The sequence below is a fragment of the Galeopterus variegatus genome, unplaced genomic scaffold (genome assembly GCF_000696425.1).
Source record: "Galeopterus variegatus unplaced genomic scaffold, G_variegatus-3.0.2 Scaffold5582, whole genome shotgun sequence".
In the NCBI taxonomy this organism is placed as follows: domain Eukaryota; kingdom Metazoa; phylum Chordata; class Mammalia; order Dermoptera; family Cynocephalidae; genus Galeopterus; species Galeopterus variegatus.
The window spans coordinates 10,226-82,314 of NW_007731693.1; the positions used below are offsets into that span (position 1 = coordinate 10,226).

The 72,089-nt window shown below is 38.2% G+C and overlaps 1 protein-coding gene across 1 annotated transcript; it reads right to left on the reverse strand.

Annotated features, from left to right (window-relative positions):
* Window positions 1-8,068: 8,068 nt before the first annotated feature.
* Window positions 8,069-40,853, reverse strand: RAB8B (RAB8B, member RAS oncogene family). Its single transcript, XM_008589671.1, has 8 exons — window positions 40,844-40,853; window positions 26,867-26,927; window positions 22,581-22,641; window positions 18,137-18,214; window positions 16,892-16,981; window positions 15,591-15,656; window positions 13,003-13,053; window positions 8,069-11,778 (listed from the first exon to the last, which is right to left on the reverse strand). Exons 1-8 carry the CDS (start codon window positions 40,851-40,853, stop codon window positions 11,686-11,688), a joined length of 510 nt encoding a protein of 169 aa, XP_008587893.1. The 3' UTR covers window positions 8,069-11,685.
* Window positions 40,854-72,089: the final 31,236 nt, after the last annotated feature.

Genomic DNA, 72,089 nt, shown 5'->3' on the forward strand with positions numbered 1-72,089 from the left:
TCCTGATCATTCCCACATCTAGGATTAATTTTTCTCCATGTTGAAAGAGAATACTAATAATACTTACCTTACGGGTTATTTTGAGGACTGCCTGGCACAGGCAAATGTACCCATTTTTAAATGTCCATCATGAATAAAGCTCTTGGAAATCTGCACTGAAAAGACAAAAATTGGTAGACAAAAGTTGGGACCTGACTGAAGATGTTTTCCAGGTCACCTCTGAAAATAGGCCTTCAAATAATACAACTACAGCTATTTAATTCTTAGGGGAAAATGTTGCTTTTGACCATTTAAAACAGTTATATATATTTTCCATTTGCTCTACAGAATACTTCTTCAGATACCAGTGACTGCTATTTTAGATTGTCTTATCCAGGACCTATCAAAACTCAGTGGGAAACAATTCAGAGTGATAGGAGGATTCACCATTAGCTAGATTCTTATAGTTCTGTCCTGAATCAAAGTTATCAAATGCAGTGCCATGGGCCGGCCCGGTGGCACACTGCTGCAGTGCGCCGCTTGGGAGCGCAGCGGTGCTCCCGCCGAGGGTTCGGATCCCACATACAGACCGGTTCCCGCTCACTGGCTGAGCGAGGTGCGGGTGCGACACTGAGGGTTGTGATCCCGTTGCCGGTCCTGGTCCGGTACGGGCATGACACTGAGGCTTGCGATCCATTGCCGGACACGAAAAAAGACAAAAAAAAAAAAACAAAAAAAAAACTGATTGCTGAATTTTATTAGACATTTTCTTTTAACACCTATAATGTAGTGATAAGACCTTTCTCTTACTTTATCAGTATAATGTTGAGCTTCTAAGTAAGTGGGGAATAAAACCTTCTTAGGCATGTCATATTAATTGTTCAATAAAGTACTTGAGTTAGTTGCTAATATTTTATTTTAAAATTTTCAAGTTTAAATGGTCTGTTATTTTGTATGTGTGTTAGTTCATTTTTTTGCATATAACAAAATACATGGAAACTAGGTGATTTACCAAGAAAACAAAATTTATTGCTTACAGTTTCTGAGGCTGGGAAGTCCAAAGTTCATTTGGTGGTGGTAACAGTGACCCAAGTGTCTTACATTGCAAGATGGTGGAAGCAGAAAGAGCAAAGTGAGAAAGACAGACTCTTCTTTTAATGCCCTCAAAACTACGTGCCTTCACAGAAGCATAATGTATCTTTGGTGTAAATTAAGAAATTTACAAGAAATGGCCATGTACATTTATCCTGCATATTTTATAAAACTGTTTCGTTATCATTGTTCACTATTCCGAACATATCCATGCTTTACTCTGACTGAGTTCAGGACTAAAAAATGTTTTGTTTCTCCTGACAAATTTATATGCTCAGACTGAGAGCTAACTCATTCAGGCTTTTCCTTGACTCCCAGAAAGTTTGGAGCTAAATTTAACACTCATTTATAACAACTATTCTTCTGAGCTTTAAAAAAAATTATAATTACTGCCATAACTTCAGAATTATTCTTTTACCTCTATTTTAATTTGATTACCCCTGTTTAACCAAGATCTGTGTGTCTTGGTTAAAGCTGCCTCAAACACATTGGAAGTAGGCAAGGTAATGAGTAATAAGTAAAATAATCTATAACAACATCCTTACCCCACCCCCAACATGCAGAACTACCAGTTGGGGTAATTTGCATTCATGGTATCTTGACCATATTTCAGTTCAATTTTAGTCTTCAAGTCCAGTTAAAATATGGGAAGGCAAAGCAAAATGTAATGAGTTTGACACTCCATCTATGAAGACATCTTTATCTGATGTCTGTTGGAGCAGAAGAGAGGAAAGCAACTAGAAAACTGTCAAAATCACCAGTAAAATAGTCATCTTCAGCATTCATGTTTAAGCTTTCTCTGAATAATAACAGCATCTTACATTTATATAATACATTCATTGCTGTTTAAAAATTACTTTTATACTGATTTCAGCAATCCTGTTTACAAGTGAGGAATTTGAGGCTAACCTGAAAATACCAAGTACTAAGTGGTGTTGGGAGTTAAATCCTTAAAAGGTGATGGGGGTGGGAGTCAGGCATCCACTATGGATATGGCTATTGACTGCTGAGAATTCCTCCAAACTTGGTATATACTAATGAGTGAACTTGAGCTTTGTTTGTGTTCTGATAGTTCTGATAGATTTATATTTATGCAACCATTTATTCATTCATTCACAATATATGGTGAATGCCTACTAAGTATTAGGTACGATGATAGGCATTGGAAATATATCAATGAAATAGATGTGTTCCTGTCTCCATGGAGCTTACAGACTAGTGGGGAATCCAGACAGGCAAGTATAGGGTGTTAGGAGAATATACAGGAAGGGAGAAGGACACCCAATTCATATTTGTGAGATTTTGCTAAAGAAGATAACAGCCACCCGTTCTCATCTTAGGAGTTAGCAAAGCTAGGAATAGGAATAAGGGGAGGGGGAAAGTCCTCAAAGTGAAAGAAAACAGGGCACTTCTGAGGGACAGAGATGGATGGCCTGGGTGTGTGAGGAAAGGGACAAAGGATAAGACTGGAAAGGCCAGCAGGAACCAGATCACAAAGGACATTATAAGCAGTTTTATGTATTTTAGAGTTTACTTAAAGTCATGGGATTTAACCAGGGGAGTGACATGATCAGATCTGCTTTGTAAAAATATGGAAAATAGGATTCCAAATAGGGGGTCCTTGGCATAATACAGGCATAAGATGACAGTGGCTGGAATCAGGGAATAACAGGAGTCTGAATAAACAGACTAATTTAAGAAATTTAGGGGCCGGCCCGTGGCTCACTCGGGAGAGTGCGGTGCTGATAACACCAAGGCCGCGGGTTCGTATCCCATATAGGGATGGCCGGTTGGCTCACTGGGTGAGCGTGGTGCTGACAACACCAAGTCAAGGGTTAAGATCCCCTTACCGGACATCTTTTAAAAAAAAAAAAAAAAAGAAAGAAATTTAGGAATTGTGCAAACAGAGTCTGGTGACTAATGAGCTTCATGGAGTGAGAGAGAGGAAGTCAAGATGATGGCTTCTAGATGTTTCTGGCTTAAGTGGTGGCTGTCGAGTCATGAGGAGGAGAGAGGATGGGAAAGTAGACATGATAGTGAAAACATTTAGATGCCCTGAGATTGAGATGCTTGTAGGATCCCTGATGGAAGTGTTTAGTAGGCAACTGGATGTACAAGATTAGAAGAGACCTGGACTGAAAATCCAGAATTGAGACTCTTCAGAACACCTGAAGCCTTAAGAGTACAGTAGCATCACCTAGACAGTCCGTAAAGTAAGAGCAGGGCCTGTACCAGAGCACTAACACTGAAGGTACGAAGAGAAGAGGAATCTCAAAGGAAACTGAAAAGGAGCAGCCAGAGGGTAACAAGAAAACCGGGAGAATGATGTCATGGAAGCCAAGAGGAAAAAATGTGTCAGAAAGAAGGGCTGTTGAGAGGTTAAATAAGGCACTCGTGAAATACTAGTGAAATATCTCCACTGGATTTAGCCATAAGGAGGTCATTACTGACACTAACCAACGTAGGGGTAAAAGCCATTCCAAAAAGTGTTTTTGAATGAATGTGTGGTGAGAAAACAAAGAAAGGAGAAATTTGCCTTTGGAAGAAAGAGGACAGGATACCAGCTGGAGGAGGATACAGGATCCTGGGTTTCATCCTAATAACCCACCTAGTTTCCTTGGTAACAAGTGATGTAGTTTTAATCCTGCTGGGCAGGATGAGGAAGGTCTACAGTAGTAGGACAGAGTGAAGGTACTGGCCCTATAGGAGTCAACCCAAGTACCCAGGTCTTACAAGGCCACTGGTTTTGTTGATGGTATATTACGAGAGTCCAGCTTGTAAATAATACTCACTACTGAATTTTTTTAAAGGCAATATAAGAGTAAGAAACTATAAGAGAGGAAAAAAAAGGAGGGAAAAATTGGTCATAAGAAGTCTGATAAACGATTACTTAAGTACCTAGTTTCTTTATACTAAGTATCCATGGTCATAATGCCAAGAAGTTGATTTACTTTGTATTCCAAATTTATAAACCATAAAAGAAAATTTATTTAAACATCAGAGAGACAAATTACAATGATGATAGAATATCAAATGATCTGTATGAGAAAAATTACCAGTGTTTCATAGAATTTTAGAGCTGGGAAAGGACTTGGGGATCATCTAATATAGTTTTTAAAAAAGAAAAGGAAAAAAGCAAACAGATAATGAAACAAGCCTTAAAAATGCCCCATTAGTTTGCAGCAGAACCAGCCTGGAATCTGAAGATCTTAATTTCTAGTTCAGGTCTCCTTTTACTAGATCCAGATGCCTCAACTGAAGCCTGGGATGTTTTTGATAATTTATTGACTACTGTAGCTACCTATGTGAAAGATTTGTTTTCCCTGCAATTTCAGTGCAATATTTACTCATAAGGAACAAAAACTTAGCTCATAGATATTCAGCAGTTGTTATTCTTAACCACAGCAATTCCTATTTTTCTTTCATGTCATTATTCAGCCACTTTTACCTTAGAAAGGTAAATATATATATTTATTCATTTTAATTTACATTATAATTTATTTATTTGCTATAGAGCATTGTCACATATCCCTGGAATTAATATTGGAAAAACCTAAATCTTGATAATAGGAAACATGAAGGGGGAGAGAGGGTTTACCCAATTTATCACCACCTAAACAACATTCTGGGTGATTTATCTTATTAAAAGGAAATTCTTCTATAATTAAAGATTAAAATAGTATAAGATATTTAACAGATTAAAATAATATAGGTGTTTAACAAAGATTAAAATAGTGTAAGGTAAAGACCAGATAATGAGAATTCTCTTTTTATTACTGCACTTACTAAGGCATTCATAGATTACTTCAAATCTTTCTTTAAGTTAAAAAGTAAATGGAGAACCAAACTCCTAAATTACACTTAATTTTCTTCAAAGGCATGTTAATTTTGATGACTACTGAAGTTCACTGATTCTTTCAACATTTTTTTAAAACATCTGTGTGGCAGGTTCCTTACTGGGTATTGCGGGCATGAAAACTACAGACATGGTCCCCACCATTCAGGAGCTTGAAGTCCACCTCGTAGGGAAGGAACCAGTGCGGTGAGTGATATTTTAGGCATACGCAGGAGGTTCCTAACCAGGGATGGGTTGTGGCTGAAATCTTCCCAGAGAAACCCTTACTGAGTCTTGAAAGGTAAGTGGTAGTTAGCCAGATGAAGAGGTAGGAAGTCAGCAGAGGGAGCGACAGAAGCAAAAACTGAAATAAAATGAAGAAACGTGATGTGTTTGGGAACTGCAGTTACTAGTGAGGTTCAAAGGAAGGCTGAGTTAAGGCATGACAAACTTTAAGGCTGGGGAGAAAGATGGGATGACAAAGGAGTTCGTTTGCTGGGCAAAAGGGTTGAGATTTTATTCAAGATTATAAAGTACCATCGAAGCATTACATCTGACAGTGACAGGGTAAGATTCTAGTTTTAAAAGTCTGTCAAACTGGGAAAAATCTGTGAAAACTGGACTGGAGGAAAATAAGATTAGAGACTGGGAGACTGGATAGAAGGGGTTGCAGTAATCTAAGCAAAAGAATAGGAGGCCTTAGCAAAGACAGTGGCAGTAACGATGGGTAAGGGGATAGATTAGGAGATGGAGGAAGGATCTGTAAGACTTGCAGGCTGGCTGACTGGGGATCTAGATAGATGATGATGCTATTTATTATGATGGAGAAAACAGGGGAAAGAACAGGTTTCCCCTCCTGGGATTGGGGTTTGCTAGGGAGGGGGAAAAATAGAGTTGAGTTCCAGTTTCAGGCATGTTGTGTTTGATGTACCTGTAGTAGATTCAAGGGGAGACGACCAGTAGGCAGACCAACTTTGAAGACTGGCCCTCTGCAGAGTTTGGGGCTAGAGACACACACCTGAAAGCTGTATTTCCTATTGCTGCTGTTCCAAATTACCCCAAATTTAGTGGCTTAAAGCAGCACAAATTTATTCTCTTATAGTTCTGGAGGTCATAAGTACAAAATGAGTCTTACTGGGCTAAAATCAAGGCATTGGGCGGGCTGGTTCCTTCTGGAGGCTTTAGTGGAAAATCCCTTTCCTCACCTTTTCCAGATCCTAGGGGCTGCCCACATTTCTTGGTTCATGGTCCTGCGTATATTGCCTTTTCTCCCTCTGCTTCCATCAGCATATCATTTTCTCCTGACTCTTCCTGTGTCCCTCCCATAATAAGGACCCTTGGAATTACATGGGGCGTACCTGGATCATCCAGGATAATCTCCCATCTCATGATACTTAATCACACCTGCAAAGTCCCTTTTGCCATATAAAGTAATATTCACAGGTTCCATGGATTAGGACATGAACATCCTTGGGGGTGAAGACATTATTCAGCCTTACCACAGAAGTTATGAGCATTTAAAGAGCCATGAAAAAGGATGAAATTATTCAGGAAAAGTGGGAATCAGGAGAAAATTGTCACAGAAGCCAAGGGAGGAGAACATTTCTGGGAAGGAAAGATACACTGGTCAAATACTGCCAAGAAGTTATTAGCCAAGGTAAGGACTGAAACCTGCCCACCACTTTTAGCAACTGGGCTTGTTGTAAGCACAATGTCAGTGAAGTGGTGGGTGTGGAAGCCAAACAGGAGGTTAAGAAATAAATGGAAAATAAAAAGTGAATGACGATAGTAACTACAGGCAATATAACTATAAAAAACTTAACCATAACAGGAAGAAGAGGAAAAAGAGCAGTAGGTGAAAGAGAGACATGAGACAATGGGTGGGGAAGGTTAAAGATGCTGAGGGGAAAGCAATAAGACAGGATAAGAGTTTGAAGGCCTAAGAGAAAGAGCTGTAAGTTCCCTGAAAAGCAGGATAGGAGTGGGAGGATGAGTCCAGAGAAGAGCCCAAAGTAGGAAGAATGTCTCTGCCGCCATGAGGAAGGAGGTGAGGATGAAGGTAGACAGACTATAGATTAGGGAGGGAGAGGATGCTAAAGTGGTTTGAGACAGATGCTTTTCTCTGGGAGATGGGAGGTGAAAGATCTGTACTACCAAGAATGAGAGGAAAGAGGTAGGAAGCTTGAGAAGAATAGTGAAAGTATGAAATGGTTGTGGGATGAATGGGAAAGGCTGAGACTGGGAATATGCACAAGTGAAGTGGCAGAATATCGACAAGGCTGGTGCCATCAAATTGTGTTATTTCCAAGTGAAAACCAAACTACCGAAATTAAATGTGCAAGAACTAAGAAAGAAGGATGATCAATTGAAGGCTACAGGTTCTACAACAGAAAAACCTCAATGTATTCTGAACATTCTAAGTATGAGCAGGGGATCTGGCCATTTTTCCAAGTTTTTAAGCAACTCTAGATCAGATATAAAGTTGGCTAAAACATCTCAAGTCTACCATAGTTTGAATCATACACTTAGATTTGTAGAAACATTTTTTAAATGTAAAATCCATTTCAGAAAGTCATGAGTATTTTCATTATGTAGTTTTTATTTTAGACGAACATTATTATAAAAAAAAGTTCACCTGGAATAAAATCCATTTAAAAAAAACACACACACAGCAAGAGTATCAGTACATAGTTAATGAGTTGGCTTAAACAAGGTTAACCACATGACATCCACTTTATCTTCAGGAGCTTTTCACATTAAGCCATTAGAGCAAAAATAAAATGTTTAAACACACACAGTAGGATAATTCTATGGAAAAACTAGATATTTTCCTCTAGAGGCATGATTTTAGTCAAACAGTTTATGGAATTTTGTATTAAAAGAACTGCAGTATCAGCTGCAAACAAGATAAAACTCATCTCTAAGGCCATAGGAATGAACTTTAATAATTAAATTCACATTTAAAAAAAAAGGTAAGAAAATGTAATACGTTCTTTTAAATCTTGGCCACAAGAAATACAATTTCATATGGCACACACATTTCAAAAAGTAAAATAAAATCTGAATATATCCTTAAAATAATTGTTTGTAAATTTTTATTTCTGTACATTTCAGTCACTCAGATTTTTTCATAATGAACATGACACCTATTAATTTTTAGTCTTAAAAAAAAGACTGATTCTACTGTGAAACTGTGCTAGGATTTGACATTTTATTAGTATGTTCTGTTCCTCTAGGTCCCTCTGCGTTAAGGGATTTCATTTCTAGTTATTCCTTCCCACCCCTCATCTACTTTTGGATGTAATTAGGAAAAAGGAATGTCTTTTCTGTTTTAAAAAAAAAAAATCTACAAAACCTGATTGCAGAAATGAGCGCGTAAAATTTGAGACAAGTAAACTAATATCAGAAAACGTGGGTTTTAAAGTTTTAAGCTTAGAAGCTTATCTTTAAAGATTAAGAACTAAATTTACAAAGGAATCTAAGTCATGAACTTGAAAAGAATGTCTGCTTAAAAGTATCACTTACTGATTACAAGAAAAACTTTATAAATCTTAATATAGACTCAGCATTCAGAACCTGTAAAATGGAGTTAGAATCTTTTAGAAATTTCTGCAAAAATGTATCTATATTGCACAACTAAATTTATTAATGGAAACAGGGAGATAATACTTTTTTTATGCTATTGAATATAACATATATCTTCTATTCTAAACTAAGATACCTCCTACCTTTCCCAAAGATGCCTTCAGTTCAAAGCAAAACATATAATCTAAATTTTGTTGAATGCTTAAAGGCTGGCTCACTGTTTTTCTACCAGGTATTAGAATACTAGTTAGCTAAATGAGGTATAATTAAAAAATAGTTCTTCAAAGTAAAGAGTATAGTCTTCTGAAAAGTTATAACAAAGACTGCACAAAATGTTCATGTAAATAGTAAGAAACCCTGCAGCATCTACTAATGGATGCACAGGTAGATTATTTTATCATAATCTGTCTGAAGTAAAATATAGCTAAAATAAGTTCCCAGTGAAACATTTTAAAGTCAAGTGATTTACATGCTACTTACTTACATTTTCATTGTCTGATGCCCCTCAGACTCTATTTGAAAAGGTCTAGTCTAATCATTGTCAAAAATTAGCCCATTGATAATAAAGTGCAGCCACTGAACCACTAATACTGCTGCAAAAATCTTCATGTACCTTATCCATAAGACCACAAAAATGTTCACAAAAAACTAGATTTCTTGTTTCAGCAGGGAACAGACAATTATTTGTCACTAAACTCATCTACAAATAGAAAAAATAATGCACTGTATGTACATTATTAAGCAAAGTGGAATATTTATTGGGTCATTTTACCATGCAGAAAGTGAATTTTCCTATGGTCTTAGCTCAAATTATGTACAATTTAGCAAAGCTAAATGTAAGAAAATAGCAAGGACAATTTATATCTATATAACAGAGCATATGCTCCCAATTTGCTGCTACTTCAAAGAGCACTTTTAGACTCATCTAATTTTTACAGGCTCTTTCAAAGGGAAGTTCATGGAGACTAGTTATTAACCCATATAAGACAAAAGAAGAGAGAAGAAATATAACACAAGCAAAACATTCTGTTAAGGAAAAAACGAAAAACAAAAGCTAACCACAGAATATGTCAGTTTTGGTTTGCGGACAACCCCTGAGATATAAACCAAAGTGTTAAGACACCAAATAGAGGTAAATTATTAAGAGAATTACATTCATACATGGTGTCATAGCACTTGCCTTTTAGACAGTACTTTGTTACCATCCAGAAAGCTTAACTGCTTGGATTTTCTTTTTAGAAAATGAGTGAATACAAGATGTTTCTAAGAAATTATTTTTTCTTTTCCAATATTTGTCTAATTTGAAGATGGTAAACTTATAATCAATTTTCAGTCATGAAGGTACTGATTATACTGGGACAGTAACAGGTAATTTTAAGCCTATATGTAATGACAAAAAAAAAAAAATCAAGGAGGCTGAAATTTGTCAATGATAAGTTTAGTGTATTCATCAAAAATAGCTCTGGTATATTTGCAGCTACTGAATTGTTCATAAGTTTTCAAACAAGTAGTAAAGGTTGACTGGTTCAAGCATTCCTATTATATATCTTAATTTGAAGCAAATTAAGTGATAACAAGCAATCCATTTTTACTTCCATATCTTGTCCTTAACTATCAAGCATGATAGCCTTTGTGAAGCCAAATAGGCATAATGGGAAAAATAATTATTAACAGAATTCATTTCCCTAGTCATCTCTTATCCCCTTCTGTGTTATGATACTGAAGGCTAAATAACAGCAATGACATAATAATCTGAATTTGGCACATAAATTAACACTAAATACTTTTTTTCTTATATGATGGTTTTATCTACAAAAGGTATAGCAGTACCAGTGTTCGGTAAGAAAGGCAACTAAACTTTTGGTTGGCTTTGGCCCAAATGACTGGACCAAGTTCCACAGCAATGAACCTAAACAGATGGAACGGGATTCTACACATTCAACAATAGCTGTTTTAAAACTGAAACTTTGATCATATACTCTCTAATGAAAAGGCGAGACTTTCATCCTAGAGGATGCACTAGGTCTAATTACTTTTATTTAAAAAAAAATCCGCCCCCCCCAAATAAAAACAGAACCAAAAATCATTATTTTCACCATTACCAAGAGCTATCTCTATTAAATTTATATCAACAAGTTAACCTCTCTCCCTCTAGGTAAGCTTTCTGCAAACTAAAATGTAACTTTTGTTAACTCTTGCAGACAGGGATTATGATAGGAATTCGATATTACAAATAACCAGCAAGCTAAGGGGTAAACCTAAGAAAATATATATTACATATTCTGATGTTAGATGCTGAAATAAAACCTTAAATGATACATCTCTCTGCCTATGTAAAATTTTACCTCAAGAGGTTCACAGACAGAAACAGACAACAATGTTTGAATAACTGAGTCATTACCGTAAGTCAAACATGAGAAGGAATAGCAAATACAAACCCCAGGAAAAGTGAGATTATGGTGATTTCCAAATTCAGTTTCTATAGATTAGGCATAGGTAATCAATTTAAAAAGTGATTCATTCAGCTACTCAGACCCTGGCAAAATGGTCAGGAATGAAGCAAAGCTCTTAATCTGAGGAAATGAAGAAATGAAGAAATTGTGGCCTCTGATGAATTGATGGGCATTTTAATGAATTTTTAAAATAAATTTTATCGGAATTTAAGATTCTTATTTAAGAAATCACAAATCAAAGCCCTTAAATTAAAACTACTAATGCAATAACATTTGGCTGTATGAACCAGACCAAATTTCCTTTTAGTATGTTAACCTCTGCTTTAAATGTTCTGCTCTCTTTTAAACATCCCCAAATGTACACATTTGTCTAGAACTTCATGACACAACAGTGTGCAAATATGATTCTAAGATTGTGCTATAATAGGGAAAGGCTAACACTGATGTGCAAAGTGAAAAAGAAAGATAGCAGCTTCTGCAACAGGCAATAAAATAAAGAAAAAAACAAGTTAGGTCCTGCATGTGTCTCCACTTCATTGCTTCCATGTTTGAAAAAAGGAGCCTATTCTTTTGCTAGGTCATGAGGCTGGAATCCACTTGACATTCTGTGTCGAGAGGTCTAAGTTCAGTGGTGCTCTCAGCAGCAGCCGGGCCGTGTGATTCTGAGGCTGGGTGACCTGTGCTTTCAGAGAAGCAGGAAAGGGCCCTGGAGGTGTGCTGCAGTCTCTCAGAAAGAGTTCATCAAAGTAGAGAACAACGGAAGAAACTGGTCTTCTTTGATCGATTTTCTGTTATTTTCACTGGTCCGCCTGCCCCTGCTGAATTGCTGTCATTCTAAAAAATAGAAGATAAAGTTACTAAGGAAATGAAAGTTTCATGGTTTAACCCCAATAACCTAGAAAATAAAAATAACAAACCAGACCATATGAAATGTGTATTGTAGTAAAATGTTTATTCATTAGAGTATTTTATTAAAAAGGAAATTAGTTAAGCTCCAATGTTATCTTTTTCTTTGGAAACAGTGAATTAAAACCAGAAAAATGTCCTTAGATAGCACTTTTGATGTTAATAATACATTAGATAGAAAGCTCCTATTTCTAGTTCAAAGAAATTATAACCAATGGAGTATAAAGTTTCAAGGGTAATGATGGAAACAGTGTTAAGATACAGATATAGACAATCCTGTCAGAGGTAAGCAGAGTTGGTAATATAAGGTATACGATTATATTCAGGACTTGGGTTAAAACAAACATTCAAGGCTGTCCTAATGGTTCATCATACTTTAGCAACTTCAAGATCATAATTATATAGATACAAATATCTGTCACATGAAGACTGAACTATATAATTTCATGGCAAAAATGTAATTTGTACCATTATTATTTTCATTATTCTGATAAAAATTCAACTAAAGACGACTTAAAGAGTCAGCTGAAAAAACTGAAACAGCTGCAGTTCAGAATAAGAACCCTAAAGAAAGAGAAATAAAAATAAAAATTCAACCAGATGAATATCTAAGTCAGGAAAAAAATGAATTTAATGTGTGCAGTGGATTGAATTATGTCCCCACAAAACTCACAGAAGCTTGAATTGTGTCCCCCAAGTTTTATGTATTAGAAACTTGGTCATCACTGTGACTGTTAAGAGTGTGGGAAATCCTAATATGTAACTGAAAGCTGGAGCCTTGAAGCTGTGATTAGATTGTAGGACCAAACTGTAGTGAATGGATTAAAACTGGTGGTCAGGGGCGTGGTTCTGAGGGCTATAAAAGAGAGAGGAGAGTCTGTCTTTCTCTCTGCTCTCTCTGCTTCCACCATCTTGCAATGTGAGACTCCTGGGTCACTACTGCCAGCACTAGATGGACTTTGGACTTCCGAGACTCAGAAACTGTAAGCAATAAATTTTGTTCTTTATAAATTACTCACTTCCGTGTATTTTGTTATAAGCAACAGAAATGGACTAATACAATGTGATACATTATAATCAAGCCTATGCTTTTTATCAAATGACAACTTAAAAAGCAGCATAATGGAAATAAAAATGATAAGCAATACAAACCATTTTTCTGTTGAGTTTTGTCATTATATCTCGTGCAAGTGTAAAAAATGCCTAAAAGTAAAACAAAAATTTTCATTATTATATATTCATAATATATTTAAAAACAGAAATATAGAATTTTTCATTATTTCCTCATAAATATATTACTTTAAAGTTTTTAATTGAGAAAAGACCATAATTGTAATCATAGTATGCACATGAATGTTGTATGCTCTTTTTTAATTATTCCATAAACGTTTTCCAGTGTTATCAAACTGTTATTCATTCATCAAATATTTTCTTCATATAATATCTGGCACAAGTTCCTAATATGACATGTGCAGAATTATGAGTAGCTTCCTCAGTACACCAAGAACAAGACGGAGCCTCTAAGCCACCCCCGCATCCCCGGAGTGGGGCACAGTGCCTGGTCTGGTGTAGGAGATGCTGAATATCTGTTGAATGAATGAATGAATGATTATGTATCACCCTATGCTCTAAAATCTGTCTTTACAAAAACCCCTACCTTTTATTTCTGACATCCTCTTTCAAATTACTTTTACTCTTATACCTAAATATGTATAATTTTCTGTGTCTTAATACTGCAAAATCCCCACAATTCCTGGAGTTCAGCTAAATTCCCCACCATGGAAATCAGTTCAAATGTTAGCAGGACAAATCAGCTTAATCTCAGTAATATTTTATTTGTCCTGTCTCCTGACCCAAACAAAACATTTTTTAAACCCATCATTACTTTACTTTGTTTCTACAGAACCAAGAACTCTTAAACCTTCTTCAGTTGACTCCATACTAAACTCACTGTTATGTCAGCCTCTTTGTTCCCAACCACTCCTGACCCTCAAAAACTATTCTGGAAAAGGATGCTTTCCAATCCAGTTAAATAGAAACAATATGAAAACTACCTATTATTACTCATTGTCAGTGTCTCACTGTCACACTGGTCTCTGATGAGTCTAAGTTTCTAAATAAGTCCATCCAGTTTTCATGAGGGTAACCATACTAATTTAAAGCTCTGGGAAAATTGCTAACTTCTGTGGAACACCTGGCTAGAATAAGCAGCTCAGGAAACTCCCAGCTTTATATTTCCATAACTCAATGCTCTCTCTAAGCCAAAGCTGTGATTAGGGTGCACATACTAACAGAGACTAAGCCTGCTCCCTTAAGCCAAGGGTATGGACTTCACTCCTTGGAAGCAATCCCATGTGGGTCATCTTAGTGAGCAAGCTTTTCTCCCATCTCCATCAAGCTGACTTAAGAGGCTCCCCTTTTCTGATGGAGAAATATCCTTTAGTGGAGAGCAGAAGGAAGCATTTTTCTTCTTATCTATGCTTTTGTAAATAAATCAGTAAAGACTTCCTGTTTTCTAACACCCACTAGTCAACCTGAAAAAATGAGTGTTAGTTATTTAAAACAAAAAAAAAGTTCTAGGGGCCAGCCCATGGCTCACTTGGGAGAGTGTGGTGCTGATAACACCAAGGCCACGGGTTCGGATCCCTGTATAGGGATGGCCAGTTAGCTCACTTGTGAGAGCGTGGTGCTGACAACACCAAGTCAAGGGTTAAGATCCCCTTACTGGTCATCATTTTTAAAAAAAAGGAAAAAAAAAAAGTTCTGGTTAGTGTCAACTGGCCAATAAGTTCATTTAAGTCTCACTTTTTAGCCATTATATTATGATGAACAGCCTAAGAAATCAAATGTTTAAGAGACCATCAGTATTGAGTGAATTACATTAACACATATTACATGTATTATTTTAATGATCAGTTTAAAAAAAGTTTTTGAAAAAAAAAATACCATCAACAATTTTGCCCTTGGTGAAGAAAACCTATTCTTAGAAGACCTTAGATGATTTGGTTTTCTTTAACAGCTAACTTAATGAAAATTTATTAAAGCTACTCTCTGGTAAGCACACTTTATTTCTATTAAATGCCATTGTGTTACAATGTATCATGCTTAATCTACTTCAAATGTATACACTAAGGGAATCTGTTCAATAAACTAAGAGTTTAATTCTCTCTTGAGAGAGTACAGACATGAATGTAATTTAACTCTTCTGCTACAAGCTACCATAGGATGACATGAATAATGACAAATGAGCAGAGGACACTGCTTGGTCTGCTAGTCCAGGATTCCAGCTTCCCAAATAAAGGGCAAACTGAACTTTAAACTGAACTACTATAGTTGATTTTTTTTTTTTTTTAAAGACGACCGGTAAGGGGATCTTAACCCTTGACTTGGTGTTGTCAGCACCACGCTCTCCTGAGTGAGCTAACCAGCCATCCCTATATGGGATCCGAACCCGTGGCCTTGGTGTTATCAGCACCACACTCTCCCGAGTGAGCCACGGGCCAGGCCACTATAGTGGATCTTAATTGAGCAATCTATTATAACCCATATGGAGGGTGGATGCTAGAAATTCAACAACCAGTATCCACATGAAAGTGAGAAGCTTGAAAGTGCATGAAATGGAGGTGGGTCAACACAAGGCATGCACTAGATCAGAAGATACCAAGGCTTTGAGAGTTGCTTGAAAACAGGCACCTAAGCACTGGGGCCACTACATAAGTCTCCAAATGTTTCCTTCTTACCTCTTCTACATTTGTACTGGATTTTGCACTTGTCTCCAAGAATTTAATCCCATAGTCAATTGCTAACTGAAAAACAAACAGAAACATTTAAATTTAGGGAAAGTTGCTTGAACATATAAAGCATTTATATATTTTTAGGTTTTTGAAATTCCCAAAGGCAGGTCAGAACTCTTGTTCTTCTCAAATTTCTTTGCTTTCTTTTATTGCATTTGGAATGTAATAATTTAACTTAATCATCTTAAGGAAAATGGTATAACTTCCATTTAAAACACAATTTAAGTACTTCTCTTTTTTCCATTGTATTTTTGGTTCTCTTATATACTTACAAGAAAAACTATCAGATAGATTCTCACCCGTGCCATTACCTTGGGATTCATTTGCCCCTTTTATGTCCTTCAAAAGTACAATTCTTCAACAGTTACTATTCTGACTTTTAATTATTTTTTAAATAAATTTGTCCGTAATGGAACAAAAGCCTAAATACTGAAGTATTCATTGCTTTGATTTTTGTTGATTGAGACAAATTGTGAACTAGTCCATACTTCCATCTACTCCCCAAAAGTTCCCAGTTCATTTACAACACTAACATTAAGTGAATGTTTTTAAGGGAAAAAAGTTTGAAGTCAGATTGAAAAATAAAATGCATTTTGTATGTAGCACTAAAAACAAGGCTAAAGCAAAATTCCAAGACTTAAAAAGTGAAGACTCGAAGTTCAATTTAGAAAATGCCATATTAGTAAATATGTACATAAAATAAGCTCTTTCGCTTCACAGGACACAAAACAGAGACATGCCTACACATGACCTATAAATTACGTCCACAGCTGGATCAGTTACAGGGAGTTTATCCATAACGACCTAAATCTAATGTGTAGTAAAACAGTCTTAGAAAAGACAACGAATTGTAAAATGATTACTGTTGAAACTTCACCTATCCTATTACTTTGTCCCAAAGAGAATGAATTACTTTAACTTCAAAACTGGGTATTTTCACACAGATCTGTGCAAAATAGCCTGAATTCTAAACTGCAAGACTCTTAAAAAGGACCAATTTGTATCACTCAGAAAACATTAGCAAATTCTTTAGGAATGAGTCATGACCACACAGTATATGGAGTTGGATCACGAATACTAATTCACACCATTCAAGTATGGCTTACATCTCTTTGTTGTTGATACGCAATTTTAAAGAATTAAAACATAGATATTTTAAAAACTTAAATCAATAATAAAATAATACCAAGAAAATAAAGGCTTAACGTGAGTAGATTCCAATCTTTATCCATTTAGTTCAAATTTACCTTCTCCCCTCTTTCTTTTGACACTTGTCTTTTGTCATTCATATCACATTTGTTACCCAGGATCATTCTTTCAACATCTGAAGAGGCATGCTGCAGGGAGAAAACAGTATGCTATAAAAACAGCCTGAGAAAAATCAGTTATTCAATAGACAAATCCCAACCTTTCAGAAACACATCCATGCATTTAATAATAAGACAACACAAGTCCTGATTCAGAGAAAAAGTTTAAAGATGGGAGGAGGAGAAAAGCTACAGCCTAAGAGCCTTCACAGAGCCTGTGCAAACCATTTTCCCAAGGGCTCACAATCATTCTTGTGTCTTTTTTTTTTTTTTTTTGCACATGAATAAGCAGAAATAAAACTTATGATTATCTAATGACAAAACTTCCAAATATTTGTTTCAAAGGAGGAAAAGAACTTAGTACTGAGTGACCAAGTGAAGAAGGTATTTTATTTATTTAAAAAATAAATTCATGTGGGTTAATATAAATGTGTATAAAATTATTTCAGAGTCAGACTTCTTTCCTTTTTTTTTTTTTTTTTTTTTGTCTTTTGCGTGACCGATGAGGGGATCGCAACCCTTGGTGTGGTGTTGCCCACACCGTGCTCAGCCAGTGAGTGCACCAGCCATTCCTATATAGGATCCAAACCCGCGGCGGGAGGGTCGCTGCGCTCCCAGCGCTGCACTCTCCCGAGTGCACCACGGCTCGGCCCCAGACTTCTTTCTTAAATGTCAAAGACATTAAAACAATCTTAATAGCAATTATTCCAGAATTGAACCAAATTTCAAATATCTCAGATGGAGAAAATGTTAGAAGGGCAAAATGTTAGATGGGCAAAAAGTTGCTGGAGTAAAGATATATTTATGCCAGTCAAACAGCATGGTGGAATAGCTAGAACATGGGAAGCAGATGATTTAATTCTGGCTCTACTTTTTAAAGGCTGTATGAGCACAGGCAAGTTATTTCTTTCTGGCCTCAGTTTCCTAGTGTGTAAAATGGGGTCTTGGATTAAATTGTTTCCAAGATCCGGCCAGAGTTTCAATTCTGTAAAAATTCTCCTCTCTCCAACCCCCTCAGTAGTCAGACTGGCAGCACTAGAGATCTAGCCCTTTACGGAACTCCTCAGCCCAGCCTGCCCAAGCCCTACTTCTTAGTAGCTCCAATGCCTCTGAGAAAGTCAGAAGGGGTCTTTTACAAGCACCCAGCAGGACTTCTTGCAGGTATCGTTCTCTTTCCATACATACCTCCTCAATATTTCTTATCCAATTTTTTATATTGTCAAAAGATTTTTCATTTGTGATGTCATAGACCAGCATAATTCCCTGTAAGAGGTAAAAAAAAAAAAAAAAGATCTTTATTTAGTACTTTATATAAAGTTATAGTATATAATGTCAATGTACTCCTTCCCTCCAGAAACCTTTTTTTTTTTTTTTTGTCTTTTTTGTCTTCTTTTTTTCCGTGTCCAGCAACGGATCGCAACCCTCAGTGTTGCCCCCGCACTGGACCGGGGACCGGCAATGGGATCGCAACCCTCGGTGTTGCTCCCGCGCCTCGCCCAGCCAGCGAGCGGGAACCGGTCTGTATGTGGGATCCGAACCCTCGGGCGGGAGCACCGCCGCACTTCCCAAGTGGCGCACTGCAGCAGTGCGCCACCGGGCCGGCCCCTCCAGAAACCTTTTATTTGTTCTTTCTTTGTCTTGAAAAGGGAGTTCATAATAAATTTGAAAAGTACAGAGAAGTAAAAATAAATAAGTTCTTTCATGGTTTCACCACCTAAAGAAATAAAAACCTCTGTTAACATTTTTATTGTTAACCTCTAATGAATTAGTGATTGCAGTAAAGGTGATACACCCTTTCTACCTGACTACACTTGATAACAATCAGTACCAACTGGAGCTGAAAATGTTTAAGTTAAAACAGAGATAACATTGAGAGTAAGCAGTAATCACTTCCATTGTGAACTTGTTTATTCCAAGTAGAAACTGTCTTGCTTTTTACTCTTCTACTAAGATTGAGACCACACTACTTTAAAATTATTTCTTTTTATATAGTCTGATCAAAATGTTGCTATTTATCTAAGTAAATAACAGACACTTAAAATATAATGAATCTGTTATACTGGTTAAATGAAAAGCATAGTCATATTTTTAAAGACCCATATCTGGTATTTCTAGAAGGTTTATTTTTACCTTGCAAATGTTTCAACTAGCATCTGAATGCTAACTATTCCAAAATCAATTTCTTTGGTCCACACTCCTGTACTAAGTGCTACAACCACTCACTTGTCCATCCATTCAACAAATATTTAGTGAGCACATAGTAATGTGCCTGATACTAGGTTTTATCAGCAGTGAACAAGATAGACAAGGTCCCTTCCTCTTGTGGATGGCTAGCAAAGAAAACAATGAACCAATAATTATACAATGAGTTATGATTTTGACAATTGCTATGAAGAAGCCCGGGGAGCTCTGAGCACATACGCTAGTGATGTCATCTAATCTAGTTGAGAGGCTGGAGTGATCAGGGAAGGCTTCCCTAAGAAAATGATATTAAAGCCAAGGCCTGAAGACTGAGTACACTTAAAGTGGGCAAAGGGGTTGGGGCTGGGGTGAAGAGGGGAAGTCCACGGTGCATGGGAAATAGTAGAAACATTATAAATATCTTGCAGACATTGAAGGTCCAGAGCCCACTGGACTGAGTGAAAGTCAGCTGGGCAAGAATACACAGATCTAATGGGAAAAGGGCACGAGATGAGGCAGAAGACGTGGCAGGGGACAGATATGCCTTAGAGACAGACCACTGTCTGGACATCGGCTGCTAGATATCCCTTGCAGTCACTGCAATGAACCAATAATTATACAAAAATTACTTAATTTACAACTAAGTAAAACATGAGATTGGCTTTGTCCCCCCTGAATCCTCTATTCCTCCTTGTACTATCATTTTGGTGAAGGGCAATACAGCCCATCCAGCAGCCCAAGCAAGCACATGGGAGTCATCTCTCCACCCATAGCCAATCAGTCACTAAGTCCTGTAGACCCAATGACCTCAAAATTACCAGAATCTGATCCCTCCCGACACACATGACCTCAATCAGATTCTCATCAATTAGCCTTTACTTGGATTACTGTTAAAATCTTTAATTGAACTTCCTGCTTTCATTCTTAACCTCCTCTAATCCATTTTGCATAAGGGCACCTGAGTTATCACTTCATTGCTCAAAATCCTTCAGGGTCTCTTCATTACGCTCACAATTAAATTAAAATTCTTTAGCTTGGCAGGCAAAGTCCTTCAGGTCTGGACTTCAACGTTATAAGTAAATATAAATCATATAAAACATATATATGTGGGTACTTCAAAAAATTTATGAAAAAATAAAATTGAAAGATAATATGAATCTTCCCATGAAGTTTTAGAAGTAACTTTGTACACACACAAAGTAATCCAGGAAACTCTACATTAACAGAAGTTATTTCTCAGGGTGATGGAAGTTTGGATGGTTTCTTGGGATTTTCAAAGTTTTCTATACTACCTGTATCCTTTTGCAAGTGGAAAAATATATATTATTGTTTAAATAAAAACAATGTTCTCCTCTATCCTCCCTCGTCCCAGCCTCAAATGCAAATGCTTCACTTTGGCTACATGGTATAAAGAAGATTTTACAATTCTCTCAACTTTTTCTTAAAAAAACTCAAAGTAGAGAACTGTATACTTAAAAATGGTTAAAATGGTAAATTTTAAGTTAAATCCACAATTTAAAAAAGTGGATTCTGAATAATTCCCAATTCAAAGTGTTTAGCTGTCTAAAATTAACCAAATAACTGTCATAGCTCTACTATCCTTTGGGCTGTATGAAAACCTTCATCATTTACATGCCTTCGGCATGAAATCTTGACTGGATGAACAGTCTTGATCATTTATATACCATGTCCATCACGGCCTTTCACTTCACTTGGTTAGCATAGAAAGTGTGAACACCGTGTTGTATTAAGAACATAGGCTCTGGTACATTTCAAGATAGCCAGAAAAGAGGATCTTGAATGTTACAAGCACAAAGAAATGATAAATGTTTAGGTGATAGATATGCTAACTATTCTGATTAGATAATTATAACAATCCTCAAATATAAATTAAATAACACATGTCAATGACCTCTTTCCTCATACCATAAACTAGAGCTGGACATCCCAGTGAAACATGTACTCCACATTCTCAGTGTTTCTGCCCACTCTCTAGTGAAAATGAGTGTGCAAACAGCACCAACACATCACTCCTAGAATGCAAAAAACTGGTCAAGAAAGGCCTGTGTGTCTAAGATCCCACTTCAGAATTACCTGTAAATTACGCCAAGTCATCCCTGCTAAGATTTTCTTTTTACCCCTAAAATTGTTCATGGGGGAAACAAACAAACAAATGTCTTTCTGGCACACACAAGTCCCTTCCTTTTGATTCCAATCTGAGCAAAATAGAGAGCAGGTGGCAACTGTCTTTATTAAAATGATGACCCTTTACAATCTTAAAAGTATTACAGTAGGAATGTGGAGAACACATACATATAAAATGGTTAGTGATATGCTACAGCTTTAAAAAGGAATCCCCAATCTTTTTGTGGGGATAAGTTACTGATACTCAAATAATGGAGGGTGAGTGGCAGTGGAGGAGGAGGGGAGGGCAGCATGATAATGAGGGATCTGTGGGTTCAGATCACATCTTCCTGGAGGCAAGGGGACAGCGATCACCCCTGCGGCTCTGTACCCTAGCACCACTCCCAGAAGTCCAACAGTCTTTTAAGCAATGAGCTGGGGATGATGGAGGCTGGTTCTCCACAATCTACCAGGTTGGGCTTCATGATTTCAATGGCTCAACCTTCCAAGACTCTCTGAGCATACTGGGTTTCATCATAATTCAAGGCTCTGACTTGTGGTTAGCTTAGGCCTAAAAGCAAGATGTAAAGCCCTGGTCTGGGCCTGATGTTCCATACATAGTTCAGCATAGCTCTGCTTCTAAGCTGCCAAATTCACCACTGTACTCCCAGCACCACATAGGTTCTGCCCAGAGCCAAAAAGGGATACAAATGCATTGAACAGATGAAGCACCTTAAGATGGAAAAGAACCAAATGATGAACTGATAATAATAAGGATAAGGCCAGGATGTAGCAAAGAAGTACTCGGTAGTCAAGATTCACCAGATTCTAAGCCTCAAAGAGTCAGAGATCATTTGGCTACTTCCTGGCCAGCTGGCAGAATGCTGGTCAAGCAGACCCCAGAGAGATGAGCCAGGAGCAGTGAATGTTGTGGAGGTGGTGAGAGATAAGGCATGCTGGTGGCACGGATGAATGACGAGAGGGTGAGAGAAAGAAATACTTAGTCACAGGGCATGTGGTTTGCTAAGACTGCCAAAAAGCATTAATAAAAGGAAAAATAAAAATATATAATCACCTCAGAATATGTGGAGGAGCTCTAGAGCATCTACAAGCTAATCACCTGATTATTATGAAAACCAATGGCAAAGTATACAGTTACTAAACATAAACCAAACCAAAAAACGCTTTGAATGTCTGTTTCCACATCAAAAAATTTATTTTTCTCCATTGTACCAGACTCCGGCTTGAATCCCATAATCTTGGCAAATAAATATTCATGTTTTACTTCCACCTGAAGAATTACAAAACCCTAAAATACACTCACCATGGCTCCTCTATAGTATGCCGTCGTGATTGTTCGGAATCTTTCCTGACCCGCTGTGTCCCTAAAATGTGAAACAAAGAGGGGGTGGTTTTAAAAGTCATCACCAGCATCACTGAAGAGAGACCACAAGTGGTAGGAGATATAATTCTGGTCCGCTCACAGTGCAGTGGGCACAAGGGAAAGGGGAACGAGACACAAAGGAACCCACTGTGCATCTGTGAGCTGGAGGTGGTGGTGGCCACAGGAGCTTGGCAGGAGCTCACAATGACTTAGATGAAAAACTTGGACCTTGATGATAAAAGCAGCAACAAGAAAACACAGGCCCTGCTAGGAACTGGCATGTTATATCAGTTGAACACATGTGGGAGGGAACAGGAAATAGTTCTAAATTCTTAGACTCTCAGAGGTAGTTACAATCCTTTTCATAAGTGCTTAATAATTAAGGCATTCTACTTTCTTGACTGAATGTCTGATTCCTGTACAAAGTAAGCAGTTGAGCTGGACTTACTACCGTGTATGTTCTGCTCAGCATAGTACAATAGAATGGCTCTCCTCAAGAACTTTTTCAGCTATGGAGCCCATGATTTCACAGGAGCCAGGAGTTCAATGCATGTCAATACTTGACAATGTTTTCAAAGCCTTTTAACAATGAACCACGCCTCAAATTACATAAACTTTCATATATTCTTGCTTTTTAGCTGATGGCACAGCAGTAAAATACATTCTGAAAAATACAAATTTCTAATTACATTTATAGAAGCAATCCTAAAAAGGAAGTCAAACTTCTTCGATATTTGGTCAAATCAATATTCTCAAATTTGCCACTTACAACCAGAACTAATTCATTACCCGTGCTACCAAGACAAACTAAATTATACAATTTAATTGCAGGGGAAAAGGAGGCATTTGTGGAAATGTATTAGAAATCTAATAATTATCAATCCCTAACAAGAGATGAAGGCCTACAGGAAATATAATAAATTAATAACAATAAATACCTTAACATTTATGTACACCTTACAGCCCATCGTGAGGGGTATTACCATCACCCTCATTCTGCCAAAAAGGAAATGGGTTCAGAAGGGCTGTGGTCCCAGCTCTGCCTCTAAACAGTTCTTACCTTTGAATGGGACTCAGACATCTTGGGTCTCAGCTGTTCAGCACAGGGCCAGGCCTCACACCAAAGCCATCTTATTCTGTCATTCTCTCACTGATCAGGATTAGATATACTGGGCACGTGTTTGGGGCACAGGAAACAAATCATGGGGAAAACAGAAGCCAAGCATCCTTGAGCAGACTAACCATATTTCCTTGCTTTGAACACACTACTGATTTAGAATCAGCTTTGCTGTGAGGATGCAAGAGAAATGCAGGTTGTGAAGACTGAATGGAGACTTTTGCTGCTGAGAGTAATGATAAATAGATAGTGGCATATTTTGGCTACTCTATATTAAGCTCTAATTAGCTGATCACCCATAGGCTCCTAGATACAGTCCTTATTGCTATGATCAAGACAGTGTAACACAGAGTCAGAAATTCTCTTTTGAAAATTTTGTTTCATATCTTTAAAATATTTGGCTCCTTGCTAAATACCAGTAGATGAAAAGGGCAGCCTGTGGCAACCTTCACAGTGTTTTCCAATGAATACGTACTGGGAACCACTATATTAGGCCAATACATGAAGCTGATGATATGTTCTAGGAGATCTGGGTAGTCGTCCCAGCTTTATCTCTAACCCAGCCATATGCCCTCAGATGGCCGTAGCCACTCTAAGTCCTAGTTTCCTCCTCTATATAAGAAGGACTGGGGGATTTCAATATAATATTTTAATTCCATCCCAGTTCTGAGATTAAAAGAGGAAAAAGGGCCCAAGGAAAAAGCTCATATTTGTTACTTTACTATTTAGCCCTGTCTCCTTCTTTGTCTATAGTGCTCTGAATTTCTAAGCTTTGTCTATTGCTGTCATCATTACATGTTAGATCAGCAAACATCACCAAAAACATTCCTCAGGGCTCCAAACCTATATGGCTCCATGCAAGGCACGGTAGTGAAAGAAATCAAACAAGCTTCCAGGAGGTTAAAAAAAATCTAGGAACTTCTGAGTTCAAGTAAAAAATATTCAGATTTGCAATCTGAAAGAACCATGTTTATTAACTGTAGTTTGACAAATTCTTCAGGAATTTACTAGCCAGAGATGGGTGATAATGAGATCTTCGCTTTGCATATTGCAATATGAGAGCTGGGAGACGTGCTATGGACTGAACATTTGTGTTCTTCCCAAATTCATATCTCAAAGCCTAATCCTCAAAGTGATGGTATTTGGACGAGGGGCCTTTGGGAGGTAATTAGGTCATGAGGGTAGAGTCCTCATGAATGGGATTAGTGCCCTTATAAGAAGAGACGCGAGGGAGATGATCTCTCTGGGGCCATGTGGGAACACATGTGAAGCAGCTGTCTACAAGACAAGAAGCAGGCCCTCATCAGATACTGGATATGCTGGTGCCTTGATCTTGGACTTCCCAGTCTCCAGAACTGTCAGAAATAAATGTTTATTGTTAAGACACCTAGTCTATGGTATTTTTGTTACAGCAACTGTGACAGTATGATATAGTAAAAGATGTATACTTCTGGTTCTTGGCACACCTCCTAAAATCCTTGGAATCTCCAAAGTGATAAGTTTCTTTTTGTATGCGAATGAGATGACTAGTGGCTGAGGTTCCTGGATAGTCTCAGGATGAGAGGGCTGGTTGCCAGGAGAACCAACCAAGTGATTAGAGGGTTGAAACTTTCAGTCTCACCGGGCTGAAGGATGAGTTGATCACCACTGGCCCATGATATAATCAATAATGCCTATGTAATGAAGCTTCCATAAAAACCCAAAAGGACTGGGTTTGGAGAGCTTCCACACAGCTGAGCATATGGAGATGCCTGGAGGGTAGTGCACCTGGAGAAGGCATGGAAGTTCCGTGCCCGTTCCCACATGCCTTGCTCTGTGCATCTCTTCCATCTGGCTGTTAATCTGTATCCTTTGTAATATCCTTTATAAGAAATTGGTAATGGGCCGGCCCGGTGGCGCACTGGATAGTGCGCTGCTTGGGAAGCGCGGCAGCGCTCCCGTCCGAGGGTTCGGATCCCACATACAGACCGGCTCCCGCTCACTGGCTGAGCGAGGCGCGGGTGCAACACCGAGGCTTGCGATCCCGTTGCCGGTCCCCGGTCCGGTACGGGGGCAACACTGAGGGTTGCGATCCGTTGCCGGACACGGAAAAAAAAGACAAAAGACAAAAAAAAAAAAAAGAAATTGGTAAACATACGTAAAGTTTTTCCTGAGTTCTGTAAGCCTCTATAGCAAATTAATTGAAACTGAGGAGGATACGATGGGAACCCTGATTTAGAGCTAGTTGGTCAGAAGTATTGGTGACAACCTACTACTTGTGATTGGCATCTGAAGAGGGGGCGGACTGGTGGGACTGAGCTCTCCCCTGTGGGATCTGATGGTATCTCCATGTAGATAGTGTCAAACTTAAGTTACAAAATGGGATGCCCAGTTGGTGTCTGCTGGAGAATTGCTGGCTGTATGGGGACAACCCCCACTACATCTGGTGTCAGAAGTGTTATGCTGACTGTGTAAAAGAAGAAAAAATGTCTTTATATCTTATAGAGCAGCCTGAATTGATTAAGACATTACTTTCTCCTCCTTATTTCCCAGTCCAATAGTCCTCATTTTTCTATTTAATGAGAAGAAATATGCAAATAAATTATAAAATATCAGAGATGGAGAGAAACTCCAATGTCATCAATCCAACCAACTTACAAATGAGTAAAAGCAGACCCTGGGAGAAGGGAAGCAACTGTCCCAAAGTGCTCAATTTAGAGGCATCATGGCTAGAACCCAGGTTCCAGGTAGGAACCCTGCGCTTCCTGTTCAGGTTCCTATCAATTGACCATTTTGCCTTATTTGATTTCACAGCTGCAACAACTGTGATCAAGAAGTTATTTACATTCTTTAGGATTTAGTTTCCTCCCCTAAAAGAGTAGAATTTTGCAAGAATGAGCTCTCGGTTCTCTTTTGGCTTCCTCACCTTCCCACTCTTGGTGGAGGTAGCTTTGAAAGATGCTCAATACTTAGCCATTTCCCCTTGATTCTGATAAAGAAAAGATGTTTTAGCTATCACAAGTTGCCTCTAAACTCATCACAATTCACATTTTAATTCTCACTTCCAATGCCTGATTAAAGTAGAAACTGTGTGTACACACAATTTTTTTTTGTTGTTGTTTTTACTTACCATATCTGAAGCTTAATTTTCTTTCCATCTAGTTCTATCGTTCTGATTTTAAAATCAATTCCTGTCAGAAAAACAAAGAAAGTTATGCTAAGTTTCTTCAAATATAATCCAAGTCTTATTAGGAAGAAGACAAAGATTTCTATTGAAAAAAAGCTCTCCAACGCACTGGAAAATGTGAGCACAGGGAGGGTGTGAATGGTATGTTTCCTCTGAATACAGGCTGAAGAAAGGAATGCTAATTACTCTGCAAAGAATTCCCACACATGTTAAATGCAACGTATTATATGCCTCATTATTTTGACACAAATGGATTGAATCCTGCAAAGTTACGTAATTTAGATAGACTGACAACATGCCGTATATAAACAATGCTTCCTACCCCTCACCCCTCCATCCTTCCCTAAAGAAGACTGTGGGACCTCTTTAAAATATCTTTCTCCATCTCCTTCCATTTGTTTCTTCAGAACCTACAACTAAGAAAAAGAAAAAGAAGAAAACCCCCCACCTATTTCATGGCAGAGAAGGAAAAACCTGCATGTCTATCTTATACAGTTAGCAAGTATTTTATATACATTTTAATAAATGTTCCCCACAGATTACTGGCTAGAGCTGAAAGAGCTAGAATGGGTTTTAACCCTGGCTGCACTTTAGAATTAATTACCTGGAGAACTTTAAAAAATACTCATCACTAGGCCTGCTCCCTTCCCAAAATTCTGAGTTTCTGACTTAATTGGTCAAGGGTGGGACCTGGGCAGTAGTTACTTTAAAAGCTCCTTCCCCAAGTGATTCTAACCTGATATCAAAGTTAAGCACTCAGCATGGCCTGTCAGGTAGCATGTGAGTCATCTGGGGCTCTGGCACTTCAAAATTCAACTTCATTCATTTCCTCTACTATGGTAGCTCAAAATGTTTATAAGAGTTGTGAACTCTGATAGTTACTTTTGTTTACACTGCTGTCAAGAGCCAATAGACAAGTGCTGTAGAACACAATCAAATTTCACATGGAAAAAAAAGCAAGCAGGGACCTCATATAGGTGACATTTTTAGAAAGTAAGAATTTCACTAAAAATGAAAAAGAAATCATTTATATTATTATCAAAAAGCACTGAACTGGGAAATCAAAAGATCTAGATTGTAAGAGTAGGTTCAGTCATTAACAACTTCTGGACAGGATGCTTAACTGCTCTGCACCTCTATACCCTCATCCATAAAAAAGGTTGAGAGGATCTAATTAGATGAATTAGATAATGTGTGTGAACACACTTTGGGAACTCTAAAATTCCATATAAACCTAAGAGATTACACATTCAGATTCTATTATCTTATAGCTCTTGTCACTTCATGCATGGATTATTTGTAATAGCTTCCCAGGATGCTGTGCCAACATCTCTCCCTGGTCTAATTCCCCTTCATATCGCTGCTAGAATAACTTTCAACAATCCCTGTGGCAATGTCACTGCACTATTTAAGAAGCTGTGGATCCAGCCTCTTCAGCTTGGTGATACAGCCTTTTCCACCACATGCACATTCTCCTGACACTGCAAGCCTCAGAGCTTCTCCAACTTAGGTCTCGTGTTTCTCAGTGGGCTCCACACTTCCTCTCTTCTGCTCCTGCATGGCTACCACCCACTCTGCAGCCATCTCTGAGGATGCCACTCCACCCATGAACTTCTCTCCCTTCCTCTTTCTTCAGCTTTCCACTCAGCCGTGTCCATCCCTACCTCAAGGCCTGGCTTTTGCACAATGATTTAATCCTGTCTTATTGGGTTGCATTAATATATTGCTCTGTAATTGCTCTCAACTCAAGCAAGAGCTCCATCCTCTTTTTGCTTGGTAGGTTGCGCACAGAAACATGTATATAGAAGATATTAAACTGAAGGTAAACTACTCATATATTTAAGTGAAGGTGAAATACTGTTAAATAAAATTATGGGAAGTCATTGGTTCTGGATTGAGCTCCTGCACTAGGTCCAAACTGACTAGCTAAAACCAAAATGGAGTCACTCCCATGCTAAATACCTCATAAGCAAACTGAAACTTTAAGGAAGTAGAAAGAGCCCAAAACAGACTGGTTTCTCCTTAAAACAGGAGATTCCAGTCTACCTGAGTCAGCATAGTAAGGAAGTCTCCTCTGCTTTAACCCTTACAAAAAAGTGACCTGAAGTAACCTGTTCACCAATTAGCTTTTTTTCTATTGTTCTGTTTCCTTGTTCCCACCATACAAAACCCACTGTTCTGCTGTTGCCCAGTGGGAGCTCTCATTCTATTTTGTAGAATGGAGGCTGCCCCAATGTATAAATGGCAAATAAAAGCCAGTTAGAGCTATAACTGAATGTGCTGTAATTTTGTATTTTGAAGTGTGAAGATGGCTTTAAAAAAAAGCTTAGAAGTTCAGTTTTCCTAGTATGCTACAACAGTTAGGATGCTAAGACACCTTATTCCAATAAGAAAATGAAAATACTTACATTACAATTTGCTTGACAATAATATCAGTAGGAATATATAGTGGATTAACAGTCACTTTAAAATTTAAAGAAAATGTTACTTCCTGAGGCTACTCCAGGGATTAAAAGAATAATTAGCTGTAAAATGATAATATAATTATATCAACTCGGATGTTTTCAGCAGCAAATAACAGAAACCCCAAATCAAACTAGCTTAAGGTAATTTGTTGACTCATATAACAAGCCCCATGGTGAGCTAGAGCTTAGGGACGGCTTAATCTAGTAGTTCTGGCTCATTTTCTGCACCTGCCTTGGATCTGCCCTTCTGGGAGTTATCAATTTCATCCTCTGACTGATAATACTTCCGACCACAACACCAATACCAAGAAGAAGAGATCATCTTCCTGTGCCTCTCTCTTTAAAGTGGAAAAATATTTCCCCAAAGCCTCTGACGACTCTTTCTTCATGTCTCATTTCTGAACTTATAACCGTGAGAATAACATGTTCCAGGAGGCTAAGACTGAGTTCCTGAGCCAATCACGGCTGTGGGGAGTTATCAAGATTGGATTAATTTGAAGCCATCCCTAAATTTAGATTCATCAAGGCCAGTCCCTGGAGCTGGGTCATTCCCCCAATCCCACAGAGCTGCTAAAAATAGTAGACAGAGCGGATCAACCAATCAATCAATCATAATACTCTCTTCAATAATACTTAAATCTACCAGTTAACAAAAATTTATATTTATAGTTTTATGAAATGGGCAAATCATAACAGCTACCATTATTACCCTGACATGAATATCATTACATTTAGTGATAAACTATAGAACTTTTCTAAGGGTAGTTTCATCTAGTGTTCAGCCAAGAATCAGAAAATAGGAAGGAAAAAGCAAAACAATGAACAACCCAAGTAGCTGCCATGACATCTCCATGCTTACACTGTGATCGTCACTGCGAGGAGAGTCCCCCATCCCACAATTTCAAACACCTGGCTTATCCCCTGGCCCCAGATGATTAGAGACTGAAAAGGAGAAGGCTGTCAAACCAACAGCAGCAAGAACCACAGCTCATACTGACAGCAAGGAAGCAACTTAACTTTTTTTTTTTAATTTAAAAGAACTACACAATCTCCAAAAACATAGTTTTTGAAGAGCATTGCATGTAGGGTCCAAAAGCCCTCTAGATTTCAATAGCCTTTCAGAGAGCATCATTTTTCGGCAGTACATAATACAGTAATTCATGTTCAAAATGACAATCCTGAATCATCCCGACTCATGAGCAATCCACGACCCACCAGGCTAAATGCAGCCTGCCCACCTGGCAACACAACCCAACTAAGTTCAGGTGACAAGATTCCAAAGTTGCTGCCATGTCGCTCAAATATGCCCCAGCACTAATTTTTTGATGGCTTTAAAGCAGTCCCTGTTTCCTCATTAATATTTATCTACTCAATAAAATAGTAAATCTAAATTTTAAGAAAACATTCTCAGGGAACTCAAAGCCATTTTCACTTTGAATTTAAATACACACACACTCTCAAATAGATTTTTAATTCTTTTCTGAATTGATTCTTATGCTAAACGGTTGACTAAAACTGATATACAATATATTATACATTATAAGGAAGCAGAGAAACAAGTATGAAAGAGAAGCATAGAATTATAGACCTGGGAAGTACCCTAGAAATCGTTTAGTCCTGCCTTTTCTTTGTGGCTAAGAAAACTGAGGCCCAGAGAGATGATGCAGCAATTTACCCAAATTCACAAAGACCAATGCAAAAAGGGGTTAAAATCAAATTTTGGTATTTAAACATCAAGCCTTCCCAAAGAGACATGTACAAGAACATCCATGTCTCAATGGGGAAGGCTTCTTTTTAAGGGTCAAAGTAAAACAATGGTAACAACTGAAATGTCCACTAGTAGGAGAAAACCTTGGTATACAAGGGAATGAAGACTCTGGAGCAGTGAACAAGAGCCGCGTGTATCAACATGGATGAATCTAAAAAAAAACAATGTTAAGTGAAAAGAACAAGTTGCAGATATATACAGTTAAACCACTTCTGCAAAATGTAAGAAAAATGTCCAAACAACAGTATGCACCATTCATATATACATCAATGGGTAATTGAGGTGTAAAACATGCACAAGGATGATTAACAAAAAATTAAGGATAACTGTTATCTCTGCAAAGAAATGGAAAATGAGGGATTCACAGGATACTTTGTCTCGATAATTTATTATTTCTAAAATTGAGGGCTGGCCAGTTAGCTCAGTTGGTTAGAGAGTGATGTTATAACATCAAGGTCAAGGGTTCAGATTCCATACTGACCAGCTGCCCCCCCCTCAAAAAAAAAAATTTCAGGGAAATATTAATTGTGACTTACAGTATTATCCTTTCCCCTGCTTTTTTTTTTTTGTCTTTTGTCTTTTTCCATGTCCGGCAACGGAACGCAACCCTCAGTGTTGCCCCCGTACCGGACCAGGGACCAGCTACGGGATCGCATATATGCCTTAAATTTTTCAAAGTTTTTTAAAAAGCAAATATTAGTTATCTAGAAAACTGACATATAGAAGAAAGCACACATTTACTAATGATACTAGGAAAATCAAACCAAATTTTAGAGATAAAAGGCACCTTAGAAGATTTAGTCAGGGGGAAAGCAGGCACTACCACCCTTGTTCATAAAGAGGGCCTATGAGTCCCAGGTGACCAGGTATACCTCAGAGGAAATGGCAAAGTGGTACTTGAGGTCTCTGCATCGTCCAGGCAACCCACAGGACACAAGAACTGGCAGATACCTGGCTATAAGGCACTAGTGAGAGATACGGAGTGAGCACTTACCCAGAGCACTACTGTGGCATAGTTGGAGGCAGCTAGAGGGAGTGGCTTGGTCAACAGAACAGAGAAGGAAACTTTGAACTTGGCCCAACCCATAGTTAACAGATGTAACAGGGAAAAGGAGCTTGGAATGAGCAGTATTGGGCCACCTTCAATTCCAGAAATTAGACATAATTTAACATGGAGAAGGAACAGATTGACAAAACTTTTACAGTAAAGTCAAATTAGTCAACAGATGTTAATAACATAACCTTTTCTGTTTCAAGAGAATAGGAGGTTGACCCTGGGTTTGTGAATGGGTGAAAGGATATGGAGTATGGGAAACAGTACTTTTCCCGGCCTTGGGAACTCTCTGGTTAGGGCCAGCCAGTTCTCCTGACATTCAGTATAAGCTGTGACTTGATGCATTTTGCCCTGTGGGTGCTGCAGCTTAGAACACACACAGCTCTCTCTTCTAATCTTGGGCACTAACTTGGTGCTTGGCCCAGGAAGATCTGGGGTAAAGAAATAGCAGGGGCCTTCAGCTGAGGTTTTCTACACCTGGTTCCCACTGAAGTTCTTTTAAAAATCCAATTTAGCTGTAGATATGAGAACCATGAAAAAAATTCAGATTTCTGGGGTCATTCAGTCTTTCAATGAATGACAACAAAAGATTTCAATGCTGGGTTTATTCACATTGCTGCACATTTTTCTACAGTGGTTATCTATTCCCTTTGACCCACTTTAAGAAGCAGAAGTTTAACACTGCTTTCACAATTAAAAAGAAAAATGTACTTTGTTTCAAAAGTACACTTGGAAACATCTGTGATCCCAGGCGATATATCTCCATATGGGTTATGTGGTTTCTCTATTTACATTTCAGAGACCTTCCAGAAACAGAAAAAACAGTTTCCCAAATATTGAAATCTACTTTAAAGAAATGTGACATTCACTTCCTTACTCAAGATTTTTATTATTAACAATGAAGAGACAGTACAGACGGATCTTGCCAGTTTTGAAATTTTCTCTGGCATCCATATATTGCTCATGCTTTTTCTGTGAATTTAAACATGGAGATTAATGAAATTTTAGAGTAGCTGACTTTAGGATAATTAGTTGAAATATCTAATTAGAAAAATGGATTACTGAAATAGGAAAAAATGAGTCATAGACTTAAGCTTTGAAATATTTTTTTTCCAAAATAAAGAACTTGGAGAAAATGTGTAAAAGGAGAAATAAAATTAAGAATGTTACTTAGATTGAGAGAGGGGCCGCAACCAGGCAAGCGACAGAGCACGTCCAGGACCCTGAGGCAGGGTCCATGAGCCACCCCGCCCCTGCCCGCAGGCAAGCAACAGAGCACCACTGGGGTCCTGAGGCAGAACATCTTAAATGCAAGAACATCTTAAATGCATTTATTAGCCACGTGTGTTTCTTTGGGGTGTGTAACTTGTCTGCTCATGTCCTTCACCAAATTTCTAAGATTTTTCTAATTCATTTTTAAGAGTTCTTTATGCATTAAGGATGTTAACCTTGTGTGTTAAGTTTCTTCCTTATCAATTCAATTTGTGATGTTTTCCTTCATTTGTACATTGGGAAAATAACTTTCTATCTAAACTTTAAATAATAAAAAAAAAAAGTTCAAGGCATTATTCTTTTGCAAATAAACATATGTTATAAAGCTATTTTCACCACATATCAGTTTTGATGCATATATTTTGAGCTATTTAATTTTTTGAATATTTATATTAAAATTTACAATCTGTTTTCTTATTTGAAAATAAGAAAGTCTAAAGTTTAGAAGGAAAAACACACTAAAAGTAAGTATAGAAGACATTTTAACAACAGTGTGAAATGATCACTGGCAGCCAAAGATGTTTATGTTAATTTTGTTAATCCAACAGATGAAAAGCGGGATTTTTTAAAAAAGGTGGACTAACAAGTAGTCTGCAAATATAACTTGTCCTTTGGCAAGACCTTTGATATACTAAGAAGATGGACTAGAACTTCTCATATTTCTTTGGTTCTTCTATTCCATGCATAAGAAGTGGTCAATTAAAACCCATTTATGGTATAAATCAACAGTCACACACTTACCACTTCCTGCTGAAAAAACTGCATGGCTTCACATTGTTTCAGAATATTCTACTTGTTACTGAATTAAATCCAGTTCTTGGCATTCTTCATGTGACAGCTGTACCCATAAAATCTAACCATACCAACAAAAGATAACTAACTCATAACTAATTCTAGAAATTAGGAAGAATTTACTAATTTTTCTCTGAGCCATAAACATGCATGACCGACACAAAAATAGTGCAGTTAAGAATAGATTTAAGTAATGGCTATATTTGAGAGTCTCAAAAGAGCTTTCATCTATAAGATAAAAATACAATGGTCTAATCCTTAAAATGTCTTTAAGAAATAAAAGGGCAAAATAAATAATTATGTATCAAATGATAATAACTACTAAAGTATAACTATGGTTAAATCACAAATAAAAGGTTTTTAATTGCTAGAACTACCAAATTTCAAGAAAGACAGAAATAGCAAAGTGTAATAACACAGACACAACAACTCAGAAAAAGTATGCACAAATACCTAGAAAACACTGAGAATTTTAAATCTGATTAAGGAGCCAGCAGAGATTACCCAGCATTCAGCTCACCACTTGAGAATGGCCAAATGAATGCATGACAAGTCTCTTTTGCAAATCTTGCACTTTGAAAAGGAAATGTGTTTTAAATATTACTCAATCTGGAAGTAGCAATGAGCTTGATGATGCCAAAATGTGGATTTTAGAAATTTTCAATGAACAGATGTTTTACCTTCAATAAAATTTCTTTCCATAAAGGGTCTAATTTGTGAACTAACCTTTCTTGAAGAATAAAAGTTCAGAATGCCTCTGAGATTTCCATTCCTGTCCCTATTATTAATTCAAGACTATCTCAAGAACCAAACAAAACAAGTTGTATCTCCTCTGCTCCATCCATTGTTTCCAAGAAAGTGTAACTTTGTGGCAGGAAAACCCCTTTAGTATGAATCACCACCACTTTCCTAAACCTAGAATTTCCTTGTTTGTACTTTGACAACTCAGAGTCAGGTCTGTTTCATTTAAGGGTGAATGGACTACTGTAGTCACTCAAAAATGGAAGATTAAGAAAAAAGCAAATCCCTGATTTTAGGCACTATTGCTATGGGAAAACCATACTGCCAAATCACTGGATATCACTGGAAAAAACTACAACTACAGTCCAATGATGTTGCACCAAAAATGCAGCAAAATTGATCCTTTGGATCTTCCCGAGAATTGACTATCACATTTTCCATTCACTTAGAGGTAAGTGAAAGGTAAAAAGAAAAAAAAAATTATTAAGTAATGGAACTAAGTAATAACACTACATAGTGTAACTAACTAAAAACAAATATCTTTCCCCCCCTCTTTTAGAATGAGTTCTTAAAAGAGGAAAAATAAAAAAGATTATTACCCATGTAATCTACCAGATAGCAAGTAGGGTTAAAACAAACTTTAGCTACAATTTTATTATTTTCCAGAAAAATTCCCAAGCTACTTTGTTTAGAAAGGTCTCAGCTTATATTGGTATAAATACAAAATTGAGTAATTTTCCTCACCCAGTTAATACAAATCAACAATTTTGGGGGGTGGGAGGGATGTTCTATACCAAATTACTGCAAGCAGAAGAGAAGAATCTAAAGTCATACTCCCTCTCCTGCATACCCACCTCCCCCTTTCCATCCTTTTCTCCCACTGACTTTTCTCCAGATGAAAGGAGAGTGATCAGAGATTACAAAATAAAAAAACAGAACTGCAAACTCACAGTGCTCTGAATCTAGTTAGCAAGAGCTTTTCCTTGATCAAAACCAACATCAATGCTACAAAAGTATGGTAAAATTAAGTAGCACTTACAGCTCACTGCAGCCAGTGCAATGGATGGATAATTATAATAAGCTATTGCTAATGGTATGGTTAAAACAAACTGATGGAGTCTATGCAAGTAAAAGGATGAGACAAAAATCAACAAAAATGACACAAACAGCATATAATTTTTCCCAATCAAAAATGAAAAACTACCAATGACTATATCATCCAAATCTATAAGCACAATCCCCTATGATGCAAAAGTTTAAAGTTGACAACACTCTATAAAAACTTCATACACATAGTAAACACTTCCACAAGCTGATTATGCATATCTATATATGTAGCCATTCACCTTAAAATTATTAGGACATTTTTCTAACTTTATGGGGTGTTAAAGGATTCTGTCCTCTACAACATCCTTGGCATAGCTTTTAAAACAGAATATAATGTTACAATTGAGTTGGTAAATCCAAGATCATCTCTAACCTATGTTTTAGATTTAGGGATGCAATCTGGACCAATGAAGGAACTAGAACACATCATATATTCTTTTGTCTCCCCTGCCCCCCACCTAATTGCCACTTTAAGCTTTAAATACACAAAGAATGAGTAATAACTATATTCAAAACATAAAATGAGTGGTTTGTCACTCCCTCCCTTCCCCCCAGTAACTAAGGAAGAGGCCTTGGATACTATAGGAAGAAACTACAGTTTACACCGACTCGTCCACAATCATGGATAGAATGATTTAACCTTGTTTCCCCTACCCACTTTCAAAATGGACATTTTCCCCCAAATCCTGGAGCAGTATGTTAAGGATCACTGAATGTCTATGAGCACACCTGTTTTCCTCAGTCAGATTTTTCAAAGATACAAAATATGCTTTTTAAATAGGTCATCATCAAGCCCAGCTGACAGGCATGTAAGATGCAAAAGATTCATTTGGAAGTCTCTACCCTGACCTTGGCCCCAGAGAGCAGTGGTCCTTATTTCCTACAACAGAATACCTGGGAGTGGGCAACCAAGAGCTATGTCTTCTCTTGGACAAGCACAGACTCACTTCTTTGAAAACAGCTCCCTCCGCCCACCTTATTCCTCAATGCTGAAGCACCCATGAAGGCTATGTGTTTTATTCATCATGAAGAAATATTCTGAAGTTACTAACAGTGATCCTTGATCATTATCAAGAAACTTGGAAAATATTGTTGTTAAACTGTTATAAAAGCAGCAAAATATAAAATGCCCTGTGTCTGCAACTATGTAGAAAATATAAGTAGAAATGGAAAGCAACGTGTAAAACAGTAAAGTAGTTATGTTAGGTAAGTATGTTAATGTAATATGATTTTCAAAATTATAAACTTAATATTTTCTCCTACTCTTACATTGTCTTTGCCTTAAGAGATTCTGAAGAGAATATCACACGTTATGGTTGAAATTGTACTCACCACAACTATAGTTCAAATTCTGGATTAAAGAAGCTTTTGGGGGCTGCCCTTGCAAAATCTTAGCATTGAGTATAATGTTGTTTCTATGGGAAAAAAGCATAAAAAAAGCACACCAAACAACCAATCACATGCTCTATCTGAAAGAGTTGGTTTTAACTGCGGACTGTAATCATTATCTACCAAATAGCCCAGACAAATTTGTTTCTCTTTCCCCAGTCCTGCAGTTACAGTTTATTTGCTGTCACCTGCAAAAGAACTGTGTGGGAAACAAAGAAAGGGATAAAGACGTGCACGTGCTTTCACATGATGCATTTTGTGGCATTTGTAGAAACACACCCAGGAGGTAAGGCATCATCTGCAGATTTCATTTTTCCATGCTATCCCTGTCCCTAATTAATGCAGATAATTCTGAGTTTGCCATACTATAATTTATTAATCATATTCAATTAATCTAATCAGCTGTAAAACGGGAGAGGTCAACAGTGCAAGCTTTAATAAAGTGAGCTCATTGGATTTTAAAATCTGCTCAGCTGAGGAACATGGTGAATTCCCACACAGATAAAGGGAAAAAGGGGCCTTGGTGAATAATTTGCTTTGCATATTTTAAACTCATCTTTTTGCTCATAAGGCCCCATACTACAGGGGGGTTAAAAACAAAACAAAACAAAACAGCAAGTGTACACAGTTTATTTTAAAAGTAAATTTAAAGGTATGCAGGTTGAAGAATTCTGGGTTCTTAGGTATGCAGGAGGTGGATAAGGCCAGAAAGTTGCCATATATACACAGCTGAAAAAAAAAAAAAAACTAAACAAAATTGATTATCATGTTGAAAAATTTACCTCTGTAATTGAAAAGTTGGTGTTTTACTGATCCAAAAGTACTCTGGCAGCACCCTAACAGTAACCCTAAGTTACTAATATAAAAAACAAAAACAGAACTATATCCACTCACATGATCAGTTCACAGACACATTGTAATTTCAAGGCAGCCTGGGGCAGGATTTCCACATCTGGTGGTCACAATTTTAGTGCTCCCAGTTTGACCAGCATAGTCATTAGGTCAGGAAATGCAATGCATACGACAGTGATGCAAAGAAGTTAAGAAACATGAAACACAATGATTGTGTATTTTTAACCCCGAATGTCCTGTCAGCAGAATGAGGAGCATGAAGGAAAATGTCACTGGCCATTTTGGAAACAGAAAAGATCACAACCATTGGACTGCAGTTCTTTGCATGAATTTCTGAAAGTGACAGAAGAAAGCAGAAAAAATGTGTACATTCTGAAAAATTGATATTTAATCTACTTCGGATAAGCAAGGTATGTTTTGAGATTATGATACCGAAGTCAGAGACATGGCATATGTGGCCTCTTCTCAGACTTAACAACCAATTCCTCAGCCTACATGTGAATATAATCCATTTCTCAAATGACAGAACAGAAAATTGACTGAGGCTGCTTCATTTTAGCTACATAACAGATATGGTTAAAGAATGCCTAATCACATATGATAGATACAATAATAAGGTTTAGCTTAATCAAATATGTCACATTTAATGAAAATCAAGTTGAATAATTCAAGAGCAAATTTCAATATTTAATTTGAGAAAGAATTATTGGGCACTTTCATAAGCCTGACACTATGCTAAGCACTGAAGAGTACAAAGATGAAAAGTTATGGGCCTCAAGGAGCTCCTAAGCTAGTAGTCACTAAAATTTCATAATATGAAAATCCTACTCCATACTTGTATCTTTTGTTAAAGAAAACATTGTAAGGTTTGCTCTTCAGGAGCAGGAACTAACAATAGATGATGAACGAACAGTAAACATGATTTCCTAAGATATGAAACTGCCTGCTTTAATTCTATCATTTCCACAAATATATAATTATCTCCCCAAAGGCTGAGAGTAAAGAAGCGGCATTTGTCTATAACAAATGGCAAAGAGGGTAATAGCAATTTTTCATGTTGTTTAGAAACAAATTTGGCTTAAAATTTAAGACAGTAAAATAAAAAAGGTACTCAATATATGAGTATCATCACCTTCATATTCCCTCCTAGCTCTCCAGTAAATAAACTATAGTCCTGGTCAAGTTTGAAATTCTCTCTGAATTCTAAGAGCTTTGATAGATGACTAGCTGAAAATAAAAATTATCAACATTTTTATAAAGAATAGTAATATTAAAAACTCTTAACAGTTTTAAGTTATATTAACAAAGCCTAGGGTGCTCAGCAAACCTCTGTAGCTCAGCTACAGTCTTAAATTCCTGACTCCAAAGTCTTTTGTTTGATAAGCATGATGATACTATATTTATGGTGTTCTTACTATGTATGAGGTATAACCCTAGGAAATAGTATGCATTATCTTCTATTTCACCAATAAAGAACCTGAGGCTCCAAGACGTTAAGTAACTTGTCAAAGATGATAAACTAATAAGTAGCAGAGCTGGGATTTTAACCCATGTCCACCTAGCTCCAACACCTGAGCTCCCTTCATTGGGTTAATGATGAAAATTCTTTGTCTCTAGTGACACTAACAGGAGAATCACCTTTTAGAGTCCGCTCTGGAGGTACATGCTCAGATTATAAAGGATTTGGGAAGAACCAGTTTCCAAGAGAATCCTGAAAGCTAAACCTAACTAGTCATGTCTAGATCACAAAAGGAAAATGGGTCCACTCTTGGTGGGCCTGAAAATTAGGTATTAGTTCTTTGAGACTCTCAGCCTGCTTTGTACAGACAATTTATAAAGAATTTTTATTTCTAGATGAATCTGAAATAGATCTGATTATCCTGGACTCCATCCATGTAGGTCTGTTTTGAGTAAGACTGAATCTCTCCCAAGGTTCAAAATAAGGAATGTTCAGGAGATGGGGCAATAGGCAATTTTCTGCTCATGTCATTGAAATTCACTCCATGTTAGCCTATGTAACAGGGATTGTGACACTTGTGCTGCCCCAGGTAACATGCTCTTGGTTCTATAGTAAAGCTAGAAAGAATAAAAAATTTTGAGATACGTGGGGTATTATTAGTGTGGTATTATTACTATACTTATTGGCCATTTGAAGGATACCTTTTAAATGCACATCAATATCTTTCAACATGAGATGAATACTTTGTACTAGTACAACTTTATCTAATTGTAGGTGCATCTTCCAACTCTGAGTTTATAATGAGAAATAAAATATGTTGGAACAAGTAGAAATGCTCATGAAATTGAATTATAATCAGCTGGTAGACTGTTCTATAACATTATTGAGGCTCCCTGCATCACTTGAATTAAAGCCTGATAGTTTATAATGCATTTCCTTGTTTTGATCATCACAGACAACCCTGAAGATGTAAATATAACTGGAATTATAAGTACCTCCATTCAGAGACTAAATGACTTACCCAAAGCCATAGTGCCGTAAATGACAGGGCTAGGATCCTAACCTGGATCCAGTGATTCCAAATCCAATATTCTTTCTACTACATCACACAGCTTCATTAGGAGACATTGTGTGGGATAATAAAATGGGCTGTTTTATACCTATTTCTGAGGCTTCACTATAGAAAAAACAACAAAAAAGATTTTTTAAAAACACCCTTTTTTGGAACAATGTATCAGTAAGGGTCTAATCAGGAAAAATAAACCATTTCAAGTATTTACAACCAAGGAATTTGATAGAGGGAATTGGTTACACAAGCCATGAAGTTGCTGAAAGCCAAATTGGGGATGGTAAAAGGTTAGCAACAGTGGGAAGCCACTACCACCCCTATGCCAGAAAGTCAAAAGGAAGAGATGTTGTTACTGAAGCTGAAGGCCTAGAGTCACCTGACAAGAGCATGGAACCATTGTAGGCCTGTCAAGTGGGAGCTGGAGCCACACAGAAACAGTCTCTGCTGGAGAAGCCCCCAGAGGCAGAAAGGGAGAAGGAGAAATACCTTGGTTTCCCTCTTTCTCCTCTTGCACAATCTCCTGCCAATGTCCCTGATTGGCTGAACCCAATCTGAAGCCAGCTGACCCAGGACTACAGTTAACTCTCAGCTGCAAGAATCAAATGTGTGTGACTGTTGTAAGCCATTGAGATTTGGGGTTGTATGATAGCAAAAGCTGATTGATACATACCTCCACAAATAATGTCAAAGTAGGTAAACAAATAAGCAGACAGAAAAGTGAATAAATGAAGAATCAAAAGTGAAATAATAGTAAGAATTATTTTCAATAATTGCTTTGAGAAAAACATTTTCCCCATTTATTTGTGATCCTGGGGTGGAGGGCAAGCACGTGTACTGACCCCCAACCATGCCGTGGTCCTGAAGGAGAAGTATATTCAGGAACCTGTTTATGAATGTGCCAGGCTCCCCAGCTAGAGGTGGAAAACAGCCCTGGGCTATAAACATCTTGCGACTTCACAATCAACTGGGCAGTTCAGGACAGGATGACCTGGTGAACTAGGAGTGTCATATGCTGGCAAGGCAGGAACAAGGCCTTCCAAAAAGGAAGTTTGTCACTGAGTCAGCAGTGTCACCAAGCCCTAAGCCAGAGCAGTACTAATATAGCTCAAGGGTAGCCACTGACAAGACGACTCCAAGCTTTTTCCTTACAATACTTCTACCACAGTACTAGCTTCGGTAACAATACTCATAGTACAGCCTCGTTAGTTACTTAGAATCCCTCCCTTCTCCCAAAGTAGACTGTAAGCACCTAGACTATAAGCACCGCAGGATGTGGGGAAGCTTTTTAGCTTGTCTAACTCTACAATTACCCACTTTAAAATACATGGCCTCACCCAACATATGCAACCATATTTTCACAATTCCTGGGCACACAACCTCAGAAATGCCTCCTAAATATTTTTCAGGATTCCCCCACAGTCTGGACTATTCTCCATCCTTCCCATTTGTATCCTAACTGTGGTTCAAGACTCAGAAACTCTACCTCCTCTGTCCTTAGGTATCCCAGATGACTCTGCTCACTCTCTACCCTAAACTCCTACAGAATTTAGAATAAATATCATTAGAGATGGCATGTATTTTTATTGTTTCACATGATAAGTTTTGCCTTCCCAATTAGACTTAAGCAGAGAACCGAGCACTGTACACAGCTGATTGAGTAGGTGCCCAATAAATGTTTAAAGGGATGAATGAAAGACAAGCCCTTTAAAAAGCAAGATCCTCATCTTTTACTTATAGCACTTCTTTTGGAATCTCATTCCTGTTTGCCGAGTAACAAGCACTCAATAAAAACTTCTTGACATTGATTAATTACTCTGAAATACAATCAGGTTCACATATATCTCCTAGTTGATCCTACTGGAATCTTAATGACTGGCAAAAGAAGTTACATATTTAGATAACTTTAGGTGATACACACACGCACACACACACACACACACACACACACACACACACAAAAACCCATTAAAATATTTAAATTATTAAGAAAAGTATAAATCACAAAACACTACTAAGCATATGTAAGGTAGATGTCCTTATTTTAGAATGGAGAATTCAGTCTCTTCCAGAGAAATGGAATTGAATAAAAGGTTTTGTACCACTGTCTTAATTCTAATCCTTAAAATCACATGTTAATTAAGACACACTTAGGGGTTTAGGCGATTATTAAATATTCACATACAATGAAATAAATACCAGTTCTGTAATTATATTAGGAGGACTAAGAAGTGCTACCTACCACCAGAGAAAAGAATTGGGTGTTTCATGATATTTAGGAAGTTTTACTTTTTTCAGAAACCATAATTTTCTTAACACTTGAACAATCACAAAACCGGATGTTGCAGATGTCTCTATGCTGTGTGGGAACTTCTGCCATGGCTCCAACAACCAGAATGGCTTCCAGGGTTCACATAGAAAGAACAGAAAGCAGGAAACCAAAAAAGGAGAGAGACAATAGGCTCATTACCCAAGAGACCCTTACAAAAACACAGCCAACAGAGCCCAAAGCTGAAGCCCTCCATCAATAAAGGCTTGACAGTTAAAAGGCCCAGTTTTCTTTCATGGAAAAAAAGGCATTTGTCTGGTCAAATACAACCTCCATAGAATTGTTTCTGAAAAAACTGAGAAGAGCTTGAGCTGAAGGGCAAGCTGACCCTTACAGCAGTGGCTTTCTAGCTTTTTTGACCCACAGTTAAGAAATACTTTTTAAAGACATTACACGTATGAGTATACTTCAAAAAGTTCATGGAAAAATAGAATGAAAAGATAATACAAATCTATTCATAAACTTTACGAAGACTCCTTGTATATAGAGACTTATGTAACCGAAACAAAAGTTTCATAGAACAGCACTTGACCTTTAACTCTTTGTTACTCTTGTACACGCAGTGGACTCTGTACTGTCATTTCTATTCTCTTATGTTCTGGTTTATTTCTTTCCTCTCCATTTAAAAAAAAAAAAAAGAAAAGTTGGTCTGGACACACTAAATTGACTTCATGACCCAATAATGGATTGTAACCAACACTGAAAAACATTGGCCTAATGAACATTCTGGAAGTCAACCAAAGGTCACATGTTATTTCTTTCTTTCTTTTAAATCCATTACTGGTAAGAAAAGGCCACTCTGGCTTCACTTAATGAAAGAGAGAGAGAGAAAAAAATGACAATTTCAGGGCCTTGCAATATAGTAGGCACTAAAAATATTTCTTAAACTTAAGAAGCCATTAAAAATTGGGCCGGCCCGGTGGCGCACTGCTATAGTGTGCCGCTTGGGAAGCGCGGTGGCGCTCCCGCCGAGGGTTCGGATCCCACATACAGACTGGCCGCTCACTGGCTGAGCGAGGGGCGGGAGCAACACCGAGGGTTGCGATCCCGTGGCCGGTCCCGGTCCGGTACGGGCACGACACTGAGGGTTGCGATCCGTTGCCGGTCACAAAAAAAGACAAAAAGGAAAAAAAGAAAAGAAGAAGCCATTAAAAATTGGGCCGGCCCGGTGGCGCACTGCTATAGTGTGCCGCTTGGGAAGCGCGGTGGCGCTCCCGCCGAGGGTTCGGATCCCACATACAGACTGGCCGCTCACTGGCTGAAAAAGGAAAAAAAAAAAAGAAGAAGCCATTAAAAATTGGGCCGGCCCGGTGGCGCACTGCTATAGTGTGCCGCTTGGGAAGCGCGGTGGCGCTCCCGCCGAGGGTTCGGATCCCACATACAGACTGGCCGCTCACTGGCTGAGCGAGGGGCGGGAGCAACACCGAGGGTTGCGATCCCGTGGCCGGTCCCGGTCCGGTACGGGCACGACACTGAGGGTTGCGATCCGTTGCCGGTCACAAAAAAAGACAAAAAGGAAAAAAAAAAAAGAAGAAGCCATTAAAAATTGGATTTTTCCCCCTATTTTGTGGGTAAAGTAACATAGCAAGGAGCAGGGAGGCAAAGACTTAAAGGAGGAAAGGAGAATTCCAATAATGGAAATACTGCCTGAGCAACATGTCCGATATTTTGAGCATGACATTGCCAGGAGTTCTGCTTCTTCCATCACCTGAGATGCTTTGATCTGTCAGCCTAAGGCCAAAAAGCGAAAGAGAGAAAAGACCCATCACAAAAGGGCAGAACTGAAGAGAGTTTGGTAACTTCCCTTACTCTAAATGAATAAAATGAGGACTTACCCTTTAAATGAGGGCATAATTGCCTGCAAAATCAAGGACTTCTGCTTAAATCAGTCCAGAATGGCTAGAGCACAAATTGTACAAAGAACAAAACATAGCCAAACAAAATGATTAGATAACCTTCTATAATGGGATCAAATAATATCCCTCAAGATACTCTCCTGAGACCACTGCTCAACAAATAATGATGCGGACGGCTGTAATGGGATGGGCTATTGTTAATAAAAATAGATATCACTCCTCAAAAACCCACTTAGTGCCAGGCACTGTGCTAGGTACTTAATATACTTTATCACTATTCTCATAACAAACAAGCCTGCATGGGGGCATTTATCCCCATTTTATACAAGAGGAAACAAAGATAAATAATTTGCATATAATGATACACCTAGAAAGAGACAGGGCTGGGACAATGAACTCAACTATGATATATATATATATTTTTTTGTCTTTTTTCCGTGTCCGGCAATGGATCGCAACCCTCAGTGTTGCCGCCGTACCGGACCGGGGACAGGCAACGGGATTGCAAGCCTCGGTGTTGCTCCCACGCCTCGCTCAGCCAGTGAGCGGGAGCCGGTCTGTATGTGGGATCCGAACCCTCGGACGGGAGCGCCGCCGCGCTTCCCCAAGCGGCGCACTATCCAGTGCACCACCGGGCCGGCCCCTCAACTATGATATTTTAAACTCTCCTCTTCCAGTGGCACATTTCTTTGCCAGCATAAAGGATATGAACATAAAAATAAAGAATGGATAACCAAATGTACAATATACATGGATTATAAGAAGGAAGGAAAAAAAGGAATTGGTCCCTGTAAATAAGAAAGACAAATTATTTCAGAAAACAACAGCTTCATTTAGGTTGGAACTTAAGCTTTAGCTCTGTAGTCCTAAGTGCCTATTTTAATAGTAGTTATTACTATGTAAGCTCTATACTGTCAATCTAGGGAAAAGAATCTTGCCACTAGAAAGAAGAATTTCAATTTCAAATTGAGAGTTTGCTTGATACAAATATTTGATACAGAAATTAAGTTGCACAAATATAGCAATCTACCCCTGACTCCCCTGAAAAACTGTCTTTATCAGATTTGATTTTAAATTGCTTAGATTTTTTAATTTCCTTAAGTTAAATAAATAAACCCAAGTAAAGGGAATCAAATATTACTAAATGTGATGTTTGAATTATACATAGGGGAAACCACTCAGTTTGCACACTGAGCATCTTCAATGAATGAAACCTTTTTTAAGCTTGGGGAAATCACTCAGAGATATTCAAAATTATTAGTCCTTTGATCTTTCATTTGGTTTCAAATGGCCATAAATAGCACCTGGGAGCAGGCAAGAGAGCACACCTGGAGTCCTAAGGCAAGGAGCCAAGGGAAGCCCCCTTTGCCCAGAAGCAGGCAAGACAGCATGCCCGGGGTCCTAAGGCAAGAGCCAAGGGCACCTCTCCACCTGGAAGCAGGCAAGAGAGTGCACCCAGGGTCCTAAGGCAAGAGCTGAGGTCAGCCCCCAACACCTGGAAGCAGGCAAGAGAGCATCCCCAAAATACTACTTCAGCATGGGTTGCCCACCACAGCCACCATTGCAGCTATGATGCCACAGCTTGATGCCACAGCAGTAGCTTCAGACACCATGCAAGCAGCCCGTGAGACACTCAACTGCATTGACACAAGGAGAGTCACCAGTAGAGACCACAGAAAGAAGAGGACATCTCTTTCCTCTAAGCCTAAACCAGAGTAATAGAAGAAGCAACTGTTCTATTGGATGACCAGACGTCACTATAGAGATACTAGAAATACAAAAACCCAAGAAAATATCACACCACCAAAAGAATACAGTAATTCTCAAATACCAGATCGTATAGAGCAGGAAAACCTTGAGAACTGAAAAGGAATTCCGAGCAACAATCTTAAGAAAACTGACTGAGATACGAGAACACTCAGTGAGACAACATAATGAAACAAGAAAAAAATCCAGGATATGAAGGAAGAAATTTACAAAGAGATTAATACCTTAAAAAAAGAATGTAGCAGGGCCAGTCCCGTGGCTCACTTGGGAGAGTGTGGCACTAGTAGCGCCAAGGCCGCAGGTTCGGATCCTGTATAGGGATGGTCGGTGCGCTTGCTGGCTGAGTGTGATGCAGACCACAACATGCGGAGGGTTGCAATCCCCTAACCGGTCAAAAAAAAAAAAATGTAGCAGAACTCATGGAACTGAAAGTTTCATTCAGTGAAATGAAAAACACAACCAATAGCTTAAGCAGCAGGCTAGAACAAGCAGAAGAAAGAACTTCTAATCTTGAAGACCGTCTTTTTTTTTTTTTTCGTGTCCGGCAACGGATCGCAACCCTCAGTGTCATGCCCGTACCGGACCGGGACTGGCAACGGGATCGCAACCCTCGGTGTTGCTCCCGCGCCTCGCTCAGCCAGTGAGCGGGAACCGGTCTGTATGTGGGATCCGAACCCTCGGCGGGAGCGCCACCATGCTCCCAAGCGGCGCACTGCAGCAGTGCGCCACTGGGCCGGCCCCGAAGACCGTCTTTTTGAAATAACCCAGGTGAGGAAAAAAGAATTTAAAAAATGAAGAAAATCTAAGAGAGCTAGCAGACAACATTAAGCACACAAACATTTGACTCATGGGTGTTCCAGAAGGGGAGGAGAAAGGAAAAGGCATAGGAAACATATTCAATGAAATAATGGAAAACTTCCCAGGTATAGGGAGAGACATGGACCTTCAGATGCAGGAGGTTCAAAGATCCCCAAACAGATTCAATCCAAAAAGATCCTCTCCAAGACACGTTACAGTCAAACTGGCAAAGCTCAAGACAAAGAGAGAATCTTAAAAGCAGCAAGAGATAAGCATCATCTATAAGGTAGCCCCTATCAGACTAACAGCAGACTTCTCAACAGAAACTCTACAGATCATTAGAAAAAGGGGTGATATATTTAAAATACTAAATGGAAAGAACTGCGAGCTAAGAATACTATACCCAGCAAGGCTATCCTTCAGAAACAAGGGAAAAATAGTGTATTTTCCAGACAAACAAAAACTGCAGGAATACACAACCATACAACCAACCCTACAAGAAATTCTTAAGGAAGTCTTGCATCTGGAGTCCAAAAAAACAACAATCACTATCATGAATACATTAGAAAGGACAAAACCCACTGGTAGAGCAAAACTCCAAATGAGAAAGAGAAAAAATTAAATCTTACTACCACAAAAAAAACCCCATAATGGCAATGTAATAATGCCCCTGCTTTATTTCTGATTTTAGTAATTTCAGTCTTCTCTCTTTTTTTCTTGGTCAGTCTGGACAAAGGTTTACAAAATTTGTTGATCTTTTTCAAGGATCAACTTTTGGTTTTGTTGATTTTCTCTATTGTTTTTTTAATTCCCTGTTTTTTTTTTTTTTTGTCTTTTTCTGTAACCGGTAAGGGGATCGCAAACCTTGGCTTGGTGTCGTCCACACCGCGCTCAGTCAGTGAGCCCACCGGCCATCCCTATATAGGATTCGAACCCGTGGCGGGAGCGCCGCTGTGCTCCCAAGCACCGCACTCTCCCGAGTGTGCCACGGGGCCGACCCTTTAATTCCCTGTTTCATATATTTCTGTGGTAATCTTTGTTATTTCCTACTTAAATTTGCTTTTGATTTGCTCATCTTTTTCTATTAAGGGAGAAGTTTACATTACTGATTTGAGATTTTTTTCTTATCTTTAATACAGGTGTTTACAAGTATAAATTTTCCTCTAAGCACTGCATGAGCCCTGCGTCCTATAAATTTTGATATGTTGTGCTTTGATTTTTATCTCAAAGTACTCTCTAATTTCCCTGTGATTTTTCTTTTTACCCACTGTTTATTTAGGAGAGTTCTGTTTAATTTCTACACATTTGCGAATTCTCTAAATTTCCTTCTGTTATTGTGGTCAGAGAGCATATGATCTTAGTCTTTTTAAATGTATTAAGACTTGTTTTGTAGCCAAAAAGACAAAACAAAACAACAATAACAATAAAACAAATGGCCATAAATAACTCTCCAAACTTGGTCAAGGATCTGGAATTGTTATACACAGTACCACCAAATAATAGTCTTCATTAAGGCATTCTCATTGAACCAAAAACACAGTACATAGTGAAATAAGTGTTTTTCTTAAATGTCTAAATTGCTATTGAAATAAATGTCAAGAAAGATTAGAAAATTCTAATGGAAAACCCTCATACTCCAGTCAATCTTTTAAAATGTAAAGGACCTTTACTTTTACCTCTTTTAAACAACAAGAAAACAAGAATCCCCATTACACCAACTTAGTCCTCAAACCAATGGGCCCCTATATGTACCATCTCTTCATAAGTCTCGTGGAAGTACATCTGTATTCCTTTTACCTGTCTGATTATATATGACTTCTCTGATGAGATGGCTGATTTTTCTTTCTGAAGATGAAGGAAACTACCATGGGCTCAGATTATATCATAAAATGAAAGAAAATCAGATTCAGTGGAACTAAGAGAAACAAAGATGTAGTCAACTCATGTGCAACTAGTCAAAGTCCAAATTCTACCCAGAAAAAAATCCCCCCTTATGGTAGTAGCAAAGACTGCTGCATTGATACCATCTTATGACTAAAGAAGGATGAATACCTTACAAGGCAAAACTTTTAAATCAGTGGGACTCAATACTTAACATTGGACTGAAATATTTACCTGACATTAAAAGAGAAGTCAAAGCAGATAATATATGTGAAAAACTATAGAGAAGAGAAACATATCCTGTGGTGCTAAGATGCCAATTTTCATATGGACTTTTGGATAGGGTACATTTCTCAGGCCAAATATAATATGGTTCCTCTTTCCTCTGCATCTTCTGCCAATTCTCACTTCAACTTTCAGTAAAAAGTAAAGGGCTATAAAAATAAGACTTAGTTGACAATTCCAAAGCTAGCTAAAATTAATAAAAATAAAAATCATGAGGACCCTAGGGTACTTTTCAAAGTAAACTAGAAAGAACTCTCCTTTTCACAGTCCATTTTACAAGTAGCTAAGTATATCACACAAGGACTCTCCATTCCTTAGAAGACTACAAAGAAATATAATACACGTATGACAAAGGTAGAGCATTAGATCAGTTAAATTTTTACATAAGTATAAAAACTACTTCCTACTCTTTACAAACTTGACATTCACCAGACAGCAGTTTTTCACTCAGTATCTTAGAAAACCAAGAAGTAAAGTGAAAAATTCCAAGACAGCTTTTGGAACACTTTAATCAATTGAATGGAAATATACAAATGAATTTTAAAGCAAAATCAATGCATCAGTGAGTAAGATCTAACGTGAAAGTACTCACCTCACACCTCACAATGAGACTATGATCAGATGAAGGCAAAAGTCTAAATCACAGGGTAGAGGAGGGATGGGTATGAGGGAGGAAGGGCCCCGGGATTGAATTATCAAGAGAGAGGTCTTCAATTTCCAGATTCCCAGGGCCCCAGTTGGTAGTTTAGGACAAATATGGTATTTGGTCACAAATAGCAACAATAGGTATCTTTTGTGTCTGGGATGGGGAAGGAGCTCAGAACCTGTGGAGACTGCAGACTCTTGACTCTTTGATAATGAGACAGAAGAGCTCTAGATACCCTATTCAGTTTTAAAAATATTAATAAACAAGAAAAATATCAGCGGGTTAGAGCATGGTGTTAAACACCAAGGTCAAGAGTTCAGATCCCCATACTGGCCAGCTGCCACAAAAAATAAAAATAAAAAAATAAAATAAAAATATACATAAATACTCTATGTGTTTTCCACAGAAAAAATGCAGTTTTAAGTTAGGAGGAAAAAATAAAAAAACATGAGGGCCGGCCTGTGGCTCACTTGGGAGAGTGTGGTGCTGATAACATCAAGGCCATGGGTTTGGACCCCTATATAGGGATGGCCGGTTGGTCCACTTCAAGAGTGTGGTGCTGACAACACCAAGTCAAGGGTTAAGATCCCCTTACCAGTCACCTTTTTAAAAAACAACAACAAAAACATGAATTCTCAAAAGCAGAAACTCACATTTCAAGGGTTACATAAGAAAAGAGAAATGAACTACTGCTGAAATTGGAGGCAGGAGAACCCGCCCTGGTCATATCCATTGTCAGATGCAAAAGCTTTGTAAAGTGTTAGAAACTGAGCACACCAATTTCCAAAGAATTCAACACCATTGGTGAATTCTTTCTCAAACTGAAATTAAGCTCTTGGATAAATGCATTAGACTCTACCTCCCACACTGTAGTAATTTGAAAAGAATGACCAATTTGAATTTTTGTGTGTGTGTGTGTGTGTGTGTGTGTGTGACCGGTAAGGGGATCGCAACCCTTGGCTTGGTGTCGCCTACACCACACTCAGCCAGTGAGCACACTGGCCATCCCTATATAGGATCCGAACCTGCAGCCTCGCCACTCCCAGCACCGCTGCGCTCCCAGCGCTGCACTCTCCTGAGTGAGCCACAGGGTCAACCCACAATTTGAATTTTTAACCACTAGAAATTTCTACATTTTACAAAGTTCGTAGAGAGAAGGAAGCCACTTTTGTTTTGTCCTTGAGAGCAGATATGAAAGATAAGAATACATGGAAAATGTAGAAAAATATTTGGAAAACAGAGTTAACTCGTTTTAAGTTTCAATACTCACATAAACAAAAGCAGTTGGAAAGAACCCATGTAAGAATGCCCATAAACAGAAGGAAGATTGTTTGGTTTGGGGTTTTTGGGTTTTTTTAGTATCCATATTACAACGTAAATTTGCAACTTAAGCTTTTATCATTATTTTAAAAATGAAAGCTGCATCATCTATAGTCATAAACGCACAGCCTACTGAATTTAAAAGAGGAGCGCATTCCAGTTTTAGGTACAAGTAGAATGACTAAATAGATTTGAACAACAAACTCCTTAAGCAGTACGGTGAATTTCCTGAGCTTGTGGTAGTATATGGAGGACCATGATTCACTAAGCACCAATCATTGCTCCCCTAACTTAACCTCTACCTCCCTTCCCACATCCGCCTTCCACACATATCAACCTCTTTTTAGTAGAGAAATAGTGCCAAGAAGACATTTATCCTCATTGGATTTTATTGGAAGGAGGAAATCAGAAAGAAATTATCTAGTATAACTTAGTTATGATTTCAACTTCCAGCTAGGAAGCAGAAAAATGAAAATTAATTTAATCTGAGCACAGGTTGGAATTCTCTAGTTTTAAAAAAAGAATAGTTAGAACATAGAGTGTTCCCTTTTGATTCCACAGAGGAGGGAGGGAAGAAGAGAAGGGAAGGAAGAAAGGAATAAAGGAAGGGAGGGAGGGAGGACTTGGACACTAAAACATGCTTTAGGTTTCTGCCAAAGTCTTATAAAAACCTAACATGAACCTCATAGTTAACTACTGACAGTGGCATGTGCTTTTAATTATATTCTGAAAATGTGCAAGCAAGCAAGGCAAAATTATATCATGGTTCTCATTTACATTTATCATTCCCTCACTATGGGAATATATAATCACTTACAGACATCTGTGGATAATTATATATGAAGATGGGCCTTTCAAGATCAAGTTTAAGAGTTCTAGTGTCTTTCTATTCATACTCCAATCACGAGGCAATTTACTAGAGCTGCTTTAGTGAAGAGGGAAATATTTGGGGAAGTCCAGGGCTTTCTCCCTACCATGTATGAAAATTTCATAATAATAATTTCCTTGACACCTCCCCAGCTTCCCACAATAAAGCTCAAAGAGGTGACATTTCCTTTCCCGTATCTAGTTATAAGAATCACTTCATACTTTACAACACTTTTTAAAATAAGGGTTCTGTATTTTTTCCTTGAATCAAACGTGATGCCAGGTTATCACTACTATATCTTGACTTTTCTGATCCCCAATCAGAACTCCCCTTCCCCTATTTGAAAGTGACATTTTCTAGTACAAAAAAAATTCCAAGAAAAATTGGGTTAGACTAGAATAAATATGAGTCACAGCTGAATATGAAATGAAACAGAAAATGTGCTGGTGAAATCCCTCCCTTAACTTTATCTCACAACCCCAGATGTTTAAAAATGATAAACATGGTGACCTATCCAAGAACAAACTGGATATCAAGTTTTTGCTATTGTTTAGTTTTTTGCGGTGACTTATGTGAGAAGTTCAGCATGCTCTGCTCATTAGTCACCAACGATGCTTCTACAACAACTCAGAAGGAAGGACCACAATCCACTGTGCAGAAGATGGGGAGGGCTCTCAATGGTGCTGAACGATCAACGAGGGGCGTTTCATGTTCAGATATGATAGACATGACATGTACTGATCAGGTAATACATGACACTACTAAGGAAAATGTGGTGCTTGGCAAAAAATCCACCAAAACCATGACTGGATCTAACTGGATGTTAATTTTGAACTCTACCACACTCACTTTTACTTTTAACAGGATATATTGAAAGGAAGTATTTGCTAAATACTCATAGTACCAAGAAGCTTTATAAAGAAAATTTCAAACTAAGGCTATTTATCTCTAAACTCTTGCTGAAACATTCTTTCCTGTTCAAATGGCTACCAAAGTTAAGAATATAACAGAGTTAAATAAGCCTGTCATTGAGAGATACACTGAGCATATACAGTCTGGGGTGGAACACAGTTATAATATCCCAGTAAGTGAGACAGGAATCTCCCAACCTCCCAACTCAGAGAGGGATAAGAACACACACAATCTGCTGCAGTTTCAGACACATCTATGAAGCATGTCCCCATAATCTCAGTGATTTCTATACCTCTGATCTACAAAGGGGATTCTATTATTTGTGTCCTTGTCAAAAAAGAAAAGTTAGGCCAGAGAAGCCAAAAGAGATTTTAACGCAAAACACTTAAGCTAATAAAAGCAGAGTTGATCTTTCACTTTTATTTGGGCTTTTGCAGATAAGACACACATCTCAAACAAGTCATAGAATCTTCCCCCAAACTCTTTTTTTGCTTTTATCTTTTGATATTGCAAGGGCTCCAATGGGTTACTTGTGTAGTGGTATCTTTTGGTAAAAGAGGTTTCCTCAGGCTGAGTTAAGCCCTGGCTGTTAAGCTAATTAGAACCATATCACATAACATTTTGAGTACGCTGCTCAAAAATGCTGTGGTGTGATGTGAAGCCTTCGTTCAATTTAAGAGACAATTCAAATTTCTCACCTTTTATTTGCATAGCAGTCACTCGTAACACAACCAGCCCACTCTTAGAAAAAGAAGGCCAAGACTGGCTGCAGCTGCCTCCACTGCCTTCACTACTCACTGCCCACCACCCCACCCCTTTTTTAGTAGAAAAGATAGAAGAGGCAGTGGCGTACTCTTCCTGCTCTTTTCAGGGTTTTCCATGTCAGAGTCCTGCCACCTTTTCCAAGTCCAAAATGATCTTAGTGCTTTGTTGGAAAGAAAATAGAAAAATGGCTCCACTGAAGGTTGGCAACCCAGAGATAGAAGGTACTTGGACAACACTGGAGGTTGCCTCAAGCCTGTACCAGGAGGCCTAGCTGTGGTACTACCTGTCTTCCATCCAGGTTTGCTTTTACACAACTCAAATGCAGTAACAAAAGATTCTGGGGTAGAGGGTAGGGGCAGACAAAGCAGGAAGAAAAACCGAATTCATTTAAAAAAATTATTTTTAATGAAGAATGAAAGTGGAAGGACTGTATATGGCACAAAGATGGCTTTCCCATAGACACAGAGAAAGCTTCATTATCTAGATCAGGCCAAGATTCCCAGGGTGCTGACAGCTCTAGAGAGGGCCAGAGGCAAAGAAATTGTAGACTATTACCTGGGGGAAAGAAGATTGTTAGGGCCTCTTCTATCAAATTGAAATCAAAATCAACTTTTCAACAAAGGTTTCACAGAAGAATGCCAAACCACAACCACAGCAGGCCTGAATCCTACTGAGATATCTAGAGTTGCAGTCCAAGATTATTATATCTTTAAAAGATAAATGGGCAATCATTTCAATATGTTTCAGCAAGCAATTATAATTTTAATTTCAGAATCATCAGAAAAAAATTCTAAGCTTTAAAGGTCCTCTTTCCCAAAAGATGAGAGTTTTATTTCATCGTTATTTCATCAGTATCATCCTGAAATTTCAGCTCAATAACAATTTTTTCGAGTACTAGATATGTACCAAGTACTATACAGTGTTTGGCAATGCTAAGAACACAAAGTTAAAACAAATTTATGTCCTAAAGAAATTTATCATGGGAGTGGGGAGTTGGGGAAGTAGAGAAGGAAGATGGTTCTACTTATAACATAGGAAGAACGTGGTAAGTGTCATGCAAAAGGCCAAAGTACTACAGGGTACAAAGTACCACAGAGAAAAGAGAAAGGATCTTGGGGAGGTGGGGAGGGGAGCAGGGAGAAGGCTCTGATATGAAGAAAGTGACATATGAGGCACATCAGGAAAGACAGGTAGGATGTCAACAGGCAGAAATGAGGTGTGTTCATGGAACTATTCATTATGGGTAGAGCAGTAATGCCTAAACTTCTTTAATTTTGTGAATTAGTAAGATTTCCAGGGGGTAAAAAAAAAAGGTGTTTGTGGGGAGAGTGAAAGAAGTTGAAAACTAGGAATTGTGTATTCCATAAAATTTGCTTGGGAAGAAAATTGAGTTGAAATAGGCTTTTGTCCCTTAGAGAAACAAAATAGCAATAATTTTATTGCAATAGTTTTTTTATTTTGCAAATGATATGAGACAAATAATGACCATCCATTATCACTATCATTTTATAAGTAAAAGGAGTATTGGAATTCCACAAATGTAGGAAGCATGTCATCTCAGAGACTTAAAAATAGCATTTTTCTCATGTTAGGGCTGCTAGTAACCTTACACTGGTCAGGTGAAAATGTGGCCACAGCTGGCCCAGCACAGGTGTTTGGGGTCCCTGGGTTAGAGTTTAGGACTGCTGTAAGGAACAGAAGAAGACACAGCTGAATCCACACTGGGGAGTTTGGAATGATAGACTGAGGACAATGTTTTCAATTAAGCAAAATGAAAAACAAGACTTTTAAGGGGAGGGGTAAGGGATAAATATGATAATCACAGCTATGCTCTAAAACTAACTTGCTTGAAGTGTGTAGGATGAAATTGCGGGGAGAGGGCTGCCCAAGTGAGACTGGAAGTGCTCAGGCCACTTGGGAGGAGACTATAAAGTGTGAGAGGTGCTGAGGGCCTAAATTAGGGTGGCAGAAAAAAAGAAAAGGACTGGACAACATATTGTACGTAGGGACTGAGGAAAAGGAAAGAGTCAAAGATGACTTCTAGGTTTTAAGCCTAGATAACTGAAAAAAACCAATTATGGCAGTATTAACAGAAGAAAATTCATGAAAGGGTCCAAGATAAGAGGAGGAAATGAATTTAATCTGGGGCAGGATGCATGGGGAAGAGTTTGAGAGAGGCTGGGAATATAATGACAGAACACTGGGGAGTCATGCATGGAAAGTTTGGAACGGGGCAGGCTTCCTTCTTTCAACACTTGGGGATTTCTGAACACTTACTACATGGCAAGCACTGTACTAGGTGCTAGGGGTACAATGAAGAACGATAACAGATCTAGTACCTGTATCATGGAGTTTACAATCTGCAGGAGAGACAGACATTAATGCAATAACCACAAAAATGGGTGTGATTACAAATTGTATTAAAACGCCTAATTTCCAAAAAAGGAAAACATAGAGAACAGACACTTGGAAATGACTTTAATTAAAAGGCAAAATGAGAGACTACTAACGGAAACGGAAGGCACAGTACGAAGAGTGGGAAGTATACTGGAGCAGACAATTCCTGCAAGCTGATGGAGGAATGAGTTGTAAGGAGTAGATGATAAGGAGTGCCAAATGCTGCTGAGAGGCCAAGGAGGACGAGGTCGAGGACTGAGAAAGGGCCACCAGACTGCTGTTCAATGAGGAGGACATGATGACCTGAGCACAGTTTTGAAGGGGTAGAGGATTTCAAGGGGTTAACAAGTGAGGAGATGGTAGAAAAGTACAGGTGACTAGACTTCTCTCTCTTTCAAGAAATTAAACTACAAAGGAACAGAGATGGGGAGATGGGTGAAAGTAGTGACTTTATGGGATCTCCTTATTAGAATGGGGACGATTTCAACAAGCAGAAAGGGCCAGTAGAGAAAGAGAGAGAAGCCAGAAGATGCCAGAGAGGAGGGAAACAATCTTCTGGGTTGAGACCCAGAAGAGTGAAGAAGGTACTACATTAAGAACATCAAACAACGGGTTAGCACTGGCTCCTTGGAGAGAAAGGCGAAGGAAACCAGAGATGGTGAGAAAGGATGTTGAGAACGTGCTTTTTAAGGGGCAAGAGGGTCTTTTCAGGAAAATGGGAGAGGGGGAGTCATTTGATGTGATTTCTGTGAGACACCAATAGCTGGGACTTAAGACTGCCACTGGCTGTTAACTGTACATTCACTCAACAAACATTTACTAAGAGCCTTCTATGCTCCAGGAACTGCACATTTATATATGGACATAAATGAAGTTAGCAGGCATGTATTACTACAGATAAATGCCTGGGGTAGAAAAGAAACAGGTTGATTTTATTGCTTTCACATCTAGAAAAAGACCACAAGCAATAACAGGTGATAATTACACATCCTTTGAAGCTTATGTATGTGTTAATGGATGAGATATCACTATTGCAAGATTCCAAGATCTCTTCCTCAGAAGGAAATATAGTGTTAGTTCATTTATTCAACAAACAGATACTTTGTGCCTGAGCATCAGGTAAGTGAGTTCCTAGGGGCCAGCCCATGGCTCACTTGGGAGAGTGTGGTGCTGATAACACCAAGGCCACAGGTTCGGATCACTATATAAGGATGGCCAGTTCACTCACTTGGGGGAGTGTGGTGCTGACAACACCAAATTAAGGGTTAAGATCCCCTTACCGGTCATCTTTTTAAAAAAAAAAAAAAAAGTCACAGTTCCTGTCCTCCAGGAGGTTCCAAACAGGTGTGATAGGTCCTGAAAGCTTCTTCTCTTTCCACCATTTTGGCACATTTCATTGCTTGGTACTGAGCATTAACTGAACCCACCATTACAAATCTGTATGCTTCATTAGATAGTAAAACTCTTACCATTTAAACATTTTTAACAAGATACCTTTCTGTATACATCATAATTTTAGGGAATGGACTTAACCAGAGAGTTCCATGGCATGGTTTCTCACTGCCATTAAACCCCAAAAGAAATCTCTTAAAACTGCTGCAGCTTAAAATTATAAATAAATGGGTCACTTCCCTGCACATAACCCTTTCAACTACAGTCAGAATTAAATCTATCCTCCTTACACTGCCCTTGAGGCCCTTCATGACCTGGTCCCTGACATCTCTTGTCCCATCCTTGATTATATTTTTTTAACCTCACCTGCCTGTTCCAAAGCAAGTACTATACCAAACCAAACCCAGTTTGGGCTTTATGCCTACCACAGTCCATGTAATCATTATGTACTAAATATTATAAGGGGGAAAGTGTTACAGTGAGGAAAAGAACATGTTTTATGTTCATACTGGCACATTTATTTCCGTAATTCTCTTGATGAGACAGTATAATGATTAAAAAGAAATAGCATGTATCCTTACTGTAAAAGTATGATTGATGACTTTTTTGAGATTAAAGTATCATCATCTTGATTATTAGGTAAAGAAAAACTTATTAACGAACTTTCAAGTTGGGTAATTTACTTCATTAAAATCAGCTATGGTATTTCAAGATTTAATGTATTGTTCAAATTCATGTATGCAAACAAACTCATTAAAATTCAGAAGACTTCAGCTCAGAAGCTCACTGCACTTAAAATTCAGGGCCCTAACAGAGGGCATTGAGCTGGAATATTTAAATTGAAACAATTGTCCCTTCTAGACAGGGCTTTCTACACTGTTTTTTGTTTTTGTTTTCATCCAAAGTAGAAATTCAAGATGCCCTAAGAGTTTGCAGCAGTTGGAAGGCCGAGAAAAACTTGCTCCTTATGTTACACTGACATGCTGCACCCAAGGTCAAGTGCTGCTTTTCAATACCTTCTTCTGAGGTCAGGGATAATCACCTTCATTCTGAGAATGAGTTTAAAGAAAAATATTTCTAATTCTAGCTTTGTAAAATGCGTGTAGTCCTAAACTTTAAGAACGAATTTTCTAGAAAACTGAAGCACATGCCATGAAGTAAACAAAATGTTCCCTTTCAAATTGTTTATGGAACTCATTCTAACAGGTGCTACTTAAGTTACAAAAACCCCTCACCATTTACTGAGCCTTGCTGCATGCTAGGCCCTGTGCTAAATGCTTTACTACATTACTTCATTAAACCACCTCACAATCCTCTGCAGAGAAAAGGAAACTGAGACCAAGCAGGTTAAAGAATTTGGTGACATCACCCAGCTGGTAAGGAGTGAGGCCACAGTTCACCCTGCACCAAAGATCTGTGAAGACAATTTTTAAAAAAATTTCTGAGCCAATGTTGGGGCAGAAAGGCATAGAGGTTAAAAACACTATTCAGCTATTCTGGGCCCCAATTACTTCATTTGGAAAGTGGGGATAATAACAGAACACAACTAAGATGTTGTTGTGAGGATTAAATGCGTCAATTCAAGAAAATTTTAATGCCTAGACGAGGACTTGGTATACAGTAAGCACTCAATAAATGTTAGCTCTTATTAAAATCAAGTGCTGTAACAATGAAGCCCCCCAAGGATTACCAAGGTTTTTATAGCTGTCTGGAACTACCCTCAGTGAACTAAGACTAATTTCATTCATATACATTCACACACACCCTTTTTTGTGTGTGTGCTTCCCATCTGCCAAAGATAATATACACACAATAATGCATTTAATTTTCAACTAAAACAAAACAAAAATCTTGCAAAGGAGTCACTATGCTCCTTTCATCGGTTAAAAAAAAAATTGTAAAACAATTTGCCCAAGGCTCTCAAATAGGAAGTATAAACGGTTCCCAACTTAAAATGGTTCAACTTACCAACTTTACCATGGTATGAAAGTGATATGCATTCAGTAAAAACTGTACTTTGAGTACCCATACAATCATTCCACTTCTCACTTTGAGTACAGTATTCAATAAATTATATGAGATGAATTCAACACTTTAGTATAAAATAGCCTTCGTGTTAGATGATTTTGCCCAACTGTAGGCTAATGCAAGTGTTCTGAGCACATTCAAGGTGGGCTAGGCTAAGCTATGATGTTCAGAAGGTTAGGGGTGTTACATGCATTTTTGGCTTCTGATATTTTCAATTTAGGATGGGCTTATTGGGACGTAATCCCATCATAAGTCAAAGAATATCTGTAGTACAATAGGGATTTGGACTTGGGAGTTGCTGTGTCAGAAGCCCAAGTTCTTTTATCTACACTGTTATTTTGAGTTCTTATGTCTACTTTTTCTATTTTCTCAGTGAGTCCATTGGTTGTAACTTAGGATCAGAGTTCTGAAAGGGACTTTAGAGTGTATCTAGCACAATATTTCTTTTTTTGCACATATAGAAATGGAAGCCCAGATTTACTACTGACTTGCCTGAAGTCACATAATAAATGTTATTTCCACAGGATCTCACACTGCCACTTTTTGCTCTCAGATGTTGGTAGCCTGCCTCTAGGAGGCCCTCGGCCCTGCTTCTCATTTTTTAGGGGAAGAGGGAAACCAATGACCACTGTATAAATCAAAAACGCAAAGGCTAAGTGAGGGCCCAGAGGCTCCCCTATGAGGCAAGTTCATGAGTTTCAGCAAGTAGACTTCGTTATGTCAAGTCTAGCTGTTTCGGTTTTTCTGCTTCCTGGCTCACAGCAGCATTCTGGAAACTGAGAGTTAACAAACAAATCAAGTGTTAGTCTAGTTTACAATGCTGCTGTGACTCTGAGGAAAATTCTGCCAAACAGGAGTTTACAAACAAAAGCTACAGTAGATACAATTTCACCCTCAAAAAAAGGACAGGTGAACATGAAGTTTAAACCTAACTTGCTAAAGGAAGGTAGCTCACAATTAAGGTAGCTGTTCCTAGCCCATTACAGTGTCTCTAAGGCCAACAACATCCAAGCATAACAAACTGATGGCCACCTGTGGAGGCAATGCTGAGATTTCTGATATAATTAGTCTCCTTTTCACAAAACAGTAGGATTCATAATTAAACTCTGTCCCTACCTGCCCCCGTTCTGCTGTGCACATATTTGATTGCTTCCCAAGGGACTGGGTTGGAGGCCAGGAGACAACCCAAAACCACAAGTCCACTGACCTGGGGCCAAAAAGCAACATGATGCATGTTTGCATTAGCTATTACTGGGGCTTTTCCAAGGAGAAATTGGTTTCATCTTCCCACTCAACACACTTCTCAAGGATTTGTTGGTCAGTTTGCATAGTTCTTACAGACCACTGAAAGGGATCGCTCCTATGGCTAAGTGCCCAACACACTGAGTCCCATGGAAAATTCCAGCACCTGTTCTAAGAGGAGCAGGTTGTCGTGAACAAGGTGTTGTTCAGAATGAAGTGTGAGGCTAAAGTGTTGGCTCCTCTACCTACTTACTGGACCGATCAAGTCAACTACCCTCTCAGAACCTTAGATTCCTTGTCTAGAACATGGAGATGATAATCTCTTTCCATCTTGTATGATTAATGAGGAGTTTACATCAAGTAATGTAAGTGAAAGGACTTTGTAAACAGTAAAGATCCAAGTGAAGGGAAGGGATATCTGTCTTCTAGCCTCCTAATTGGTCTTCCTTCAGTGGCCCCCCACTGCCCTCAGGATAAAGTCCAGGCTCTTGAACAACGTTGAAAAGCTCTTCACAATCTGCTCTCTTTACCTCTTCTCGCCACCTCACCTAAGGCTTCAGACAAACAGGATGTCTTCAAGTTCCTCCACAGGGCTGTGCTGTCTCTGGCATCTGCAGGAGCCGCTTTGCCTGGAGATCCCTCCCTCCTTACTCTTTCCCACTCTACCCAACCAACTCCTCCTTCAAGCTCTGATTTGAGCTTTGATGTAATTTCCTCCTAGAAGCTTTCCTCTATCTCTCCTAGGCACTCTCATAACATCTTAAATTTATCCCTTCATAGTCCTTTCATTACTGTTTAAATTTCCTGGATGCTCATTAACACTGTCTCCTCTTAAAATTTTATGGACTAAAAAATGTTGTTGACTGAATGAGTAAATTTAGCAAAAATATTAATGACTTAGTGTTTTAGATGAGTAGTTGATCACTCACAAATCACTACAGGTCCCCCATCCAACTTCATAAGCAACGAGGAAAAAGGTTCTTGAAGATCTAGTTCAAACCTCACCCCACCGCACCCCCAGCTCTTTTTCATTGATAAGAAAACAGGTTGTGAGAAGCTAAAAGGCTTGACCAAAAGCAAATGGCTAATCAAGGACAGAGATGTACATAGATCCTAGACCTCCTAGTCCAGTTTCTTCCTTTTCTCTCACAAAATGTTAACTATGTCTAGATTGTATGCTAAACCATCAGTGTCTTTTCAAAGCAAGAGAACTGAAGGCAGATGAGGTGCAAAAGAAGAGAGACTTGAAATCAGAAAATTAATGTTCAGTATCAGGCTCTGTGTGACCTTGGGCAACTGCTGTGCCTTTGGGCTTCAGTTTCCTCATGTGTCAAATGGAAATTTAGCACCAGCAAAAGACTTCCAGTTATTTTAGATTACTTTTCACCTACCACATCACATTTTATGTGAAGAAAATGAGAATATTTGAAAACGCTTTATACATCTCTTCTCAAAGAAATATTTTCACAACTTTCGAGTAGTTATTTTTCTGGTGACATTTAATTTATTACTTAAATCAAAGCATTTTTTTTCCTTTTTGTCTTTTTTCGTGACCGGCAACGGGATCGCAACCCTCGGTGTCGCGCTTGCACCGCACTCAGCCAGTGAGCGGACCAGTCTCTATATGGGATCCGAACCCTCGGCGAGTGCCGCCGTGCTCGCAAGCGCCGCACTCTACTGAGTGCGCCACCGGGCCGGCCCAAAATCAAAGCATTTACCGCACTCAGCCAGTGAGCGGACCAGTCTCTATATGGGATCCGAACCCTCGGCGAGTGCCGTCGTGCTCGCAAGCGCCGCACTCTACTGAGTGCGCCACCGGGCCGGCCCAAAATCAAAGCATTTTTAAAGACAGGACTCAAAAACAGTAAGCAGTTTCTTTAGTACTACAAAAATGTTAACCAATTTACAAGATCAACACAGGTTTGTTTGAATTAATTAATGCTACCACTTCTCCCTTCTGTCTTCGTGTCGTCAAAACACTAGTATCCACCAGTGCAAAGAATCCTCGCCCACAACCATTAACTGAAGAACGAAAAGGACCAACCTTTTTCTTCACAGACGTTGTTTGATTTCATAGACTCACAGAATGCTGCAGCCAGAAGAGACTGAAAACCAGCGAAGCCTGCACCCGCCTTTCATGCTGAGAAAACAGGCCAGTCTAATGTCTTTGGGAGGGGGCTTGTACCATGACTGAATGGAAAGGTGCACCAATTTTTTTTTACAGTACTTTATTTTACAATAATTAAGAAATGATTTGGACAAAAAATGTGGTAAATCCTATAATGAGATCACAACTTCAATTTAAAATATAATGGTGTTTATCAAAGTTGAAAGCTGAAGGGCAATCTACAGACATATTTCTGATGATATTATATACGCATTTTAAAATTTAATTATAATGGAATTTTGGGTATGTGAAAGAAATTATTTCACTTTTCCTACAAATATTTCATGTTCCTATAAGACTGGAAAATTTCAAAACAATGTAAGTAGACAAAATAGGAAAGGCATTAACTCAAATTATTTTGTTTGTGAACAGCACCCTGTTCTGTGCGTCATTGTTCATTACTGGCTATGACATGCACCAATTTTTTATTATCTAGTTCTGAACAATATAAGAGAATCATAGCAGTCAAAGGTCACTATTAATTCTCAAACTATTTTAGGCAGAAGTTTCTAACTCCTCATCTAATAATTTACTCCAACTGCTAACAAAAACAAAAAGGAAAACAAAACAAAACAAAAAAAGCTGAACAAATAGCCAAAGAAACTGATAGGGAAGGTAGAATGAATGTTGTTTTTATTCTTCTCCTCTTACCAACCCAATCCCCTCTTCCCAAATCCTGGTATGGGTAAGGTGCTAATGGGTAGTGAAATGAGAAAGTGGTCTGAGTCATTTCAAAAATGGAATATTTAGCTCTCAATAAAGAATTGTTTTCCATGTTATATCAAGATTTTATTCAGAGACCTGTACAAGAGAAAAAGTAAAAAATTTCTTGTTGAAACCATAAACAGCTGCCCTATCCAAATTTATAAGCAATAAACAAATTATAGTAGGGTTAATCACTGACATCTCACAATGAAAACTGGTTTTTTGTGTGTCATGGATTTTGTGCATTTGTGCATATGTGTGTATGAAGAGATTAGAGTATTTTACAATACCTATTCCAGATAAACAAATACTTCATAGGGTCATAAGAAAATAACTTACAATTCAACTTTTAAATAGATCACCCTATACAAGTATTTCACATCAAAATTTGACCATTCATCTTCAGAGATTGTCCTTCCATTTTATACATCAGGAAAATATCTATGACTTATTAAAATAATTACTGCCAAGTTATCAAAATATGTAAAATTGTAATGTGATGTGGTAGCCATGCTAGTCTCAGTTCTGTCAGCAGAAAGCTGTGCAACTATACATTGCTTAATAGCTCTGTGGTTGGTTTTTATCATAAGGTGGGATTTCATACCTAACCCAGTTTTTGCAAAGTGCTTTGAAATCCAGAGATGCTGTCATGAGACTACAAGCAGCACCGTTATCCAGTCTATCTTAGTGATAGCAAGCCTAAATTTGATGAACATGATGACATGCAGAGCTAGCATTTACTCTGGCAGCCAAGAAATAAAATTCTGGGCTGAGGAAGATGAGAGCTCCCTGGAGAAAGTCCAAAGGTTCAGCAACAGGTAAATACCAAAGCGCCTAATTAAACTGATGCTAAATGGTACAGGTAGGACAGCGAGAAAACACTTCATCAGGGCTAACAGGGCAGGGCTGCTGGGAGAACTGTTTCTAAACTGTTTCTACCACTTTATGTTGCTTCCCAAAGAAGTCCTGAGTAACTAAGTAACTACGTAACTTAAAAAAAGCAGATTTATTTCCCCCGCTAAAGACAATCAGGTACCGACTACCTTTTAGGTTCTTATTGATACAACTCAAAATAAGAAAAATCCCCAAACACAAAACTGAACACATGAAAAGGACACATCTCCAGACATAACATGTCCAATAATTATTCACTAATAATATTGTTAATACTGAAATTTAGCATGTTGGACAGCAAATAGCTACCTATTCACTTTAGAAAACAGCAAATGTATAGGATGTTGAATCCTCTTTCTTCCCCCATTGCCCATAGCAGCCCTTAGGAATCCATCCCAGCCCTGTCTTTCTAGGCTCAGATTGGACCTTAGAACTATACAGAACACAGCATTCCAGGCAGCCACTACTAATCTATCAGTATTGGCATTTTTTCATCCCAATTTTGCATATTCCTCAACACACTTTGCTAAAATATTGAAACAGGTCTTTAAAGAAAGCCACTTTGTGATAGTTTCAAGACTAAAGTAAAACTTCATTTAAATCATAAAATGGTAAATTTTTTTCTGCCCTAAAATAAGGGCGGAAAACAACCATAAACATAAGTTTTACTCTAGATATATGCTGTTCCAGTGAGATATACAAGCAGTTTTATACAATAAATGTTCATTCACATCTTTTTAAAAATAGAATTTGGCTTTATTCAACGGAAAACAACCATAAACATAAATTTTACTCTAGATATATGCTGTTCCAGTGAGATATACAGCAGTTTTATACAATAAATGTTCATTCACATCTTTTTAAAAATAGAATTTGGCTTTATTCATGAGATATACAGCAGTTTTATACAATAAATGTTCATTCACATCTTTTTAAAAATAGAATTTGGCTTTATTCAACTCAAACACCCAGTCCAGTTCCAATCCACTCACTACTCTGTCACTCAAATGAGTGTCGGGCAGAGCACAGACAAAAACACAGCTCCATCTGCTAATTAAAAATGGGCAAGAAACTGTTAACAGGCATCTGTTGCATTGTTTGAAGCTTAATGGGCAGAGACAAAGCTGAAATGGCTCTTCTAATGCAAACCCAGTGATTTCACTCATTTTCTATTTGGTATTTATGTTAGTGGGGGGTTGGAAGCAGGGTGTTAAGACAGCTTATTATGGAGACAAAGATAAGTGAAATACCTTTCATATTCTAAAACAACTCTTTCAAACTAATTATAGAAAGATATACAGCATTTTGTACTAGGGGAAATACTATTCTTGCGTTAAAAATTCAAATTAAACACTTTTAATCTTAACTCAGACATCATGTAATCATCTATAATACTATGAAAGGTAATAATAATAAATTCAAGCAGTGCTTTACAGCTCATATAGTGTTCTCCCAATTTATCCATCCATCCATTCATTCATCCAGTTGAGTAGTCATTTAATGGGCCTTGAAGATTTAAAAGGTGAATAAGACTTGATTCCTGCTTTAAGGAACTCACAGCAACCCTGAAAGCCAGGCACAGTTTTATTACACCCTATTATAGATGAAGGAACTAAGGCCAAAGAAGGACAACTGACTCACCAAAGGCCACAAAGCTAGGAATGGCAGATGCCTGGACATGAACCCAGATCTGACTCCAGACCCATTGCTCCTCTTACTTCAACATGCTATCTCTAACACCCAAACATGAATCACTCCACGTCATCTGCCTGGAAAATCAAAATTTAGGGCTTTGTCATGCAAACACCAGCTCTGACAGAGGATCCATTTTAAAGTACCATAACCACCATACATCCTTGACCATCAAGCCTGTTTTGCAAGGTGGTGGCTCATAGGCCTCATCCAGCCCACAGACATGTCTGTTTAGCCCTTCCTGTAATGGCCCTCACACTGGTTTTCTGTTTTGCTTCTGCTTTATTAATTGCCCCTAAACTTGTGTTTTTATGAGAAAATTTCAGCATATCTTGAAATATGAGAATATTTTCCAGCATGGCAATGGTAAAGCGGCAGCTGAAAAGCAGCCACTCCCTTAGGGAATATACTGTCTGGTTTGCCAGGATCCACACGACACCCTACTGCCTCCCATTCTGGGCCCACTCCCCTAGTCATAGTTTCTACCTGACCCATTTGAGTTTGCAATCTACGTTACCAGTCTATAATCTTACCCTGACTTTCCTTTTTTATCTTTCCCTGGTTACTTTCATTTTAGAAGCTCAGTGATATCATACTCCACAATAATAGTCACCACCTAAAATCTACTTCCCCATTCCCACTCTAACCCTCTTCTCATCCTGCTATGAAAACTCTGCTGAAAAATGTTCCCAAGTAACAACTGTAACACACACAGGAGACCTGATCTCCAGAATGGAGCTTTGCACAGGCAGGCAGACCTAGACTACAGCAAGCCTCAGGCCATGCCAGCAGCTCCCTGGTCTTCCACTTCAGGCTCTATGGTTCTTTCCAGATTCACTTATTGGATTCAATTAAAAAATCAACTGCTAGATTTTTCCTCATCTTCAAGGACTAGACTTATTTCTTCCTAAAACAATATCTCCAAACCTATTTCCCTCCAACTTTTCTCAGTGGATCCAAACAATCTTGCTGCTGTTGCCAAGAGAACCTCCTACCTGACTTGCTGCCATGTAGAACAGCTGGTGAAGTTCTTTATTAAAGTACACTTATTCTTAAGATAGATCCATATCTGTACCCAAGACTCAGTTTCCCCACACCCATCCTTAATTTGTAGGAAGGCTTTTTTGTTCAGTAGAACACGAATTGAGGAGGTAAATTTAACCCTTTATCATCAAGTATTAAATTCTACTTTTCCTGAACTAGCATTATTATGAAAGCTATCACTTAGATGGGAAGTCTACTGACAGCTTTGAAGGAACACAATGACATTAAAATAAGGCTTTATGTACAAAATGTTCAAATTGAACTTGCATGTTCCTTGCATATTTTTGTTTGAGAAATTGAAGCCAAGGAAAACAACTACAAAAATGAAAATCAACTTGCTCTAAATATCTGGATTATGCTCAGCCAAATGTTGGTATCATCTTGGATAAAAATGTAAATATAACAAAGTTTGTTTTTCAGTCAATAAGTCCTGATAAAAGCTTTGAAATGCTACCAACCAAAAACAGTTTTTAATTTTAAGCAAGGGTCAGCAAACTTGTTCTACAAAAGACCAGTCAGTAAATATTTTTAAGCTTTATGAGACACATATGGTCTCTGTTGCATATTCTTCATTGTTTTGTTTTATTTTTTAATAACATTTTAAAAAATGTAAAAACCATTCTTTGCCTGTGGACTGTACAAAAACAGGCTGTAGGCCACAGCTGGCCCATGGGCTATAGTGTGCTAACCCCTGACTTTAAGGAAAGTGAAGCAAAGAAAAATATTCCATGTTAACAGAAAAAAACATCTAAAAGTGCTCTGAGACTATGCTGCAACAATTACCAACACACAGCTATTAATATGATTTCATTAGTTATTTTGCACATGGAAGGAATTTTAATGACAGAATGCACTTTGATCTAATAACCTTTGATCTAATAACAGAAAAAAGGGCAAAGGACAGCTATGTGCTGAGTTATCCCAGTATAAATTCCTACAGAACTCTGTGTCACTATACTTTTACTATTTCTCTGAACAGACTTAGCTAATCAAAGTGGAAACATCTTAACTTTCCTCACATAAAGACATATGTGCAAAATCTAATTCCTCCCTGGGAAAGGTGATGACTTGAATTTATGGAGAGGATCATACTGATCAGAAATAGCAGCTCAACTGTGAAAAGTGACACAGATTTGGATCTGGAGTTTCACTAGAGACTCTGCTACAAACAGCTGTGTGATTTTGAGGGCGTCAAGTAAACTTTTGTTTTCTCATTTCTAAAATTGGGGCAGAGGGACTGGCCGGTTAGCTCAGCTGGTTAGAGTAATACGTTGATAACACCAAGGCCAAGGGTTCAGATCCCCGAACTGACCAGCCACAAAAAAAAAAAAAAAAAAAAAGGCAAGGCCAAGAATTTAAAAAATTGAGAAGTGTTGTTTCTCAGGAAATGGTAGTAAAGGGGTGAACCATATTTTCCTGACCACATCATTTCCCAAAGTCACCAATTCCCTTAATACCCATTAACACTCGTGGAACAATTTAACACTCCATAGACATTATCCCATCATTAGTCACTTTTTGCTTTCTCAGGCATAAAGTATACAATTTCTAAGACTTTTTCTGCTGTCAAACTATGACTATACTAAATAATGAAACCACTCAGGAAATACCTAACAGGAAGAAGGGGGCAGGGCAGGGGAGAGATGGCAAAGGGAAGAAGCTTAGATTGTCCTGTAACAGGACAGGGCTAGATTACCTCTTTTTGTTCTGCCAGCACCTTGTTTGGTACAGGGCCATTTCAAGGTGTCGATATGCCCTCATGTCAATATTAAAATGCACTCACATCCCATAGTTAATATAATATACAGCTAACTGTATTTCTATACCTAGTTGTCTTAATGTTACCATTTATAGACATTTAATTAACTGTTAATTATGATTATATAAGGGTTTTTTTTAAGCCAATCAAAAATTTTTTCAATTTTCAAACATTTGAACTGAAAGGTTAGTGGGTCCTAGGCACTGGGCCTGTAATTTCAAATGGATAAAACATTGCTACAAAAACATTTGTTCAAATGGATGAAATATTATCTGATATACTGGAAGATCCCCAATAAATCAGATAAAAGAAAATCGACCTTCCACCACCCCAAAGAGCAAAAGGGAAATAAGGGGACCTGAGATATCACAGAAGATAGCAAGACCTTAGAGAAGTGAGTTAGAAAGTAGCTGTGAGACAACTGTATATGGAATCAAAATGACTAATTGTCTCCTTTTCATGATGACAGAACCCCTATCAAAACACTGTTTTAAGAAGGCAGATTCCCATTTTAAAAATTACTTAAACTTTGACAAAGCAAAATGAAGACTTAAAATGTATCTTCATGGGAAGAAACAGACACGCATACATATCTATCAAAACATACACAAACAAAAACCCTAGGTGTTAAGAAATGGATCTTTCCTGTGATGTAGAGTTTATCAAGTGTTGTCAGCAATGCTGTGACAGACCTTGTCAAAACCCAGTCAGAAAAGGCCAGGAACTTACACATCTAGATACTTGAAGAAACAATTATGACTGGGGAGGAGATGGACCACCAACTGTCACCATGACAACTTCAGATCACCTGTGGATGGGTAAGGGGCTTGGGGTAAAAGGATATTACTGTGAACACCCCAAATCTATGTTTGTACTCAGTGAAGAGTCTGTGGAACTTTTCACTTGAATGGTGTTAACTTTTACATTATCTTCCAAACTTAATTTCAACTGCAAAGCATTAAGTTTCAGGTATATAAATTCTTCTGCTGTTTGAAGGCAGTGGGCTACCACTTCCTGTTGGAGCTCTGGGGCTAAATAAGAGGCACGGGATTTCCCCTCCTCTATGTCAACTGAAGACACAGCTCACAGCCTCTTTTTACTATATTCACCACACAGAAAATATAAAGACCAAGATCTCACATGAGATTCACCCCTTTTAATGGCTACCTCCTAGTCTAAACTGTTTTAGGACACTGGTTTTCATACCTTAGTAGCTGTAACCCTCCAAAGAACTTTTTTCCAATCATTTTAAAAAGAAAAAAAACCCACTCAAGAAAAGTTCTAATCCCTCAGAATGAAAAGCAATTTTTAAAAGGTGCTACTTTAAAAGGAAGCAGACACTCTTACAGGAAATGTGGGACAAAAATTAACACAAAAAAGAGAAAATTAATAACACTATTACAAACAAACAAAAAGTCATCAAAGGAGCTTAAGACAAACAGCATCAGCGAGATTCACTCACTCTCAAGGCAGGAGGATACTTCTGGGTGGGTTGCACATAGAATGAATAAAAGGCCACCCACTTGACTTGTTAGAAATTGTCCTTTATCACCTATTCTACAGTATGCCTTCAAAAATGAAAAAGAATTATTTGGGGTTTTGAAATTAGTATCAGCATCAAAAATTTACTCCCTTTAGTTGCTGTACCAGCTCCCACCAAATCTCATAGGAATATACTAGAGAGATGACATTTAAAATCTGCTTCCTCAGAAAAGAAAAAGTCCCACTCAAGACTGACTGCCAGGAACTTGGAAGTCAAACTTCCCTAAGCCCAGACATCATAACACTCAAGAGGGCTTAGACCATTCAACTTGTATGAAAAAGGCCAGAATGAACAAACCATAGCCTTTTCTAATACTTGAATTGATGAGTGTGCTATACCCAAATATTTTTTTTAAAGATAAATTATCCTTAAGACACACAAATATTTAAACACTTATTACCAAAGCACTAGCTCTCTACTATTTCCCAACCCAGAAATTCATGGGTGAGATATGCTGAAAGAACCATTTGAAACATGCCTAAATAAGCTACTAGTAGAGGTCAGAAACATCACCCGGACAACCAAAAGCTGAGATTCTTAAGGTACTTAATTAACTGAAGCTATTTAACAAGGGAAATAATGTTAAGGTCACTTCCATAGGCAGCTTAAAACCAGCTTTGATTTGCTCTTCAGTTTAAGGTGAGTTAGAGATCTTGTTACCTGAACACAATGTCTTCCAGTACAAAAGTAGGAAGGACAGCTCTCATCCAAGATAAGAAAAAATTCTTAAATCAACTGGAAGAAACTGGGGGTGGGCGAGGGTGACTGGTTGGACTATGCGTTTTCTCCGGTGGTGGGAAGGGAGGCCCCGTTTGGAACTCTGCGCGTTGCGCTGCGGGCACTTAACTTCGTTGTTTCTTTGTGTGCTGGCGCCTTTCAAATCCAGGACCTCGGAATCTGACTCCCGTAGT

Bases quoted from the DNA above. Each gene is read 5' to 3' on its own strand.
- RAB8B (XM_008589671.1), bottom strand. The intron at 18,215-22,580 runs GTGAGTGTATTT...TACCTCTTACAG, and splicing joins CATACTATAGAGGAGCCATG to GGAATTATGCTGGTCTATGA. The intron at 11,779-13,002 runs GTTTGTATTGCT...TCTATTTTTTAG, and splicing joins CAAAACTCAACAGAAAAATG to AATGACAGCAATTCAGCAGG.